General features: G+C 49.0%; 1 protein-coding gene and 1 pseudogene across 3 annotated transcripts; one reads left to right on the forward strand and one right to left on the reverse strand.

Moving 5' to 3' along the window:
* Positions 1–11,150: 11,150 nt before the first annotated feature.
* LOC123102583 (CTP synthase) lies at positions 11,151–19,025 on the forward strand. 3 transcript variants are annotated; one of them, XM_044523985.1, is made up of 23 exons: positions 11,156–11,517; positions 12,362–12,441; positions 12,528–12,614; positions 12,719–12,769; positions 12,864–12,981; positions 13,062–13,118; positions 13,803–13,867; positions 14,017–14,100; positions 14,328–14,378; positions 14,462–14,524; positions 14,645–14,691; positions 15,000–15,069; positions 15,148–15,210; positions 15,514–15,603; positions 17,037–17,075; positions 17,158–17,307; positions 17,382–17,459; positions 17,533–17,618; positions 17,850–17,898; positions 18,006–18,086; positions 18,169–18,262; positions 18,386–18,482; positions 18,578–19,025. In XM_044523985.1, the coding sequence occupies exons 1-22, from the start codon at positions 11,364–11,366 to the stop codon at positions 18,460–18,462; spliced, it is 1,734 nt and encodes a 577-aa protein (XP_044379920.1). In that variant the 5' UTR covers positions 11,156–11,363; the 3' UTR covers positions 18,463–18,482; positions 18,578–19,025. The 3 variants fall into 3 exon arrangements, with proteins under 3 accessions (XP_044379921.1, XP_044379919.1, XP_044379920.1); XM_044523986.1 differs by lacking the exon at positions 18,386–18,482 and having other exon boundaries at positions 11,151–11,517; positions 18,483–19,025; XM_044523984.1 differs by having other exon boundaries at positions 11,153–11,517; positions 15,000–15,210.
* A 3,703-nt stretch (positions 19,026–22,728) lies between these two features.
* LOC123102584 (calmodulin-binding protein 60 D-like) lies at positions 22,729–48,810 on the reverse strand (annotated as a pseudogene).
* Between the last annotated feature and the right edge of the window lie 23,279 nt (positions 48,811–72,089).

The following is a 72,089-nucleotide window of genomic DNA, read 5'->3' on the forward strand; positions in this document are numbered from 1 at the left end:
TGCTTCCGCGATCCGGGTCTTCCAGTGACGCGGCCTGAAAGGCTCGCTCCAGGGAACACACCGCGTCCTTCTCTTCACAGGGCACCGTGATGACTCCGCCACTTCCTGGCATCTTGAGGACGTTGTAGCCGCGGTGAGTTACGGCCATGAACTTGGCCAGCGCTGGGTACCCAAGGATGGCGTTGTACGGCAGGCGAATGTGAGCGACGTCGAAGTCGATGAGCTCGGTACAGTAGTTGTCGCGTGCCCCGAAGGTGACAGGGAGGCGGACCTGCCCAATCGGGACCGTGGAGCCGTCGGTGACTCCGGAGAAAGGCTTGGTTGGTTGAAGATGGCTGTAGGGCACTTGGAGATTGTTGAATGTTTCCACGGACAGGACGTTGAGCCCTGCCCCGCCATCGATGAGGGTCCTGGTGACCACCACGTTGCTAATGATTGGGGAACAAAGCATCGGGAGGACTCCGGCTGTAGCCGCACACTTGAGCTGATCCGCTAAGCTGAACGTGATGGCGCACGCCGACCACCTGAGAGGACGCGTGGCTTCGAGCTTGGGGAGGACTGCATTCACTTCGTGGGCGAACTGCTTGAAGATGCGTTGAGAGGCTGGGGCTTGAGCCCCGCCCAGGATGCAGGCGATCGCACGCGGCTCCTGGAAGCCCCCAGCCCCCTCGTCCTGGTGGCGGTCCTTGTTCCTCCTTGGCTGCAGCGGTAGCGGAGGGAGGCCTGCATTGCCTTGAGGGCGATCCTCGCGAGGCTGATCCCTCCAGTCTCCCTCGCGAGGCGGATCTTGCCAGCGATCCTCGCGAGGTTGATCGCGCCACCCTTGGCGCGGGCCACGGTCTTCCCAGCGTCCTGCGTTCCTTCCTCCTCCTCGACCGTAGCCCCGGTCACCGCGGTCGGGGCGACGGCCGATCCTTCCTTCTCGCACGGCTCGGAGCTCTTGACATTCGTTGGTGTTGTGGGTGTGGAGGTCGTGGTACACACAGTATCGACTGCCCTAGGGAGGTTCGGGCAGATCTCTGCCCCGCTTGGTGTCTAGTTCTGCCGCGAGCACGGCAGCCCCCTTGCGCTTCACATCCTTGGCCTTGGGCTTCTTCTCTTCTGGGTCTGCGGCAGGCAGCTCGAGGAGGGAGAGACCCCCTTCCTCAGCCCTAGCGCACTTGGTTGCCAAGTTGAACAACTCCAAGGAAGTGCACAGGTCTTCATGCATCGCTAGCTCCTCCTTCATCTTGACATCGCGCACGCCGTCGGAGAAGGCTGAGATGATGGCCTCCTCAGTCACCTTGGGAATCTTGAGGCGTGCGTAGTTGAAGCGCTGGATGTACTTTTGCAGGGTCTCCCGGGGTTGTTGCTTGATGCGGCGCATGTCGCTCACGGCGGGTGGCCGGTCGCGAGTACCTTGGAAGTTGGCGATGAAGCGGGTGCGCATCTCGTCCCAGGAGGAGATCGTGCCTGGGGCCAGGTTCAGGAGCCAGGTGCGGGCCCCGTCCTTGAGCGCCATGGGAAACCAGTTCGCCATGACCTTCTCGTCTCCGTTGGCAGCTTCGATGCCCAGCTCATAGAGCTGGAGGAACTCCGCAGGGTCGGCCGTGCCGTCGTAATGAGGAGGCAGGTCCGGCTTGAACTTGCCGGGCCATGCGACGCTGCGTAGCTCGGTGGTGAAGGCATGGCAGCCTACTGTGGCCACGGGAGTCCTTGGGTGACGGAGAACTTGGCCTTGCATGTCCCCACGCGCTGCAGCTAGGAGCAGCACGGGGTCTTAGCGTGTGGGAGCAGGAGCATGGTCGCGACGTGCTGGAGCAGGGAGCGCCCGGGCAGCTTCTTGCGTGCGAGGGACTTCTTGGCACCTCTGCTCTTGCCGCGCTGGCACCTGACGGAGCGGGTTCCGCCCAGGGGCCACGCACCTTGGAGCCATGGCGCCTTCTTGAGGAGGAGGCGGCCGGGGCGCCGCCAGAGCCTCGTCGCCCGCGCGGGGCGGGGCGGGGTGCGGTGCAGCGGAACGGACGGCGCAGGAGAGCCCCCTGCGGCGCGGACGAGCTCGGCGATGCGGTCAAGCCATTCTTCGTAGACGTCGTCGACGGGACGGTAGCGCAGGAGCTCGTTTGCCGCGATGAGGGCAGCTCGAGCCTCCATGGGTGCGCGGAGCGTGCGAGACAAAGAACCAGCTGGGGTGAGCAAGGGAGTAGCGGTGCGGCCGTCTTGCCGCACTGACGGATGCTGGGACGATCCTTGCTGCTCGTCCCCCGCCGGGCCGGTGGCGGTGTTGACGGCAGGTGATGGGGAATGGCGAGGACGCCCGCCGACAGGAGCCGTCTGGGCGATGCGGGAAGCGAGAGCAGCCCGGTGCTCGGCGCGGGCCCGACGAGCGTCAGACATGGGCGCGGTGGTCGGAGGAGAACGGGGTGGTGGAAGACGAATTCCGGCGCACCCCTACCTGGCGCGCCAAATGTCGGATTTCGGGTTCCGGCAGACCCTTGAGGTTCGAACACTGGGGTGCGCACGGAGATTTCGCCTCCTACCTACCTGCACCCCTCCGCCTCACTAAGATCTAAGCTAAGGAAAGAACAACACAAGAGACATAGGGTTTATACTGGTTCGGGCCACCGTTGTGGTGTAATACCCTACTCCAGTGTGTGGTGTGGTGGATTGCCTCTTGGGCTGATGGTGATGAACAATACAAGGAAGAACAGCCTCGTGAGGGTCTGCTCTTTGCTGGGGGGGACGAACTGCTAGGAGGAGTGCAGTCACCCTTCTCTCTCTCTCTCTCTGATCTCGATCCGATCCTTGATCCTTGATCTCTGTCTCTAACCTTCCTTTTACCTCGAAACCGAACCCCTTATCCTTGTGGGTGACTGGTCCTATTTATAGGCAATGGCCCTAGGCCTCTTCCCAAATATTGAGCGGGAAGGGCGCCAACAATTGGCCATTTTGAAGGGGAACATCTAGTAACTTATCCTGACTAAAGTTGGTCCTCGCCTGCACAAAGCTCTGGTGGTGACGCTGTCCTGGGCTCCACGATGACCTCTGTCTTGCGGTCCTCCTGGTCTTGGTCTTGTTGCACCAAAACGGCAATCTTTGCCTGATGCCTCGGTACGCCGCGGCTGCGCTTACCCCCTTTGCACCAAAGGGGAAAGGAGGACACTACGCGGGCTGGCGCCCGCCTGGCACCCTTGGTCGTCATGGCTTGCATCATGAGCACCTCGTGAGGTACCCCGCCTTGATCTCTCCGCCTCCTCGTGAGCCAGCCTGGTGAGGCCGTGCCTGAGGAAGCTCCGTGTCGTCCGCCCCACGAGGCTTGGCCCCTCGCGAGGGTCTTGGGTCCGTGTTGATGAAGATGAGCCGTGTTGGGGCCCCCTTTGAGCCACCCAGCAGGCCGCAGGCAGGCAAGTCTAGGGACCCCCGTTCCCAGAAAGCCGACAGTTGCAAGTGCTAGGCTTAGTTTCTTATATGCTTACTTGCACTTGTTGTGTGTTTCTATTGATTTTATGGGAGTGATGATCCTATTTGTGCACTTTGTATCCAAATACAAAAATTCTTATTTATGCACAAATCATGTGGAGATTCTCTAGTTTCTTTAGAACACTCCTTTGCTCATATCATAGTATCCATTATTCATGTGGCTCATAGGATCTTTGGTCTAGTTGGTTCAATTGATATCCTTTGATTTCTTGCTTCAATTGGTATCTTTTGATTGCTTGATTGCTTGTGTCTCTCTTTGTTATGTCTTCGTGGCATATCATTCTTTAGCAATCTTTGTGCCTCAATATAGTTTGTCTTCCTCCAAGTATTTACCTTTGGATATGCGTATTGCATTCCACTCTCTTGTTGATAAATACACAATTTATGGAGGACCACAATTTATATTGGCCTTCTAAGCTATTCTCCCATTTTGGCAATTGATGTCAATGGGAGAGAAGTTTCACAGAGTTTTGTGGAGAAGTTTAGAGGGTTATTTCTTATTCTTGCTTTGGTTTTGTTCCTAAGCATTTGCATCTCATACACATGCATTCTTGGTTGTTGCATTGCATGGTGATGCATAATTCCTTATATAAACTCTCTTGAAAGTGATTGTCATCAATTACCAAAATGGGGGAGATTGAAAGGACATGCGGTGCCCCCATGTGTGGTTTTGGTAATTGATGACATTCTCTATGAACTAATGGTTGCATTGAGTTATATTTGAAGGATTTGTCCATAGGCATTTCTTGAAGTCCATGTGTTGGTTTCAAGGAGTTTATGTGTTGACCAAGGTGATATTAAGGAATTATCCAAAGATTGGTCATGTGAGAGTTGATCTTATTGCAAGCATGTCTTGAAGAAGAAGACTGTGTGATCATTCATGCTTACCTTCAAGGCATCCAAATGAAGAGAGTTGGAAAGGTTCAAGGTTGATCAAGACTAAGTCAAGAGTAAATCAAGTTGATCAACTCACAAAGCATAGAAGATGTACTAAGAGGGATCAAGTGATCCCATAGTATGGTAAGCATTGTCCATTACGCTTTGTGTACTAACCCATGATCTATGTGTGAGTTCTATGTGGGGTTAGATTTGCTTCCATGGGTTTGCATCAAGAGGAAGATCTCATACAACCCATGGAGGATGACATCAAGTGGTGATCGTAATCAAGATTGCGGTGTGCAAGTTCAAGTGGAGCATCACGAAGAGATCATCCTTGAAGCTTGTCGTCCATTGTGGTGTCAATGGACTTGTGAAGATGTGCCAAAAAGTGGCTCACCCATAGTGGAGTATGGGGGAGCAATCAACTAGTCTTCATCGAGCCAACACAATCAAGAAAGGTGGTCCAACTTGAGGAAGTCGAGATCCTCATCATCTAGCTCAAGTGGACTATGTGCAAGGCAAAGGTTTGCCCTTGATAGGTTTTCTATTTTACCGGTCTCATGGTGGTAGTTGGGAGACCGGTTTATAGGATCGATTGCCGTACTATCAAGGGGGGGTCTCGATGAGTAGCTTGATCGCATCGTTCGTAGAGAGATCAAACCATTGCACCCTTGAATCATCTTTATTGGTTATTGTTTGGTTCTTCTCCTTGTGAGATTTGAAGCTTATGGTCATTTTCATGACAAGCTCGAGTTCATCGAAAATGGAGTTCACATGCATCTTCTATGATGTTTTCGATGTTGGAGGTTATGTTGGTTCTTCTCTTTTGGAGGTTTAACTCCTCTATATCTTAGGCATACCTCCCCTGCCTCTTCTTACTATAATCACTCGTTGTTGGATGCTACTCATCGTCATCTATCCAACAAGCTTGAGTTTGCTCAATTCGGAGCTCATATGCAGAAGCTGTGGCAGTTTAGGCTTTATTGCATTCTCAGTTTTCTCTGGTGTGTTCCTGAAAGCCTCAAGTGGTAGTACTGCTCTCTAGAGTGGTTGTACCTCTTGTAAGCGGCAGTACCGCGGCCCTGTGCTGTGCATAGTACCGTTGCTTCTGGGGATGCATTTTTTCGTGTGGGTTTCGTGGTAGTAGAGCGGCAGTACCTCTTATAAGCGGTAAGCGGTAGTACCTCTCCGCCCGAGTGGTAGTACCTCTTATAAGCGGTAAGCAGTACTACCTCTCCACCCGAGCGGTAGTACCGCTTATAAGAGGTAAGCGGTATTACCTCTCCCCAGAGCGGTACTACCTCTCTGGTAGAACTACAACTCGTGTTTTTCTCTCTCGTTGGGTTGTTTTGACCGTGCTAAGCGGCAGTACCGCTCCTCCAAGCGGTAGTGCCGCTTGTACACAACCTGAGCACATAACGGTTGGATTCGGGAGGTCCTATAAAAGGGGGTCTTCTTCCCCATTGAACCTTATCCCTTAAGCTCGTGTTCTTCCCCCATTGTTGACCTTCTTCGAGTTTGCTATCTCTCAATCCCCCCATGGATTCTTGCTAGTTTTGGGGGGGAAATAGAGAGGAAATCTAGATCCACATTTCCACCAATCACTTTCTTCGCTATGTGAGGGGAACCCCTTAGATCTAGATCTTGGAGTTCTTGGTGTTCTCCTTCTTGTTCTTCCTCTCATTTTCCTCCCTAGCATTAGTTGCTTTGGTGGGATTTGGGAGAGAAGGACTTGGGCATTCCGTGTGCCCTTGCCATTGCATTTGGTGCATCGGTTTGAGTTCTCCATGGTGATACGTGGAAGTTTCCAGTTGAGAATCTTATCACTTTTGGGTGCTTGGTACCCTTGAGCTTGTCCTCTTGGGTGCTTGGGCGCCCTAGACGGTTGGTGGTGTTCGGAGCTCAATCATTATGGTGTAAACCTCCGGGCAAGCGTTGGGGTCTCCAATTAGGTTGTGGAGATTGCTCCGAGCAATTTGACGTGTATCGGTGACCGTCCCCAAGGGTTGCCAAAGTGTACGAGTTTGGTGACCGCCCCCAAGTGTTGCCATTTGTACGGGTTCGATGACCGTCCTCAAGGGTCCCTTAGTGGAATCACGACATCTTGCATTTGTGCGAGGGCGTGAGGAGATTACGGTGGACCTAGTGGCTTCTTGGGGAGCATTGTGCCTCCAGACCGCTCCAAATGGAGATTAGCATCCGCAAGGGTGTGAACTTCGGGATACATCGTCGTATTCGCGTGCCTTAGTTATCTCTTACACGAGCCCTTTACTTATGCACTTTACTTTGTGATAGGCATATTATTTCATGTTATATATCTTGCTATCACATAGTTGTTTATCTTGCTTAGCATAAGTTGTTGGTGCACATAGGCTAGCCTAGTTGTTGTAGGTTTTGTGCTTGACAAATTAACTGCTAGGTTTATTCCGCATTTGTTCAAGCCTAAACCGTAATTATTTTAAAGCACCTATTCATCCCCCTCTAGGCGACATCCTCGATCTTTCAACAGTAGTGCACACCTGCCATCAGATGGCAAGTTTGACTAACAAGCAACAAAATGACATGAGAGAGCGAGGAAGGCGAAACAGGAGGCATGCCACTTGCACATGCATCAGAGAATAGCCGACAAGCACTACCCAAACAGACGCGACCACAACCTCAGCACCCCATCCCGTCGATCGCACTAGTCACATCCCAGTACCCACACACCATTGAACACCATGACCAGTACGTCAGTCTCCCGAACCTCCATAAAGCCGACAAGCGCACTTCGATAGTTAGAATTTGACAGCATGGAGCCTTACAAACATCCACTACTTATGGACAGTTACACTGCACCAAAAACCGCACCTTGAGCTAGTGTTGGTTTTTCCCTTGAAGAGGAAAGGGTGATGCAACAAAGTAAAGATAAGTATTTCCCTCAGTTAAGAACCAAGGTATCAATCCAGTAGGAGGAACACACAAGTCTCCAATGATAGCACCTACACAAACAAACAAATACTTACACCCAACGCAATAAAGGGGTTGTCAATCCCTTCATGGTTACTTGCAAGGATGAGATCTGATAGAGATAGGTATAAAAGATAAATAAAAGTGCAAAATAAGGTAAAGATAAATAAATTGTAGCAATGTATTTTTGGGTTTTTGGTTTTATAGATCTGAAAATAATATGATAAAAATAGACCGGGGGCCATAGTTTTCACTAGAGGCTTCTCTCTTGAAAGAACGCATATGGTGGGTAAACAAATTATTGTTGAGCGATTGATAGAAAAGCGCAAAGTTATGATGATATCTAAGGCAATGATCATGAATATAGGCATCACATCCGTGACAAGTGGACCGACTCCTGCCTGCATCTACTACTATTACTCCACACATCGACCGATATCCAGCATGCATCTAGTGTATTAAGTTAACAAGAACGGAGTAACGCCTTAAGCAAGATGACATGATGTAGAGGGATAGATCCAATCAATATGAAATAAACCCCATCCTTTTATCCTTGATGACAACAATACAATATGTGCCTCGCTACCCCTTCTCTCACTAGGTGAGGACATCGCAAGATTGAACCCAAAACAAAGCACCTCTCCCATTGAAAGAAAAATCAATCTAGTTGGCCAAACCAAATCAATAAATCAGAGAGAAATACAAAAGCTATCTTAATCATGCATAAAAGAGTTCAGAGAAGACTCGAATAATATTCATAGATAATTTGATCATAAATCCACAATTCATCGGATCTCAATAAATGCACCGCAAAAGAAGATTGCATCGAATAGATCTCCACAAACATTGCGGAGAACATTGTATTGAAGATCAAAGAGAGAGATGAAGCCATCTAGCTACTAGCTATGGACCTGTAGGCCTGTGGTAAACTACTCACACATCACCGGAGGGGCAACAAGGTTGATGTAGAAGCCCTCCGTGATCGAATCCCCTCCGGTAGAGTACTGGAGAAGTCCCCAAAATGGGATCTCACGAGGACATAAGCTTGCGGCAGCAGAAAAAGTATTTTTGGTGTGCCCTCTGGTATACGGGGAATATTTGGGTATTTATGGAGCTAAGATTAGGGTTGGAGGAGCCATGGGGGGCCCACAAGCTCATAGGGCGCCCCCTAGGGAGCGCCTGGTGAGCTTGTGGCTCACCCGTGGGTCTTCTGGCCTCCTACCGAAGCTTCCTAGGTGTCTTCTGGTCCGAGAAAAAAATCGTCAAAAAGTTTCGTTTCGTTTGGACTCCGTTTGATATTGATTTTCTATAAAAGACAAAATTATAGGAAAAAAGCAATTGACACTGGGCAGTAGGTTAATAGGTTAGTCCCAAAAATGATATAAAATAGCATAATAATGCATATAAAACATCAAAGATGGATACTATAATAGTATGGAACAATAAAAAAATTATAGATACCTTAAAAACGTATCAAGGCGTCATGCCATAGATGTGGACAAGCCCAATATCACCTGGAAACCACCCATAATAGCCGCCTCCATGCTACCTAGGTAACACCATCAACCACCTCATACGACGATTGTATCGTCGCACCACTTCACAACCACGCCACTCAAGGAATGTCACCAGCCACCTGAGTCTACAACATGCCAGATTGTGGCCACACCACCAGGAGAAACATGAGACATTAATGTTCTCCTAGATCAAAGAGGGCATATGTGGGATTTTAAGATGCCTACACCTTTACCACCTTATTCTAATTGCCCGCATCAATACCTATACGTCTAGGATTTGGGTCGTCCCTATGGAGCCCTTGGAGCACCGATAACGTTTCCTAACCAGAAACCACCATTAATTTCAAACAAAGCTTATAATAAATGTCTACTTAGGGAATCCCCAACACGGACCCTTTAAATCGCTGAGAAACGTCCGGACCGAGATGCCCGGATGCGTTATGCCATCCGGCTCAGACTCATATATATCCGCGGACGTGCCTGCTTGTCCGAAGTCCTGCAAACCGGAAGCAAACTAGCAGGATGTTTGCGGTCGTCATCCGACTTGCCAATCAAAGCCACCACATACCCTCTTCGTCGAGATAGGGATGAAAATGGAGTGGAGATTTTCCGTTTTCCCGAAGAAAAATGAAAACGAAAATGGAAATTTGAAAAACGGGAGTGAAAATGAATTTTTTTTTATGCGGAGACGAAAAAACGAAATGGTGTTTTCCGATGAAATAGACGTGGAAACAAAACTTTCCGTTTCCGTGAATATGGCTGCTTTTTTTTGAACTTGCCTTATGGCTGCATTGTAGCCCAACCACCAAACAACACATAATGACACAATTAGCAAAATGGATCATTTGAATCCCAACTTCTACTACCACACATAGTCAACTAGACCATATACACAATTATCCAGTACTACTGCAATACTATGCTGAGTTGCTAACATAATCATATCATTTGTAGCCATGTTACCAATTCATTAAATTTATTTGTTTTTCTCTGTATTTCTCTATGATTCAAGGGGTTTTTAACTTCCAGTCAACGCACATTTTTGTTTTTGTGTCCGCTCTGTATTTGCTCCGTATCTGTTTCTGATAGCATTTATTTCCGTATTCATTTCCGAAGTTTTTATATTCGTTTGCATTTTTGCAAAAAAAAAATGGAAACAGATATAGTAGCACTCAGCCCCGTCCGCTGTTGCTCCGTTTTTATTTCTACGTCCAGATGATGAAAGGGGGAAGCGCTGCTGTAGGCTTTGGTGGAAGGATGTTATTTCATATTGCTTTGTTTGGCGGGAGGTGATTTTGCAGGATTAAAACACATGGCGAAAGCCTGTGCATGAGCATGAGCATGATGGAAGGTGCATGAGCAATGACGCGTTTTTTAAAATGATCCAAATCTATTATCAAAGTTCAGCGGAAATACAAAGCATTTCAAACATAATAAAAATTACATTGAGATTTCAAGACCCTCAAACAACCACTACTGCCGCCAGAACAAGCCGCTATCGCCACTCCCCTACCAGAGCCGGCTTGACCTTATCGATGACAGTCGGGAAGTCTTCATGCACGTGCCCCTAAGGGCTAGCGCCTTGGAGCCGCAGTCATCGCCGCTGAACCCTTGCATAGATCTGAAACACCTGACACCAAATATTGCCACGAGACGAGAAACCCTAACCTTACCATCCCAAAGAGACGGCAGGAATCTACGCCGGAGCTCCGTCGACTACGTCCAGACGGATGAACTCGAGAAGGATCGAAGTCCGAAAAACAAACTCAGAGAAGTAGCGGCGCCATCCGTCCGAGCACCGCACCTGCGAGGATTAAAAAACCCTAACCTAAACTACTAACCGAATCGGAGACACGAGAATTCCCTTCCCTGTCACTAACCGCCGGAGCAGCGGCAGAGGGAAGGCAAGTCCATAGGCTTGCCGACGAAGTTTGCAGGGAAGAGTTTGCCTAACCACCTAGGGTTAGAGGTATTATACGTTTTGACGTGCTTTTTCGTTTCTTCCTCCACTCGACCTACTAAAATTATGCTCACCCGAGACTATTTAGCACATGTTTGGCGGAAGGCTATTGCTAGCAAATTTTTATGTTAATAAAGACGAATATTTAAGGTATAGGATTGAATGCTAATTCCCGTATCCGCGGATTCGTCTAAACATGGTCGGATCGTTTCAGATCCGTGTTGAAGATTTGCGAAAGAAAAAATGTCCGCGTTGAAGATGCCGTTACTCCATAATATTCATCACCCTACTTGTCCACTTGCAGGGGCAACTACTACCCGATCTACGACTACGAGCTGATAGCATGACAGATCCATCCAGATCATACAAAACAAAAGAATCACACACACACACACGCACCATACGTGGGATTTGCCAGCACTGCACACCCAGCCGCACCCCAAGAAAGAAAGAAACCCAGCGAGGAGGAGGAGCAACAGCAACGACACTGCCAGTTGCCACCGGAACCGGAGCGTCCTCCCCTCCCCGCCTCTCTCCCTCCCGGAATATACCTCCTCCGAGCCAACCCAGCCTCCCGCGCTCCCTCCTTGCCTCCGGCCATGGCGTCGTCGGCGGAGGAGGAGGGCCGTGCGCCGACCAAGTACGTGCTGATTACCGGCGGCGTCGTCAGCGGCCTCGGCAAGGGCGTCACCGCCAGCAGTGTCGGCGTCGTCCTCAAGTCCTGTGGCCTGCGCGTCACCTGCATCAAGATCGGTCCGCATCCCTTCCCCTCCCGCCCTTCCCGCTTCATGTTTTCTCACTTCTCGCCCACTTCTGCGCGGCCCGCACAGGGTTGGGGTCTCGCGCCTCACGTCGCTGCGGTGTCGCGGGCGGGTCTGTCCTCATCATCTACTAGGGGGCGTCTCCCTTCCAACTTCGATTTTGGCTATTTAGAGTCTCGGCCCTAGAAAACCTTGCGACCCTGACCCATGTGAAATTGCGCTTCCCTGACTTCTTGGTCAGGTGAAAATGCCGCGTTTGTGCGCCTTCCCATGATTTCATGACGATTTCTCTTATTTATTTCCTCAATTTTGGGTGCCAAAGGGGCTACTAAGGAGATCGCATGCTAAGTTGCGTTCGTATTCCTTGTTCTGGTCAGAATTTGGGATGGGCGAATCAATCAACGAATGAAATAAACGACTGCTCCTTTTGGGAGTTCCAGTTATTGATTAAGCCTTCAAGATAGTTAGAGTCACGGTTGTCACTGCCCAAAAGGTACTGTGATTCTGGAGAATCAGTAGCTCTTGCCGCATTGAGTAATTGTCCAACTCATGTCAAGCTGCGGAGGTCTTTCATCTAACTAGTACTAGTTTTTTAGAACATTTTAATTGTTTATAAAAGGTGGCACCCTTTTGGGTTTCAGGGTAGCTTTTGGGCCAAATGTGGATGCTGTGTCGGAACATTGAGGATAAATAAACATGTGATATTGTGTAACGTTTTAGTGCCTTTTCTTTACTGTGCTGGATTGGCTTTGCTACGATGACATTCCCATTTGCAGAGTTAGGAACTTGGGATCTTCCACTATTTTTAATATTGTCTATTTCCTGTGTTTTTACAGACCCATACTTAAACACAGATGCTGGTACTATGTCTCCCTTTGAGCATGGTGAGGTGTTTGTGCTTGATGATGGTGGAGAGGTATGCCCTCTTGGGTGCACATATAAATTTTAATCTTACACTTTCAGTGTTTGTGCTGTCTTGCACCTGACTTTTCAAATTTATAGGTGGACCTGGATTTAGGGAATTATGAGCGTTTCTTGGATGTTACTCTTACGAGGGAAAATAACATTACCACTGGGAAGATATATCAGGTGAGCACCCCCCCCCCCCCCCCCCCACACACACACAGAGACACAGGAAAAGGCTTCCTGATTGTCGCTTGAACTTCTAAACAGTGGATGCCTTTTTTTTTCAGTCTGTCATTGAGAAGGAGAGGAAGGGTGATTATCTTGGAAAGACGGTCCAGGTAACCACCTTGTGTTATTCAAAGCTATGTTCACATATGCACGGGATGCCAAATATGACAGCGTATGACACTCTTACAACTAAAATTTATCCAGGTTGTTCCTCATGTAACTGATGAAATAAAACAATGGATACAATCAGTATCCTCTGTTCCTGTGGATGGGCAGACTCGTCCAGCTGATGTTTGTGTTATCGAATTGGGCGGCACTGTAGGTAGGGTTTTGGGACATCTTATGTATGATACTTTACTTATTTCTATTGTAGAGGAGAAGTTGATTTTGTTCATGTTTCAGGTGATATTGAATCAATGCCATTCATTGAAGCTCTACGTCAGTTGTCATTTTCTCTTGGTATAGTTGGGTTTTCTTGTTGTAATTAATTCCCATATCCATGGTTGCTGAGAATGTGCTAGTTTACTGGGCTTCTGTGTCTGTTGTATCGTTTCACATTGTCTCTCTTCTCTATTTATTCATTGACAGTACACTAATTTAGTCTTTCCTGCCTTCCTTTTTTGTGATTAACTGGACATACCGGTCATGTGGGGTTGGACTTATGGCTAGCACACAAACAGTAGGATTAGTTGGATTCTTTTTCCATTAAAATACGTATCTATAGGATTGAAGATGAGTCAAGGAGAGTTTGAATTAGGAAACCTTAAATTAAGGAATCTGCATCACGAAAGTATGGATAGGGTAGTTGGATTCTATCCCAGTTGTAATTTGATTGCATAATAAAGGGCAGTCAAGCAGTTATTAATATTTTTCCCAACCCGTTATTTTCTAGCCAGTTCATCATGCCTCATGTGCCTATCTCATGCACACTTCTTCTGTCTAATTACCACCATGATCACGGCACTTGATCAAGGTCATCCTGGTAGTGCCAAGGCCTCCCACCAATTACAGCTACACCTCTGATCTAACTCAGGCCATAAATTCTATGCTATGGAGTCAGACAATATTTTCTTTATTAAAAAACTTGTTTTTCTTGTTAGTGGTCGTACTTGGACATGTCACTCATCCATATATATTTTGTAGGTAAGGACAATTTCTGCCTCATACATGTGAGCCTTGTTCCAGTATTGGGTGTAGTTGGTGAGCAAGTAAATAATTCTCCCGTCATGAATTATACTAATCAGATCGTACTTGGACATGTCACTCGTCCTTGTATATTATTGTGTTGCAGTGTTTTGTCGAGGCAGCTAATCATAAATATATGACCCTCATATTCTTGTCTCCTTTCTTTTTGTAGAAAACTAAGCCAACACAACACAGTGTACGAGAACTAAGGGCCTTGGGTCTTACTCCTGATCTTCTAGCGTGCCGATCAGCACAGGTAACATGAAGAATAATATCGTATGCTTTAAGATATGTCATCTCTCACATTGATAGATTTTAATTGTGTAAAAGTCATCTTCTGAGTTAAGATGCTTCTCCATATCACGAACACTAGTTGAAATGTGTGGTGAATTTGGACTTTCTTTTTCTTTCATGATAACAAGTCCTTTTCCAGAAGCCATTGTAATCTGGCTTGGTTTTTCCTATGTTTATCTCAATTTTCAGCCACTAATAGGATCCGCGAAGGAGAAGCTTTCACAATTTTGTCATGTACCGGTATGCTTTCGTAACGAGGAATTTGAAAAAGGCCATTTTGTTAACAATATTTCCCTACTTACGTTCTATATTGTTTCTTGCAGGTTGAGAACATACTTAACATCCATGATGTTCCAAATATATGGCATGTTCCCCTTATTCTTAGAGTGAGTTTCAATCTTAAACTAAAAGCTTAGCATTGACTATGTAGAGGAAGCTATCGAATTGGTACGAATTACATTTAGTCATCTCTTTGGTATAAGATTTTTATATGTGCTGCTTTCCAGAACCAAAAGGCTCACGAGGCTATAATCAAACAACTAAACCTTTCCAGGTGAGTCAAACGGTTAATGAAAACCATTGCTTATGAATGTTAAATGTGCTCAACTTTGCACGTATGAACTGTAATTTTCATATTACCTGTATAATTTTGGTAAAAATGGGCGCTGCTGATATTTTATGCATAATTAGCTTACACTTTGTATTTCTGGATATATTCGTTGCCTTTTAATGAATGTTAGAGAATGCTTGTTCTTGCATGATTAGTGTGCAGTTTGTGATTTGAGATAGTAATATCTTACCAGTTTCATACATGGCATTATTATTAGTATGTCTTGAAGCAATCATGTTTTGGTCTTATAGGTCTGCTGCCCCCCCTGAATTACGAGATTGGACGCTGATGGCCGAGTCATATGATAACCTCAGTACCTCTGTTAGCATTGTTCTACAAGTCCTCTCTTTATTGATTGCATGCTGCAAAATCAAATTTACTGAATATGGATCCATGCAGGTTAAAATTGCTTTGGTTGGGAAGTACACTAATCTGTCAGATTCTTACTTATCAGTGGTGAAGGTGGGTCAAGAATCAACTTTTAAACATATAAAAGCGTCTTTCCTAGTTACAAACATTACATCTCATACAAGGTTTATTATAGTTTTAAATCAAGCTTGCCAATGATGAAAATGATTCCAATAACTAGGATTTCTGCTTCTGCTGCGAAATAACTATTCAGTCAAAACTCTCCATGGGTGTCTACTGTAGAAGCAATCGGCTGGACTTCCCCATTTTTATGCTGTACTAATGATAAATATTGTCTCATTTATTATAGATGTAAACACTGTTTTTAATTCATGTATGCATCTCATTTTGTTCCAGGCTCTCCTACATGCCAGTGTTGCATGTTCACAGAAACCTTCTATCCAGTGGGTTTCAGCTTCAGATCTTGAAGATGCAGCTGCTGCAAGTGTAAGCCGCTAACAGTTTGCTTTTCATAAGATATGTTGGCTAGAGTACTAGCACAGTAGACCCGATGAACTTAATATGCGATGGGAAAGTGTACGTGAGCAATAGACATGTTGGTGTCCACAGGAATAGTAGTGACAGAAGCATTTACACAAGTTAGGGTGCAAGCGAAGGCAACACTACTTTTGCAGGTGTGCTCTGTGTCTGGCTGGAGGTAGGACTTTTTGTCCAGGAATGCCTGAGGCTGTGAGACACAGAGCACACCAGGCTTTGCTTCCTTGTATTATGCATCGGGAGAATGTGTGGTACAATCCTAAGTTATATACTCCCTCCATTCACAAATACAAGATGTTTTGGATATTTCAATATGGACTACATACGGAAAAAGTTAGAACAACTTGTATTAGTGAACGTAGGGAGCACCATTTATATACGCTTGTAACCCTGTGCAAACGATCTGAATTCATGATTGATGGGGCTACTAAAGCCAGGAAATTCCACAAGGGATGTGGTCTACAGTCTTCCATGGGACCCACCAAACAGGTTGATATATGCTGGTTTTCTCTCAGGCTGTACGGATTATCCTCAGAGGTTTTCTCCTGCCTCTGGAGGCATTGACACCTTATCCCGCCTGGATATCTTTATCATTTCTCCAGAGCAAATGCTAAGGCTGTAAGAGTGGTACAGCCGGGGAGAAACTCATCTGGTGCACTGGAACTTGTGGTGCAACCAGTGCACCCAACCTCCACCTACATATTTAGAAATTTTGCAAAATTCTACGAAAAATAGATGGTATAGACACAATGAGTACACTGCAGTCTAAAAATTTCAAATCCAAATTCAAAACATAACTTACGAAATAGAAATGACAAATTAAGTTGATAGCGATAATGGGTCGAATTCGCTGCCGAATTTAGATTAGCTACTATGCAGAGAGATTTGTCTTTTTGTTTCTTGAGCCGTATTCAAATTTTTATATTGGAACTTCACAGCTGTTAAATATATATACTGTGTCTGCATGCTGAATTTTTCCAAAACCTTTTAACATCTTCTAGACGAGTGAACCAAGGTTGGGTGCACCGGATACATACCCTTCCTTGGACACTGATGGGAATGGCCATGTGAGCCCAAGAAGATCTTGTCGTCGTTAAGCTCCTGAGCAGGGCCGCAGGCGGAATATTCATTGTTCTGCCAACACAACTGATGTTGATGATCTGTTCTATCTTGCTGCCGATTAGTATCTCAGTGCTGTAGATATCGATGTAATGCATACTATGCTACTAGCTCAACATGCTGCTGTACAAAGTCATTTTATTTGCAATGATTACATTTGTAGTGCATTTAGTATCTGTAGTCAATTTAGCAATTATATGACGTGTGTCCTTGCTTTGTTGTTGTGTGTTTGACTACCTTACTGTGGTATCATTTTTGTACAGGCACCAGATGCTCATGCTAAAGCTTGGGAAACTCTTAAGGTTAGTATGCTGATTGTCTTGGTTCCTCTGTGGCTATGTAAGCTCAGTCTTCTAAAAGTGTTCTAATTCTAAAATAAATCAGGGTTCCTCGTGCATTTTGATACCTGGAGGATTCGGAGATCGTGGAATATCTGGGATGATATTGGCTGCAAAATATGCTCGTGAGAATAAAGTACCATATCTTGGCATATGCTTGGGAATGCAGATATCGGTGATTGAGATGTCCAGACATGTGTGTATGCTTCCTTTTATTACTTGTCAACCAATTATCTTTGTAGACCCTGATTTTTAGGAATACTGGTGTAGGTTTTGGGCCTGGGAAATGCAGACAGTGAAGAGTTCAACACAGACACACCAGATCGTGTTGTTATGTACATGCCTGAGGTACTTCTCTGTCCAGTTATGTGCAAGACAAGGAGATGATGTTGCTTTAATGCTTTTGTAATTCACTGTAAAGGTATCAAAAACACACATGGGAAACACGATGAGGTTGGGTTGCCGTCGAACGTTCTTCCGTAAACCAGATTGTCTGACATCGAAACTGTAAGGATGTTGTATCCTTTGTTTGTTAGACAGATATATGTGAGGCTTCTGAATGCTAGTGTGTTAAAACATTTATCCACTGCTACAGCCATGAAATTTAACTGTTTGTGCGGCATGTCGTCAGGAGCTTTCGTTGAACTCTTAGTGTTTCTCATTGACCATCTGTTACATATATGCTGCTCTGTCACAATCTTGTTCACCTTCTAACATGGAGATTAATGCAAATGTCAGGTATGGAAATCCTCCACATGTAGATGAGCGCCATCGTCACAGATACGAGGTTTGCCATGACTGTTGGTTATTAAACCCCGTGTTATTCATGTGTCTATTATACCATTATTACCTTATGCTCCTTGGAAGTGATAAAAATTTCTTCTGTTTAAATAGGTCAATCCTAGCTTTGTTCCAATGCTTGAGAATGCAGGACTTCAGTTTGTTGGTTGTGATGAAAGTGGAAACAGGATGGAGGTACCGAGCAAACATCCCATTTCATCATTGTCTTGATGTTTTTTAACCTCTCCAGCCTGAACCTGCTTGCACTTACGATCAGATTGTAGAGCTACAAGATCACCCATTTTACATAGGTGTTCAGTTCCATCCAGAATTCAAGTCGAGGCCTCGAAAACCCTCGCCTCCATTTACAGGTACGTTTATCCGTTACGCTTTTATGCTGGCCTGTTAATTGCTCTCCCATGAATGCAGTGCCATAATTTGCCCCTGTTCTCGTTTATCACCGTGATATAGCTGCTATATAATTTGGTATGAAGGTCTGATACTGGCAGCGACTGAACGCATGCGAACACTTACAAATGTCTCCAATGGTGACGCTGGAGCTTCTGAGTAGTGTCATTTGCACACCGTCAGGTACTGTGTTCTCAAACTTGATTATCCCCGAACGTTTTCCTGGGATACCTATGCCCATCCGTTTTATGAGTGGAACTATTGTGTTATTGCTCCAGATGGATATCGCCCAATGTGTGTGCAGTTCAAGCATCTGCTTGTCGTCAAAGCAGTTTGCATCATGTAGTCATGTACCAGAAATGTACCTAAGCTGAGAGATACGTTCTGTTTTCCGTGGGGAGTGGCTTAACCGATCATCATACAATGGGGTCGTAATTTCGTTGGCACTTGTCGATGGCCATGCCAAGGCACTTGTTGACATCATTTGAGGTACAACCTGTGTATCAGTCTGAGATGATCATGTAAAGAGTTCTTTGACATGCCCCCTCTTTATTACCATGGTAAATATGGCATGCTGCAATGCGAAACCCTGGTGAAATAAGTACCCTTTTAGAAGAAAAAAATGCTATATAATTTTCTTTCTTTTTCGGAACAGTACCAGTCTTCTATTCATCGCAGTTTACACTTGTAGACATTCTGAAACATATAAACATCGATTTAACGTCAGTGGGTGCACGCAGACAACAAAATGTTTTGCCTAAGTTGCAGCACACCCTCAGATCCTACGCAACATCATTGTACAACGTTTAGAACATCAAATAGAAAGAATGGGGGCAAAGCACTTTGTGTCCAAACATACAGTCTACAAGGCCTGATACTGCACATCATATATCACAACCTGTCACCTAAGTTATAATGGCACAAAACCATGATGTTACACGACCTAAACTGCATTGCAGAATGGGCCCGCTTGCTAAAGGTTTCCATGATCCAGCCCATGATAAGGATAAGCACTAGGCTCCGGTTCGGTGATGGGATCATCTTGCCATATCGTTGGTCCAGAGACATGGTTAGGTGGATTCTCAGAGTAATGGATCCCAGGCATGCTTTCTTGCAATTGAATAGGCACAAATGGTTCGGAAAATGCCAACGGAGGCCGAGCTCCAGTGAGCTCGTTTTCAATTTTTATTTTTTTAGAGTGCGAAAAATTCCAAATTTATTTTTTGAACACACATGCACATGTATACTATGTATATGCAAAATTTCACAGTATTATACGTTTACATGTGGCGTACAGGAAAAAGACAAATGCACATTTTTTAATGGGCCTTTTATTTTTGTTGTTGGGCCAGAAATTTGTTATTTTTGTACAGCCTACGAATCACAACATTTTTTCGACGAAATTTAACACGTTCTTGCGAAATACATATAGGTTTTCATGGTATTTTTTCAGATTTTTTTGGAACTTTTAAATACGCTTTTTGATTTTTTCAAAATACCAAGCTCACTGGAGCTCAGCCTCCAAATATCCGCACTTCAAATGGTTGCGCTAGAAGGTTGTGTTGGACAGAGGTTGATGCCTACATGGCACTGCCACAATCCATGGATATGGGAACTTGCATCTGGCTATGGATGTTTGCTTGAACTGATCCTGGAAGCAGAGTAAATTGTGGGTCATCTATCAGGTCTGTTCAGTTTTGCTGTTGATAAGTTAGTGCAGAAACCGGTTGCTCACCTTCTAAGATCCATAGAAATTCACCATCCAACTGTGAAGGTGCCATGAATGTTGTAGGTTGCTGCTGGCCAAGGGGTGGGACACCTTAAAAAATGGCCAAGTATGAGCATATCCAAGTCACCGAAATTGTAAGGAATCCCATACATAAAACAAAGGGGATAAAGAGATAAGAGGGGAACAAGAAGCAACAACTACCTTGGTAATAATGTGTATTAACTGCATTCTCATCACCATGAACATGCTCATTGGAGTGAGATGGTTCAGGCCCTATTTGGTTCATAAGTCCTAGGACTTTTTTTAGTCCCAATTTATAAGTCTCAAGTCCCTAAAAAGTCCCTACATGTTTGGTTCCTGGGACTTAATATGGACTAAAAGACCATATTACAACTATAAGTTCCTATAAGTTTCTCCATGAGAATCTTATTTCATAAGTCCCAAATGCCCACTTTAAGTCTCTATAAGAGCATCTCCAACAGGCGCCGAACGCGCCGCGCGCAAAAAACAGCTTTGCCGCGCGCCCATCGCCTGGTTTGGCGCGGCGCGCAGCGCTGACTCCAGCAGCCGCGCTAAGATGCAGCGTGCGCGCGCTGCTCCAGCAGCGCGCAAAAAATGCAGCACGAATGCTTATTTTACAACATTTTCGGAAGCATAGATAATAAGATAAAAAATGATAAATTGCATAGATAAAAAACGATACAAAGGTATTTTACATCGGTGCAACTAGATAGATAATTCGAAAGCATGGATAGATAGAACTACGGTGCAACTAGATAGAAACTACTGCAAGTCGCTACCATCACCATCATCATCCTCGTCGGTGTTGTCTGAGGTATCGAGCCACATGTCGTCCCAACGTTCATCGTCTGACGTGAAGATCGACCTCCCACCTGCTGCAACGATATCGCACTGCGCATTCGCCAATGCCTTCCGCCAACGCCGGTCTGCCTGCTCCGCGCGGCGCCTTGCCGTCCTCTCCGCCCAGTAGGCACGCTCGTCGCCGACGTCCTCCGGGTGGCGTCGGCGCCACTCCGCCATGGCTCGCTCGTCCTCCTCAGCGATGAGGAGGCGGCGGCAGCGCCGAGCGTGGTCGACACGGTCCATGTCGGTGATGAGACGCGGCGGAGGGGCGACGCGCTGCGCCTGCTCGCGCGTGAAGACGTCCCGGAAGTTCATTTGCGACCGGGGCCTATCCAAGCGCTACGCCGCCGCGTCGTATGCGCGGGCCGCCTCGTACGCGCTCCGGAACGACCCGAGGTCGAGCCGGACGTCGCCGGACCGGATCTCGGCGGAGTACCAGCCGTTGGGGCGCTCGCGGATGCCACGGTAGCCCGAAGAACCCCGGCGGCGCGGCGGCATGGTGGCGCGGTGGTGGCACAGAAAGCGGCGAAGCGGCGAGGTGGCGAAGCGGCCAGGTTACGAGGGAAGGGCGCGTGGTTGTGTCTGTGCACGTGGCGAGCGCGGCATTTTATAAGCGCGCGCGAAGCAGCGCGCCAAATCTACCGCACCGCGTGCCGTTTTCTCCCGCGCGCGGTAAGTTCCCGCCACCGCTGGAACACGCGGAACCAGCCGGCGCGTGCTAAAACCAAATTTTACCGCGCGGGCGCGCCTTTTGCCGCACCTGAGAGCATCTCCAACAGGCGCCGAACGCGCCGCGCGCAAAAAACAGCTTTGCCGCACACCCATCACCTGATTTGGCGCGGCGCGCAGCGCTGGCTCTAGCAGCCGTGCTAAGATGTAGCGCGCGTGCTGCTCCAGCAGCGCGCAAAAAATGCAGCACGCACGCTCATTTTACAACATTTTCGGAAGCATAGATAATAAGATAAAAAACGATAAATTGCATAGATAAAAAACGATACAAAGATATTTTACATCGGTGCAACTAGATAGATAGTTCGAAAGCATAGATAGATAGAACTACGGTGCAACTAGATAGAAACTACTCCAAGTCGCTATCATCACCATCATCATCCTCGTCGGTATTGTCCGAGGTATCGAGCCACATGTCGTCCCAACGTTCATCGTCTGACGTGAAGATCGACCTCCCACCTGCTGCAACGATATCGCACTGCGCATTCGCCAATGCCTTCCGCCGACGCCGGTCCGCCCGCTCCGCGCGGCGCCTTGCCGTCCTCTCCGCCCAGTAGGCACGCTCGTCGGCGACGTCCTCCGGGTGGCGACGGCGCCACTCCGCCATGGCTCGCTCGTCCTCCTCGGCGATGAGGAGGCGGCGGCAGCGCCGAGCGTGGTCGGCACGGTCCATGTCGGTGATGAGATGCGGCGGAGGGGCGACGCGCTGCGCCTGCTCATGCGTGAAGACGTCCCGGAAGTTCATCTGCGACCGGGGCCTATCCAAGCACCACGCCGCCGCGTCGTACGTGCGGGCCGCCTCGTACGCGCTCCGGAACGACCCGAGGCCAAGCCGGACGTCGCCGGACCGGATCTCGGCGGAGTACCAGCCGTTGGGGCGCTCGCGGACGCCGCGGTAGCCCGAAGAACCCCGGCGGCATGGTGGTGCGGAAAGCGGCGAAGCGGCGAGGTTGCGAGGGGAGGGCGCGTGGCTGTGTCTGTGCGCGTGGCGAGCGCGAAGCGGCGCGCCAAATCTACCGCGCTGTGTGCCGCTTTCTCCCCCGCGCGCGCAAACGCTTCCCGCGCGCGGTAAGTTCCCGCCACCGCTGGAGCACGCGGAACCAGCCGGCGCGCGCTAAAACCAAATTTTACCGCGCGGACGCGCCTTTTGCCGCACCTGTTGGAGATGCTCTAAATTCCTCCTGTTTGGTTTAGATGGGACTTATAGAGACTTTTTTAATCCCTAAACCAATAAGTCCCTGGAAACAAACACCCTATCAGTGACATGATGAAACCGATTTTCATCCGCTGCAGTTCCTTGAAACAACAGATTCAAGCTCAAGAGTTCAGGCCATCGCAGAAAGATGAGAACATAGTAAGGGTAAGGTAACGTATATCTGACTAACCTTGAAGTACCTCATCCGGCTTAAGCATGACCGCATCCAGAGATGAATGTGTGCTAGAGGGAGCTTGTTCAGGAGGATTGACATTCATCACATAGTTAAATGGAACTTGTTCAGCAAGATTGCCATTTTCTGGATTGGATTGACCTACTTGAAAAATGGCAAGTATGAGCATGGCGGAGTAACTGAAATCGCAAGGAATTCCACACAAAAACACAGAGGGGAACAAGAAGCAACAACTACCTTGGTAATAATTTGACTTAACTGTGTTCTGATCACCATGAACATACTCATTGTGGTGAGATGGTTCAGTGAGATGGTCAATCTTATCATGAAACCGGTTTTCGTTTGCTGTGGTTCCTTGAAACGACAGATTCATGCGCGAGAGTTGAGGCCATCGCAAAAAGATGAAAACATGGTCAGGGAAAGATAACAAGACTAACTTTGAAGAGCCTCATCCGGCTCAAGAATGACTGCATCCAGAGAAGAATGTGTGCTAGAGGGACCTTGTTGAGGAAGATTGTCATTCATCACATAGTCAAACGGAACTTGTTGAGGAAGACTGACATTCATCCTATCATTTATGTCTGTGAGACAGCATCCCTTAGCATGCTTAACCATTTTTCCCCAGGAGTTGTTCACCTTCTTTATCAGAAGAACCTGCATGTCAAGAATTTGCAGCAATATTGAGCATTGCGGTAAAAATATTACAAGTATAGAAAGAGAGAAGTTCCAGACCAAGTATCTTTACCCTTACACGGAGGTCGTCTGCGTCCTTATTCAGAGCCTTCAAGAAGTCTTCCACTGTGTAGATTTTAGCATTTTTAAGCCTCCTGTGGTAAGTTCCATCGTTGGCTATTTCTTCCAGACGATACACTTCATCATTTGGTTTTGGAGGGTACCTCTTCTCATTTGCTGAAGCAAATAAAAGATTAAGAAACAAAAACACAGAACCTCTGACAGATCACAGTGTTCTATGGGTACCTTCATTTCTACGATCCAGCACCGTGACCGGCTTCATGACAGCTTCTTGGACTCAAACACCAGTCTTTTCGCTCATACAAACTCTTGCTCCCACGACGAACTTCCTACTGCGAGTCCTGGATGATCCTTCTTTGAAACGAATCCTGCTGAAGGAGGCCTCTCCATTGTTCAACCACACACTGCAATCACCCCCTAACACAAACCTGTGTCCATCCCGGCCTTGCACGATCTGACTATTGAACTCCTCTCCGGTCCAGTTTCCCAGGCAGTCGTTGCAGAAGTCTCCATGGAGAACCAGGATCTCAATTTTCAGCTTTGAAAGCAGGCCTTCCTTGATCATGTTATCACCATTAAAGATGCCAATCCTGATAGCCGCATCGCTTTCAGATGTTATGTTCTTCTCTGTGTAAACTGGAGTCTTCAGGCCATCCAGGAAACACAGGCGAATGTTGGCGTTTGGTTCACTCAAAGTGGCACCCTCCTGATATGGTTCTGATCTGAAACAGAAACATGAATGGCATTGTGATAAACTCATGCGATATGTTGTTCGATTGACATTTTCTGAATTAACATTCACATACTACTTTGTTCCATTAAGGGAACATCAGATGGGTATTGTGAACTACATAAATGGCATCTTGACAATGGGAAAATATTAAATATTTCAGGATGAGGCTAAAAATGAATGAAGAAACAGTGGACCCGGCACGACTACAGACCCCCCTACCTTGGGTGTTGATCAGCATGTCGGTCGGAATGCAAACAAGCCAATTTCTTCTGCAGTTTGTACACGACAAAACAACTGTGAGCAACAACAAATACCAGAAAAAAGGACGACCATGTTAAGACATTATTTTAGAGTAATATGAATCTAACCACTTCATGGCTTATATCCTCCATCTGCTGCTGTAAACTTTGTCGTTGCCGATGGGATCGAGAGGAGCGAGATAGAGGAACGAGAGGATGAACGAGATAGTGGTTTCTGTTCGCCGGGCGGACTCCCAGCTTTTCCGTTGTATTCCTTAGATCGTTATTCAGTTTACAAAACAAACGAGCTAACTAAACCCGGCCAGCCTGCTACGATCCGGAATTGTCGTGCCATCCCACGACTTCCATCACGATAGCTTGCCACGCTGACCGGGAAGAACGAAACAGAAAGAAAAAACAACAGCGGGCGATCGTGCACACGACCCGGCCCTTTCCTACGCCTACGTGCATGCTGCATGGGTGCGTCACATCACCAGCCATGCAAGGCTTATTAAAAACAGAAAACGCCACCACGTCCCTGGAGCTTATCAGTCCAACATTTCTCCCCCTTAAGCTCCAGTCTCCTCGCCAATCACCCTGAGGCCCAGCCTCTACCGCATCTCCACATGGTGCACGCGACCCAGGGCCTTCGTTAGCATGTCGGCGAGCTGATCTAAGGTTCTGACGTGGTCTAGCTCCAGCTGCCCTTCTTCCACGCACTCTCGAATGAAATGATATTTCACATCTATGTGCTTGGATCTGTCATGGTGAATGGGATTCTTCGCGAGTGCAATCGCTGACTTATTGTCCACCATAAGCTTGAACTTGACAGGTTCTTCTCCTCTCATCTCAGCAAGCAAACGACTCAGCCAAAGCCCCTGACAAGTGGCTGCAGCAGCTGCCACATATTCAGCTTCGCACGAACTGATTGCCACCACTTTTTGCTTCTGAGAAGTCCATGAGATGGGATTGCCTCCAAAGAAGAACACCTGCCCTGAAGTGCTCTTTCTGTCACCAACATCACCTGCGTGATCGCTGTCACTATACCCCAACAGTCCATGTGTCCCTCCTCGTGCATAGCTGCAGCCATAGCTCAACGTACCTTGCACATATCGAAGGATTTGTTTGACTGCTGTTCAGTGTGTCACGGTTGGCTTCTCCATGAATCTGCTCACTATTCCCACCGCGTAAGTGATGTCAGGCCTTGTGTGTGTCAAGTACCTCAAGCTTCCAATGACGCTGCGGTAGAGAGAAGAATCACATGGCTTGGAATCGTCTTGTTTTCTCAGCTTGAGTCTGCACTCCATTGGGGTGTGACATGCATTGCAACCAGTCATCCCGGCTGTCTCAAGTATCTTCTCTGCATAGCTGCGTTGGCACAAAGTGATTGCACTCTCTGCCTGAACCACTTCGATCCCCAAGTAGTAACTTAGGAGACCAAGGTCGCTCATTTTGAATAGCTGCTGCATTTGATTCTTGAACTCATGTATGTGATCTTTGTCAGTGCCTGTGATGATCAAGTCGTCAACATACACCCCAACTAGCAAATATGAGTGTGCATGCCCACGCCGATAAACCGCATGCTCAAGTGGGCTCCTGTTGAAGCCAAGTGTGCAGAGAGTTTCATCCAGCTTGGCATACCAGGCCCTTGGTGCCTGACGCAACCCGTACAGTGCCTTGCTCAGCTTCAACACCTCGCCCTCTCTGCCGTCGATGACATACCCCGGTGGCTGCGCGACGTAGGCCTCCTCCGCCAGATCGCCGTTGAGGAAGGTGGACTTTACGTCCATATGATGAACCTCCCATCTGGAGTGCGCGGCAAGAGCGAGGAAGAGCCATGCAGTCTCCATTCGCGCCACGGGCGCAAAAACCTCCTCAAAATCAACTCCCTCGCGCTGAGCATAACCCTTGGCAACCAACCTGGCCTTGTGCTTGAGGATTTTTCCGCTGGGATCGCGCTTCACTTTATACACCCATTTGAGGCCGATCAGTTTGTGCCCGCGGGGAAGAGTGGCGAGTTGCCAGGTTGAGTTCTCCATGATTGCGTCCATCTCTGCATCCATGGCTTCCTTCCAGGCCGCACTATCCAAAGCTTCATTGATGTTGTCTGGCTCCTCTGCACCGAGGAGACAGTGTTCCATAGCCTCGTGAATAGCCTCCCCCTCTGTCTCATCAAGTATGCAGGAGATGCGCCGGTATCGGATGTTGCTACTGTCCACATCTCGGCGGTTCTCATCTTGACTCAGGGGAGTGGCCCAACGAATCTGGCGAGCCACATCTGGGGTGTGCGTACCTTCTGTTGGCGTCGCAGGTGTGCCCTGCGATGATGAGCTCATGCCCGCGGACACCCCTTGCTCGGCCGACATTCCACGCGCGCTCTGCACCGGCGTGCCCGCGTCTGGAGTCGCCACCCCTGTGGTTGGTGTAGTAGGAGTGGCTCCCCCTTGCGGTGAAGCCGGCGGTGTAGCAGCGCCAATGTCCAACTCGTGGACGCCGTGAGCCGTGGTGTACACCATGGTGAATGTGGCAGACATGGGCGTCGCTCTGGGCGCGTCCGGTGCGCTCCAGTCCCACGGCCGTCCTTCCTCGAAGACGATGTCGCGTGTCACCTGCACCTTCTTGGTTACGGGGTTGTACGCACGGTAGGCCTTTGAGCCCTCCTCGTACCCAACAAAGATCATGGGCGTCGAGCGGTCAGACAACTTAGAGATGCCCGACCCTATCCTTTTCACATGCACCGTGCACCCAAACGTGCGCAGGTGCTGCACGTTGGGCTTACGGCCGTGCCACGCCTCATATGGGGTGACACCCTCCAGACTCCTTGTTGGCGCGCGGTTCAGCAAGTACACCGCTGTCTTCACTGCTTCAGCCCAGAAAAACGCCAGAACACCCATGCTTTTGAGCATGCACCTCGCCATCTCCACGACCGTCTGATTGCGTCGTTCGACGACACCATTTTGCTGAGGTGAATAAGGTGCTGTGGTGTGGTGCTTGACCCCCTGCTGCTCACAATAGGCCTTGAACCTGATGGAGTTAAACTCACCTCCACGGTCTGAGCGGAAGGCTCGAAGTTTGCACCTGCCCTCCGCCTCGGCCATGACCTGGACTTTCTTGAAGCGTTCATACGCCTCGTCCTTTGACCTCAGCAGCTCAAGCCACATGTAGCGACTGTAGTCATCAACAATCAACAGGAAGTATCTGCTGCCGCCTGGTGTCGTTGGAGTGATAGGCCCGCACAGATCAGTGTGCACGAGCTCTAGAGCACGCTCTGCACGGTATGCCGCGGTCTGCGGGAACGGGGCGCGATGTTGTTTCCCGAGGGCGCACCCGTCGCAGTACTGCTCGACTCGGTCGATGACTGGCATTCCCCGCATGAGCTGCTTGGTAGACATGGTCCGGAGTGCGCGAAAGTGCAGGTGTTCCATGCGCGCGTGCCAACGCCACGACGCATCATCGCCTTGCGCCATGAGGCATGCAGGGCTGTCAATGGTGAGCACGCCAGTGTAGAGCCGGCTGCCCGACTGCATGATGCGCGCTAGCATGCGCCTTGACGGATCCTTGATGGCCATGACTCCGTCTTGTATGCTAATGATGCAGCCAGCTTCATCCAACTGTCCCACCGAAATGATGTTGCTGCGCAAAGTGGGGATGAAGTAGACACCGGTGAGCGCGCTGTGGTTCCCACTCTTGCAGCAAAAGATGACGGACCCGCGCCCCTTGATGGACACCAGCGAGCCATCGCCAAACTTCACCGTCCCGTGCACGGACTCGTCCAGGGACGCGAACGCCCGCCGATCACCGGTCATATGGCTGCTAGCTCCAGTGTCGAAGAACCAAACATCATCAGGAGATGACACAGGGACCACCTTTTCTTCATTGAGATACACCTCTTGAGGCACGACGACAGTGGATGTGTTGACATCGGTAACCATGGCCATGAGCAGGCCGTGCTCTGTCTCGTCGCCTCCTTGCGCCAAGTTGGCTTGCTCATGCTGCCCTTTCCTTTCCTGTTCGCGGAGCCATGTCCTGCACTCCTTCTTCCAATGTCCAGGGATGCCGCAATGGTGACATTTCCCCTTTTTCTTCTTGGCGCCCGATCCGCCAGATCCGCCTGCACCCTGATTCCATGCCGCAGCCTTACCGCCGCCAGCACCTTTGGGTTTAGCAGGCGACTTGTTCTTGCCGCCGCCCGCACCGGACGACGAGCCGCTGCCGCCGTGCTTCTCTCTGGCCAGCCACTCCTCGTGCGTGAGCATGAGACGCCCGGTGGCCTGCGTAGCGTCGTCGAGGTCATAGTGATCCTCGCATGCCGAAAAACGGCCGACGAGCTCCTCAATTGTCATGGCCTTCAGATCGAGAAGCGACTCGATCGCCATCGCCATTGGGCAATAACGGCGCGGCACTACACGAAGGAACTTGAGGACGGCCTTGTGCTCGGTGACGGGGTCGCCGAACAGCTCGAGATCAGCGATGAGGGCGGAGAGCCGCAGCCCGAAATCCTCGATGGACTCCCCGTCTTTGAACCGGAGATCCTCAAACTCTCGCCGGTGCACCTGCGCCTTGGCCTCGCGGGCGCGCTCGCTCCCCATCCTCATCGTTTTGATGGTCTCCCACGCCGTCTTGGTCGAGTCCTTCGCAGCCAGCACGCGCAGCATCTCCGGCAAGACGCCGGTGAGAATTATCTGCATCGCGCGCCGATCATCGTTCTCGTCGGCGCCATCTTCGATCACCGCCGTCCAGACGCGTGCGACTTGCATTTTGACTGCATCAGAAGCGCCCACTCCTGGTAATTGGTGCGGGTGAGCATCATCGACGCCCCCGACTCCTCGCGCACGACGCGCTCCACCACGCGGAACTCGCCGCTGCCGCTGCCGGTGAGGCGCGCAACCGGCGCCTTGGATGAAGGCGTCTGCGATGGCGATCTGGCGCCACCCTTGCTCTTCCCGTACGATTCGTCCCCCGACATAAGCGCCGCCGCGGATCAGACACCGCCGGCCACCCGAGCAGGATCAAACACCAGGCTCTGATGCCAATTGTCGTTGCCGATGGGATCGAGAGGAGCGAGATAGAGGAACGAGAGGATGAACGAGATAGTGGTTTCTGTTCGCCGGGCAGACTCCCCAGCTTTTCCGTTGTATTCCTTAGATCGTTATTCAGTTTACAAAACAAACGAGCTAACTAAACCCGGCCAGCCTGCTACGATCCGGAATTGTCGTGCCATCCCACGAGTTCCATCACGATAGCTTGCCACGCTGACCGGGAAGAACGAAACAGAAAGAAAAAACAACAGCGGGCAATCGTGCACACGACCCGGCCCTTTCCTACGCCTACATGCATGCTGCATGGGTGCGTCACATCACCAGCCATGCAAGGCTTATTAAAAACAGAAAACGCCACCACGTCCCTGGAGCTTATCAGTCCAACAAACTTTCCAATTTGCTATGACCAAAGAGCATAGAGACAAGGCAGAACCACAGGTAAGCATTTTATTTTTTTCCGAAATAATGAAACTTGCGAAGCTTGCATATTTTCATTAAGAGAAGCACAAAAGGTGGATGGTTCATGGAACTCATGAGTACATCAATCACCACATAAAAGAGGATATAAGTACTTGTAATTACACCCTGTGAATTTGTTATGACCGGGTAGACTTATGCCCGTAGAAGGCCCACCGGGTAAGTTTAGATTAGGGGCTTGGCCCACAAGTTATCTTATTTTCAGCATTGTGGTTATATATACTAGCTGTAAGACTATTTTGAGATTAAGCAATAAGATATATTCTATTGCCCCTCTCCCTGAAGGAGCCGGAACCCTAACCCTAGCCGCACCACCTCACTCTCGCCGCCGTCTTCCTCTTCCGATCAGGACAACACCCACGCGCCGGCCATGTCGCCCTCGCCTCCATCTTCCCCCTGCCTGCCCCTACAATCTAAGGAGCAGGTCCGGTAGGACCCTGGGTTCTACCAATTTGGTATCCAGAGACTCGGGTTCGATCATGTCTTCTTCAACGCCCTCGTCGCCGTTGCCCATCGTCACCTCCGCGCCGATGACCACCGCCCCGATGACCACCGCCGGGGCCCCCACGCTGTCGGGCCCGATCACCACCGTGGGCTTCTCACCGCCGCCGGCCCCCATCACTTCCGCGTCGCCGACGAACGCCGTTTTCACGCCCGAACAGGTAACCAATACCTTGCGGGATCTCGTGACGGCCATCCAGGGACTCCATCTGAACCAGTACCACCAGTACATGGCCGGGCTGTACGCACCTCCGCCGGCTGCGCCGCTTGCCGCATATGGCCACCCCACGCTGTCGTGGCCGTCCTAGGGTGCGCCGGCCTACAGCGGGTAGCTGCTGCTGCCGTTCCAGGCAGGCCCCCCCGTGCTGCCGTGGCCGGCCCAGGGCGTGCCGGCCTGCACCGGGCTACCGTTGCTGCCGTTCCAGGCGGGGCACCCCGGCGGGACCACTCCGGCCGCGACTCCTCTGTGGAATCTGCCATTGCCGCCAGCTGCGGCTCCCGTCTGGCACCCGCAGCCACCCTCCCCCGCGGCAACCGACGCACCCGCCCACCCTCCACAGCCGACGCTGCAACCAGCAGCGCCACCCCTGCCCAGCTCGGGGGCGGCCTCGCCGGCCGGCCTTCCGATACATCAGGTCTGATTCCCGCCATCCTCGTCGCCACTACCAGCTTGGGCGGCTGGGTCTTCGCCATCGCTGGTCTACACCATGGCTCCAGAGCAGCCGACCCCTTTTCGGCAGTTCGGCGGGCCATCTGGCTCCGTGGGTCCCTACCCGGAGTACGCCGACCAGGCGCCACCCGCCTCGCTGCTCCGCACCTCCGAGTCAGCTCGACACGGTGCTCCAACCCAGACACCGTCGCGGTTCACCAAGATCGACTTCGCCACCTATGACAGCACGGAGGACCCCCTCAACTGGCTCAACCAATGCGACCAGTTCTTTCGCGAGTAGCGCACCCTCGCATCGGAGCGTACCTGGCTCGCCTCGTACCACCTCCGCGGCACGACATAGACCTGGTATTACGCCCTCGAGCAGGACGAGGGCGCCATGCCTCCTTGGGAGCGCTTCCGCGAGCTCTGCCTCCTTCGCTTTGGGCCTCCGGTGCGCGGGAGCCGACTGGCGGAGCTCGACCGCCTTCCCTTCACCTCCACGGTGCAGGACTTCGCTGACCGTTTTCAGGCCCTGGCGTGCCATGCGTCGGGTGTGACAGCGCAGCAGCGGGCCGACCTCTTTGCCGGTGGCCTTCCGGATCACATCCGTGTGGACGTGGAGCTTCGCAGCCCTCAGGATCTCCAGACGGCCATGTATTACGTCCGCGCCTTCGAGGCTCGCGCCCAGGCCATGCAGCCGGCCGCCCCGGCTCGAGGAGGCCGATAGGCCACCCGACCACCCCCGGCGCCGGGCCGGCCACCTCTGGCCGCTCCAGTGACTACTACACCAGCCACGACGCGACCCTTCCGTCGTCTCTCACCGACGGAGCAGATGGAGCGGCGGCGCCAGGGCCTCTGCTTTAACTGTGATGAGCCCTATACGCCGAGTCATGTTTGCCCGCACCTCTTCTACTTGGAGACGGTCGACTTCATTGAGGAGGACGCCTTGGCCGACGGGGCTGACACACTGCCACCTCCAGCGGCTACTGAGGCTGCACCCGCAGCCGCCCCGGCGACGGCTCTCGTGGTCTCGCTCCACGCGCTCGCCGGCATCCGCGACGAGCGGACCATGCTCTTGCCGATGATGATCCACGGCGAGCGCTTGGTGGCCTTGGTGGATACAGGCTCCACTCATAACTTCCTGCCCGAGGCAACCATGCGTCGCTTAACGCTTCAGCCGACGGGCGAGGAGCAACTTCGGGTCAAGGTGGCCAACGGCGATCGCCTCCAGTGTCATGGCCTCGCACGGGACGTACCCATCACCATCGGCGATGAACACTTCTCCATCACGTGTGCGGGCATTGATTTGGGCTATTTCGACTTCATCCTCGTATCGACTTTCTGCAAGTACTCGCTCCCATACTTTGGGACTTCGACGCTCTGACGATGACCTTCTGGCGGCTCGGCCGCCGCATCCGGTGGGACGGTGTTGGGGGCGCTGTACTGGCGACGCCGCCGCTTCAGCTGGACACGGCTACCTCCGAGGCCGATCACCCACTATTGGATCACCTTCTGCAGCAACACAACGACCTCTTCACCGAGCCGCAGGGCCTTCCGCCAGCCCGGGTTTATGATCACCATATCCATCTCCTGCCGGGCTCCGCACCGGTGGCAGTGCGTCCTTACCGTTACCCGCAGCTGCAGAAGGACGAGTTGGAGCGGCAATGTGCACTCATCCTCGCCGCGGGCATCATTCGGAACACCGCGTCGCCGTTTACCGCGCCGGTTCTCCTCGTCTGCAAATTGGACGACACGTGGCGCTTCTGCATCGACTACCGCGCCCTTAATGCTCTCACGCTCAATGACAAGTTCCCTATTCCGATGGTTGATGAGCTACGTGGGGCGCGCTTCTTCACCAAGCTCGATCTCCGGTCGGGGTACCACCAGGTGCGCATGCATCCGGACGACATCGCCAAGACGGCATTTTGGACTCACCACGGCCACTTCGAGTTCTTGGTGATGCCCTTTGGCCTCGCCAACGCCCCGGCAACCTTCCAGGCTTCGATGAATGACGTCCTCCCGCCCTATTTACGTCGGTTTTGAAGGAAATATGCCTTAGAGGCAATAATAAAGTTATTATATATTTCCTTATATCATGATAAATGTTTATTATTCATGCTAGAATTGTATTAACCGGAAACATAATACATGTGTGAATACATAGACAAACAGAGTGTCACTAGTATGCCTCTACTTGACTAGCTCGTTGATTAAAGATGGTTATGTTTCCTAACCATAGACATGAGTTGTCATTTGATTAACGAGATTGATGTATTACGAAACGAGTAAAGAGACTTGCCGGTAACGAGATTGAACTAGGTATTGAGATACCGACGATCGAATCTCGGGCAAGTAACATACCGATGACAAAGGGAACAAAGTATGTTGTTATGCGGTCTGACCGATAAAGATCTTCGTAGAATATGTGGGAGCCAATATGAGCATCCAGGTTCCGCTATTGGTTATTGACCGGAGACATGTCTCGGTCATGTCTACATTGTTCTCGAACCCGTAGGGTCCGCACGCTTAATGTTACGATGACAGTTTCATTATGAGTTTATATATTTTGATGTACCGAAGTTTGTTCGGAGTCCCGGATATGATCACGGACATGCTGAGGAGTCTCGAAATGGTCGAGACATAAAGATTGATATATCGGACGGCTATATTCGGACACCGGAAGTGTTCCAGGTGATATCGGAGAAAACCGGAGTGCCGGAGGGTTACCGGAACCCCCCGGGAGAAGTAATGGGCCTTATGGGCCCTAGTGGAGAGAGAGAGGGGCGGCCAGGGTGGGTCGCGTGCCCCCTCCCCCTCTGGTCCGAATTGGACTAGGAGAGGGGGGGCGGCGCCCCCCTTTCCTTCTCCCTCTCCCCATTCCTTTCCCCCTCCTAGTAGGAGTAGGAAAGAGGGGAGTCCTACTCCTACTAGGAGGAGGACTCCTCCTCCTTGGCGCCCCAAGGGCCGGGCGGCCTCCCCCCTTGCTCCTTTATATACAGGGGCAGGGGGGCACCTCTAGACACACAAGTTGATCCTCGTGATCGTTTTCTTAGCCGTGTGCGGTGCCCCCTTCCACCATACTCCTCGATAATATTGTAGCGGTGCTTAGGCGAAGCCCTGCGACGGTAGAACATCAAGATCATCACCACGCCGTCGTGCTGGCGGAACTCTTCCCCGACACTTTGCTGGACCGGAGTCCGGGGATCGTCATTGAGCTGAACGTGTGCTAAAACTCGGAGGTGCTGTAGTTTCGGTGCTTGATCGGTCGGGCCGTGAAGACGAACGACTACATCAACCGCGTTGTCATAATGCTTCCGCTGTCGGTCTACGAGGGTACGTAGATAACACTCTCCCCTCTCGTTGCTATGCATCACCATGATCTTGTGTGTGCGTAGGAATATTTTTGAAATTACTACGTTACCCAACAGTGGCATCCGAGCCTAGGTTTTATGCGTTGATGTTGTGCACGAGTAGAACACAAGTGAGTTGTGGGCGATATAAGTCATACTGCTTACGAGCATGTCATACTTTGGTTCGGCGGTATTGTTGGATGAAGCGGCCCGGACCGACATTACGCGTACGCTTACGCGAGACTGGTTCTATCGACGTGCTTTGCACACAGGCGGCTGGCGGGTGTCAGTTTCTCCAACTTTAGTTGAACCGAGTGTGGCTACGCCCGGTCCTTGTGAAGGTTAAAACAACACTAACTTTACAAACTATCATTGTGGTTTTGATGCCTAGGTAAGAACGGTTCTTGCTAAGCCCGTAGCAGCCACGTAAAACTTGCAACAACAAAGTAGAGGACGTCTAACTTGTTTTTGCAGGGCATGTTGTGATGTGATATGGTCAAGATGTGATGAGATTTAAGTTGTTGTATGAGATGATCATGTTTTGTTGAAGTTATCGGCAACATGCAAAAGCCTTATGGTTATCTCTCTATTGCATAAGATGCAAGCGCCAAATAATTGCTTTACTTTATCGCTATGCGATAGCAATAGTTGCAAGAGCAATTGTTGGCGAGACAACCATGTGACGACACATTGATATAGATCAAGATGATGGAGATCATGGTGTCATGCCGGTGACGATGGACATCATGACGATGCTTTGGAGATGGAGATCAAAGGCACAAGATGATGATGGCCATATCATGTCACATATTATGATTGCATGTGATGTTTATCTTTTATACATCTTATTTTGCTTAGTTCGACGGTAGCTTTATAAGATGATCTCTCACTAATTATCAAGGTACAAGTGTTCTCCCTGAGTATGCACTGTTGCGAAAGTTCTTCGTGCTGAGACACCACGTGATGATTGGGTGTGATAGGCTCTACGTTCAAATACAACGGGTGCAAAACAGTTGCACACGCGGAATACTCAGGTTAAACTTGACGAGCCTAACATATAACAGATATGGCCTCGGAACACGGAGACCGAAAGGTTGAGCGTGAATCATATAGTAGATATGATCAACATAGTGATGTTCACCGTTGAAACTACTCCATCTCACGTGATGATCAGACATGGTTTAGTTGATATGGATCATGTGATCACTTAGAGGATTAGAGGGATGTCTATCTAAGTGGGAGTTCTTAAGTAATATGATTAATTGAACTTAAATTTATCATGAACTTAGTCCTGGTAGTATTAGCATATCTATGTTGTAGATCAATAGCTCGTGTTTAGCTCCCCTGTTTTATTTTTGATATGTTCCTAGAGAAAACCAAGTTGAAAGATGTTAGTAGCAATGATGCGGATTGGATCCGTGATCTGAGGTTTATCCTCATTGCTGCATAGAAGAATTATGTCTTTGATACACCGCTAGGTGACAAACCTATTGCAGGAGCAGATGCAGATGTTATGAACATTTGGCTAGCTCAATATGATGACTACTTGATAGTTTAGTGCACCATGCTTAAACGGCTTAGAATCGGGACTTCAAAGACATTTTGAACGTCATGGACCATATGAGATGTTCCAGGAGTTGAAGTTAATATTTCAAGCAAATACCCGAGTTGAGAGATATGAAGTCTCCAACAAGTTCTATAGCTAAAAGATGGAGGAGAATAGCTCAAGTAGTGAGCATGTGCTCAGATTGTCTGGGTACTACAATCACTTGAATCAAGTGGGAGTTAATCTTCCAGATAAAATAGTGATTGACAAAATTCTCTAGTCACCATCACCAAGTTAGTAGAACTTCGTGATGAACTATGATATGCAAGGGATAACGGAAACGATTCCCAAGCTCTTCGTAATGCTGAAATCAACGAAGGTAGAAATCAAGACAAATATCAAGTGTTAATGGTAAACAAAACCACTAGTTTCAAGTAAAGGGACAAAGGGAAGAAAGGGGAACTTCAAGAAGAATGGCAAGCAAGTTGCTGCTCAAGTGAAAAACCCAAGTCTGGACCTAAGCCTGAAACTGAGTGCTTCTACTGCAAAGGGACTGGTCACTAGAAGCGGAACTACTCCAAGTAATTGGCGGATAAGAAGGATGGCAAAGTGAACATAGGTATATTTGATATACATGTTATTGATGTGTACTTTACTAGTGTTTATAGCAACCCCTCAGTATTTGATACTAGTTCAGTTGCTAAGAGTGGTAACTCGAAACGGGAGTTGCAGAATGAACAGAGACTAGTTAAGGGTGAAGTGACAATGTGTGTTGGAAGTGGTTCCAAGATTGATATGATCATCATCGCACACTCCCTACTTTCGGGATTAGTGTTGAACCTAAATAAGTGTTATTTGGTGTTTGCGTTGAGCAAAAATATGATTTGATCATGTTTATTGCAATACAATTATTCATTTAAGTAAGATAATAAATTGTTGTTCTGTTTACATAAATAAAACCTTCTATGGTCATACACTCAATGAAAATGGTTCGTTGGATCTCGATCGTGATGATACACATATTCATAATATTGAAGCCAAAAGATGCAAAGTTAATAATGATAGTGCAACTTATTTGTGGCACTGCCGTTTAGGTCATATTTGTGTAAAGCGCATGAAGAAACTCCATGCTTATGGACTTTTGGAATAAATTGATTATGAATCAGTTGATGCTTACGAACCATGCCTCATGGGCAAGGTGACTAAGACTCCGTTCTCCGGAACAATGGAGCGAGCAACAGATTTGTTGGAAATCATACATACTTATGTATGTGGTCCAATGAATATTGAGGCTCGTGGCAGGTATCATTATTTTCTGATCTTCACAGATGATTTGAGCAGATATGAGTATATCTACTTGATGAAACACAAGTTTGAAATATTTGAAAAGTTCAAAGAATTTCAGAGTAAAGTGGAGAATCATCATAACAAAAAATAAAAGTTTCTAGATATGATCGCAGAAGTAAAATATTTGAGTTATGAGTTTGGCCTTCAGTTAAAACAATGTGAAATAGTATCACTACTCACGCCACCTGGAACACCACAGTGTAATGGTGTGTCCGAACGTCATAACCGTACTTTACTAGATATGGTGCGATATATGATGTCTCTTACCGATCTACCACTATTGTTTTGGGGTTATACATTAGAGACAGTTGCATTCATGTTAAATAGGGCACCATCTAAATCCGTTGAGACGACACCGTATGAACTATGGTTTGGCAAGAAACCTAAGCTGTCGTTTCTTAAAGTTTGAGTTTGCAATGCTTATGTGAAAAAGTTTCAACCTGATAAGCTCTAACCCAAATCGGAGAAGTGCGTCTTCATAGGATACCCAAAAGAAAATGTTGGGTACACCTTCTATCACAGATCCGAAGGCAATATATTCGTTGCTTTGAATGGATCCTTTCTAGGAAAGGAGTTTCTCTCGAAAGAAGTGAGTGGGAGGAAAGTAGAACTTGATGAGGTAACTGTACCTGCTCCCTTATTGGAAAGTAGTTCATCACAGAATTCTGATCCTGTGACTACTACATCGATTAGTGAGGAAGCTAATGATGATGATCATGTAACTTCAGATCAAGTTACTACCGAACCTCGTAGGTAAACCAGAGTGAGATCCGCACCAGAGTGGTACGGTAATCCTGTTCTGGAGGTCATGTTACTTGACCATGACGAGCCTACGAACTATGAGGAAGCGATGATGAGCCCAGATTCCGCGAAATGGCTTGAGGCCATGAAATCTGAGATGAGATCCATGTATGAGAACAAAGTATGGACTTTGATTGACTTGCCCAATGATCGGCGAGCCATTGAGATTAAATGAATCTTCAAGAGGAAGACGGACGCTAATAGTAGTGTTACTATCTACAAAGCTAGAATTGTCGCAAAAAGGTTTTTGACAAGTTCAAGGTGTTGACTATGATGAGAGTTTCTCGCTCGTATCTATGCTTAAGTCTGTCCGAATCATGTTAGCAATTGCCACATTTTATGAAATCTGGAAAATGGATAAACAAAAACAGCATTCTTTAATGTATTTATTAGAGAAGAGTTGTATATGATGCAACTAGAAGGTTTTGTCAATCCTAAAGATACTAACAAAACATGCAAGCTCTAGCAATCCATCTATGGACTGGTGCAAGCATCTCGGAGTTGGAATATACGCTTTGATAAGTTGATCAAAGCATATAGTTTTATACAGACTTGCGGTGAAGCCTGTATTCACAAGAAAGTGAGTGGGAGCACTACATCATTTCTAATAAGTATATGTGTATGACATATTGTTGATCGGAAATAATGTAGAATTATTCTGCAAAGCATAAAGGAGTGTTTGAAAGGAGTTTTTCAAAGAAAGACCTCGGTGAAGCTGCTTACATATTGAGCATCAAGATCTATAGAGATAGATCAAGACGCTTGATAAGTTTTCAATGAGTACATACCTTAACAAGTTTTTGAAGTAGTTCAAAATAGAACAATCAAAGAAAGAGTTCTTGCCTGTGTTACAAGGTGTGAAATTGAGTAAGACTCAAAGCTTAACCACGGCAGAAGATAGAGAGAGAATGAAAGTCATTCCCTATGCCTCAGCCATAGGTTCTATAAAGTATGCCATGCTGTGTACCAGACCTATTGTATACCCTGCCTTGAGTATTGCAAGGGAGTACAATAGTGATCTAGAAGTAGATCACTGGACAGCGGTCAAAATTATCCTTAGTGGAATAAGGATATGTTTCTCGATTATGGAGGTGACAAAAAGGTTCGTCGTAAAGGGTTACATCGATGCAAGTTTTGACACTAATCCATATGACTCTAAGTCTCAATCTGGATACATATTGAAAGTGGGAGCAATTAGCTAGAGTAGCTCTGTGCAGAGCATTGTTGACATAGAAAATTGCAAAATACTTACGGATCTGAATGTGGCAGACCCGTTGACTAAAATTCTCTCACAAGCAAAAACACGATCACACCTCAGTACTCTTTGGGTGTTAATCACATAGCGATGTGAACTAGATTATTGACTCTAGTAAACCCTTTGGGTGTTGGTCACATGTTGATGTGAACTATGGGTGTTAATCACATGGTGATGTGAACTATTGATGTTAAATCACATGGCGATGTGAACTAGATTATTGACTCTAGTGCAAGTGGGAGACTGAAGGAAATATGCCCTAGAGGCAATAATAAAGTTATTATATATTTCCTTATATCATGATAAATGTTTATTATTCATGCTAGAATTGTATTAACCGGAAACATAATACATGTGTGAATACATAGACAAACAGAGTGTCACTAGTATGCCTCTACTTGACTAGCTCGTTGATTAAAGATGGTTATGTTTCCTAACCATAGACATGAGTTGTCATTTGATTAACGGGATCACATCATTAGGAGAATGATGTGATTGACTTGACCCATTCCATTAGCTTAGCACACGACCGTTTAGTATGTTGCTATTGCTTTCTTCATGACTTATACATGTTCCTATGACTATGAGATTATGAACTCCCGTTTGCCGGAGGAACACTTTGTGTGCTACCAAACGTCACAACGTAACTGGGTGATTATAAAGGAGCTCTACAGGTGTCTCCAAAGGTACATGTTGGGTTGGCGTATTTCGAGATTAGGATTTGTCACTCCGATTGTCGAAGAGGTATCTTTGGGCCCTCTCGGTAATGCACATCACATAAGCCTTGCAAGCATTGCAACTAATGAGTTAGTTGCGAGATGATGTATTACAAAACGAGTAAAGAGACTTGCCGGTAACAAGATTGAACTAGGTATTGAGATACCGACGATCGAATCTCGGGCAAGTAACATACCGATGACAAAGGGAACAAAGTATGTTGTTATGCGGTCTGACCGATAAAGATCTTCGTAGAATATGTGGGAGCCAATATGAGCATCCAGGTTCCGCTATTGGTTATTGACCGGAGACATGTCTCGATCATGTCTACATTGTTCTCGAACCCGTAGGGTCCGCACGCTTAACGTTACGATGACAGTTTCATTATGAGTTTATATATTTTGATGTACCGAAGTTTGTTCGGAGTCCCGGATATGATCACGGACATGACGAGGAGTCTCGAAATGGTCGAGACATAAAGATTGATATATTGGATGGCTATATTCGGACACCGGAAGTGTTTCGGGTGATTTCGGAGAAAACCGGAGTGCCAGAGGGTTACCGGAACCCCCCCGGGGAGAAGTAATGGGCCTTATGGGCCCTAGTGGAGAGAGAGAGGGGCGGCCAGGGTGGGCCGCACGCCCCCTCCTCCTCTGGTCCGAATTGGACTAGGAGAGGGGGGGCGGCGCCCCCCTTTCCTTCTCCCTCTCCCCCTTCCTTTCCCCCTCCTAGTAGGAGTAGGAAAGAGGGGAGTCCTACTCCTACTAGGAGGAGGACTCGTCCTCCTTGGCGCGCCCAAGGGCTGGCCGGCCTCCCCCCTTGCTCCTTTATATACGGGGGCAGGGGGCACCTCTAGACACACAAGTTGATCCTCGTGATCGTTTTCTTAGCCGTGTGCGGTGCCCCCTTCCACCATACTCCTCGATAATATTGTAGCGGTGCTTAGGCGAAGCCCTGCGATGGTAGAACATCAAGATCGTCACCACACCGTCGTGCTGATGGAACTCTTCCCCGACATTTTGCTGGATCGGAGTCCGGGGATCGTCATCGAGCTGAACGTGTGCTAAAACTCAGAGGTGCCGTAGTTTCGGTGCTTGATCGATCGGGCCGTGAAGACGAACGACTACATCAACCGCGTTGTCATAACGCTTCCGTTGTCGGTCTACGAGGGTACGTAGATAACACTCTCCCCTCTCGTTGCTATGCATCACCATGATCTTGCGTGTGCGTAGGAATTTTTTTGAAATTACTATGTTACCCAACAGGTTTGTGCTCGTTTTCTTTGATGATATTCTTATCTACAGCGCCTCCTAGGCGGAGCACCTCCAGCACGTCGCCATCGTCTTCAACGAGCTTCGGGCGCACCATCTTCATCTTAAGCGCCCGAAGTGCTCGTTCGGGACGCCTTCAGTCGCCTACCTTGGCCACGTCATCTCGACCGACGGGGTTGCTATGGATGCAGACAAGGTGGCGGCCGTCGCAGCCTGGCCGACACTGCACTCACCGTGGGCTCTTCACGGTTTTCTCGACCTCGCAGGATACTACCGGAAGTTTATTCAGGAGTTTGGCCTCATCGCATCGCCACTCACGCGTTTGCTGCGCCGCGATGCTTTCGCATGGGACGACGAGGCGGCGGCGGCATTCGAGGCCCTCAAGGGGGCCCTCACGACGGGCCCCGTTCTTCAGATGCCGGACTTTGACCGCCCATTCGTGGTGGACTGTGACGCCTCGGGTGCGGGGTTCGGCACCGTGCTTCATCAGGGCGAGGGCCATCTCGCCTTTTTCAGCAGGCCTTTCACTCCGCGCCATCTTAAGCTCGCGGCGTACCAGTGGGAGCTCATTGGCTTGGTACAGGCGGTGCACCATTGGTGGCCCTATCTGTGGGGACGTTCTTATGGATTCGCACGGACCTCTACAGTCTCAAGTTCTTACCGGACCAGAGGCTCTCAACCGTGCCGCAGCATCAGTGGATCAAGCTCTTCGGCTTCAACTTCTCCGTCGAGTATCGCCCGGGTCGTCTTAATACCGTGGCCGATGCCTTGTCTCGCTGTGACGCCGACCTCGACTCCACCATCGACGAATCCACAGGGGGCAGTGATGTGCATCCGCTCTGCGCCGACCTTCAGCCTCTTCGCCGACATTCGCCGAGCCACGGCGACCGCGGCCGATGCCCTTCTTCTCCAGCAGCAGCTGGCGGCGAGAAAGCTGGAGGAGCCTTGGCGCTTCACCGACGGTCTGCTCCTCCATGGGCGTCGGGTCTTCGTGCCGGCGCATGATGATCTCCGTCACCAGGTGTTGCTGCTGGCCCACTCGGCGGGCCATGAGGGTGTGCAGAAAACTCTCCACCGTCTCCGCGCCGACTTCTACATCCCTGGGATCGGGCCCTGATCCGTGACTGGGTTCGGTCTTGTGTGACATGCCAGCGCAACAAGACGGAGACGCTACGGCCGGCTGGTCTGCTCCAGCCTTTGAAGGTTCCGTCTCAAGTCTGGACCGATATCTCCATGGACTTCATTAAGGGCCTCCCCAAGGTGGGCGGCAAGTCGGTCATTCTCACGGTGGTCGGCCGCTTATCCAAGTATGCTCATTTCATTGTGCTCGGTCATCCCTACACTGCTGCCTCCGTGGCCCATGCCTTCTTCGACGGTATCGTTCGTCTGCACGGGTTTCCTTCTTTGATCGTCAGCGATCGGGACCCAGTGTTCACCGGACATGTCTGGCCCGATATCTTCCGTCTGGCGGGCGTCAAGCTCCGCATGAGCACAACATTCCATCCTTAGACAAACGGTCAGTCCGAGGTTGTCAACAAGGTGATTGCCATGTATTTGCATTGTGTCACAGGTGATCGTCCTCGCGCTTGGGTGGATTGGCTCTCCTGGGTGGAGTACTGCTACAACACCTCCTACCACTCCGCCCTGCGCGCCACTCCTTTTGAGGTGGTCTATGGCCGACCGCCACCGCCCATCATGCCGGTGGATCCGTCGACGGCTCGGACGGAGGTGGCCGGTGAGCTTCTGCGGCGCCGTGACAACATGTTGGCCGAAGTTCGCCAACGCCTCCTTCAGGCCCAACAGTTGGCCAAACACTACTACAATGACCACCATCGCAAGGCGGAGTACGCGGTGGGCGATTGGGTGTGGTTGCGTCTTCTTCACCGCTCTACGCAGTCATTAGACCCGCGCGCGAAGCGCAAGCTGGGCCCTCGTTACGCGGGGCCCTTTGCTGTCTTAGAGCGCATCGGGAAGGTGGCTTACCGTCTTCAGCTTCCTGCCGGAGCCCGCATCCACGACGTCTTCCATGTGGGGCTGTTGAAGCCTTACCGCAGGGAGCCACCTGCGGCCCCTCGCGCGCTCCCTCCAACCCTCGACGGGCACATTCTTTCGGGACCGGAGAAGGTGTTGCATGTTGGGTTTCGTAGTAATTTCAAAAAAATTCCTACGCACACGCAAGATCATGTGATGCATAGCAACGAGAGGGGAGAGTGTTGTCTACGTACCCACGTAGACCGACTGCGGAAGCGATGACATAACGTAGAGGAAGTAGTCGTACGTCTTCACGATCCAACCGATCAAGCACCGAAACTACGGCACCTCCGAGTTCGAGCACACGTTCAGCTCGATGACGATCCCCAGACTCCGATCCAGCAAAGTGTCGGGGAAGAGTTTCGTCAGCACGACGGCGTGGTGACGATCTTGATGTACTACAGCAGCAGGGCTTCGCCTAAACTCCGCTATAGTATTATCGAGGACTATGGTGGCTGGGGGCACCGCACACGGCTAAGGAATAGATCACGTGGATCAACTTGTGTGTTTCTGGGGTGCCTCTGCCTCAGTATATAAAGGACCAAAGGGGGGAGGCTGGCCGACCACATAGGGCGCGCCAGGAGAGTCCTACTCCCTCTGGGAGTAGGATTCCCCCCAATCCTAGTTGGAATAGGATTCGCGGAGGGGGAAAAGAGAGAGGGGGGGGCGGCCACCTCTCCTTGTCCTAATAGGACTAGGGGAGGGAGGGAGGCGCGCAGCCCATCTTGGGCAGCCCCTTCTCTTTTCCACTAAGGCCCACTAAGGCCCATATAGCTCCCGGGGGGTTCCGGTAACCTCCCGGTACTCCGGTAAAATCCCGATTTCACCCGGAACACTTCCGATATCCAAACATAGGCTTCCAATATATCAATCTTTATGTCTCGACCATTTCGAGACTCCTCGTCATGTCCGTGATCACATCCGGAACTCCGAACAACCTTCGGTACATCAAAATGCATAAACTCATAATATAACTGTCATCGTAACCTTAAGCGTGCGGACCCTACGGGTTCAAGAACAATGTAGACATGACCGAGACACGTCTCCGGTCAATAACCAATAGCGGGACCTGGATTCCCATATTGGCTCCTACATATTCTACGAAGATCTTTATCGGTCAGACTACATAACAATATACGTTGTTCCCTTTGTCATCGGTATGTTACTTGCCCGAGACTCGATCGTCGGTATCCAATACCTAGTTCAATCTCGTTACCGGCAAGTCTCTTTACTCGTTCTGTGATACATCATCCTGCAACTAACTCATTTAGCTGTAATGCTTGCTAGGCTTAAGTGATGTGCATTACCGAGAGGGCCCAGAGATACTTCTCCGACAATCGGAGTGACAAAACCAAATCTCGAAATACGCCAACCCAACATGTACCTTTGGAGACACCTGTAGTACTCCTTTATAATCACCCAGTTACATTGTGACGTTTGATAGTACCCAAAGTGTTCCTCCGGTAAACGGGAGTTGCATAATCTCATAGTTATAGGAACATGTATAAGTCATGAAGAAAGCAATAGCAACATACTAAACGATCGGGTGCTAAGCTAATGGAATTGGTCATGTCAATCAGATCATTCTCTTAATGATGTGATCCCGTTAATCAAATAACAACTCATTGTTCATGGTTAGGAAACATAACCATCTTTGATTAACGAGCTAGTCAAGTAGAGGCATACTAGTGACACTTTGTTTGTCTATGTATTCACACATGTATTATGTTTCTGGTTAATACAATTCTAGCATGAATAATAAACCTTTATCATGATTATAAGGAAATAAATAATAACTTTATTATTGCCTCTAGGGCATATTTCCTTCATTGCAGGCCCAGCTCCGTCGCGGCGTGTGGTACGTGCTGATTCAGTGGACTGTAATTCCGGCAGAGGAGGCCACTTGGGAGCAGCGTGACGAGTTCCGCCAACACTATCCAGACTTTCAGCTCGAGGACGAGCTGTTTGCGTAGGCGGGGAGAGATGTTATGACCGGGCATATTTATGCCCATAGGAGGCCCACCGGGCAAGTTTAGATTAGGGGCTTGGCCCACAAGTTATCGTATTTTTAGCATCGTGGTTATATATACTAGCTGTAAGACTATTTTTGAGATTAAGCAATAAGACATATTCTATTGCCCGGCTCCCTGAAGGAGCCGGAACCCTAACCCTGGCCGCACCACCTCCCTCTCGCCGCCGTCTCCATCTCCCGATCAGGACGACGCCCACGTGCCGGCCACGTCGCCCTCGCCTTCATCTTCCCCCTGCCTGCCCCTACAACCTAAGGAGCAGGTCCGGTAGGACCCTGGGTTCTACCAGAATTACTACTACCCCTGTTCTTTCTTAGATTCTCTTTTAATTATTCAAATTGTCTCCAATATACAACCTTGATCTTCAAAAAAAATAATAGTTCGCATTGTAATTATTTATTTGCAAGTGCAATTATTTTTCTTTTGTCATTAAATACAGTCACGAATATATCAATGATATCAGGAAATCTTGAAATGTAAATTCTGGGAAAAGGGGAGGAGTGCCCTACTGCCTTTGATGTACTCTCTCCGTTTCTAAATATAAGTCTTTTTAGGGATTTTAATACAAACTACATACGAATTTATATAGACATATTTTAGAGGGTAGATTCACTCATTCTGCTTCGTATTTAATCCCTTATTGGAATATCTAAAAAGACTTATATTTAGGAACGGAGCGAGTATATTTGTTTCTAGCAAATATGCAAGCCACTTACCTACATGTGGATATAATATAGGCCCCTAAAGAGGTCTCGTGAGTGGTCACGACCCATGGGGTACATGAAACACTTGTGTGTGTTTTTGCAAAAGTTCCTATACACTACCTATTCTCGTGACCGTGTTCTGAGAAAAATGGAACTGATGTTTTTGACCCTGCAAATAAACACATTACTCGAAGATAATGAGAACAATCATTGTATTTTATGGAACAAAACTAGAATATCATTTTAGAACATGGAAAATATTCTTACCTCATGATAAGAGTCTGAACCTTGTGAAGTTTCTGAACCTATGGGAGTACATAAAGGTCAAATCAGGCACAACAGGAACAGAATAAGGGGGAGATAGCCAAATCACGTGGAACTGTGAATACACTGATAAAATGCAAGGAAATACATTATTTTTGTACAAAGATTATGGTATTTGTATAGGATGATCATGCAAAACCAAGAAGAAGAACTATACCTTAAAGGTGCGGAAAGTGTATATACAAAACACAATCAATATGTATTTTTTTGCGGGGTCACAATCAATATGTATTAGCAGTATCAAAACCTTATTTAGCCAAAAAAGAGAGTGCAGAATGTTTTATACACATTGTGAATCTTGTCCATTGATTATTATTATTATTATTATTATTTGTATATGTGCATCAACTATGAAATATTCTTTCTCTCACTCTGAACTTATCACCCATCTATCTACTCTGCTTACACCCTCTCCATGTATGTAACTGAAGCCTCAAATACTTTTTAACCAAACAACCAATTCACGACCTGTCTGAACTTTTGTGACAGTGATGACGATATCTTCAGAACAAGACCAATATTGGATTTTATTTAACAATTTTTGGATTTTAAATATATGCTTCCGTTAAATAATAAACTATAATAGTGTGTTTAACTTGTTGCATGGGGATTGCATGACAGTTTCATGGAATTTTTATATAATTTTTAAAACATGATAGAACATCTCGTATACATGCAGCGATTTCACAAAAAATGCATGGTAATTTCAGCAAGCTTCACAAAAGTTTCGGAAGTTCAATATCAATTGAAACATAACCAAACATCCAATGTGCGCACAACCTATTTTGCAAAACCTTCACACAAATGTCCATACAAGCCCCAGCAAGTTTCAAAATATTTGAAGGCCTCCAATTTAAATAGATGGATGGTCGACCTGATCATTCTCCAGGCTGGGCCGGGCTTGACAAAGCTCGATCTAAACACCTCAAGCCTAGGCCCAGCCCAAAACACAAACGATGGTTCTCTATTTTCGGGAGCAACTAATCAAGCGGTACCTCTTGGAGGACTCCACTGGAGGTCACTTTCTTTGGCATGGTAGCACGCCAAGTGGTGTGCCCAGCCGCCGTCACGCGTCGCACACTGGATACATCCTCAGGATATTCTTTTTGCACGTGTTTTTGGAATTTTAGTTTTTTTGGATTTTCAGGTTTTCTTAGGTTTTGGTAGATTTTTTTACGGGAAGCAGTGCTTTTTAGCGAGAAGTACAACATATGTTTATGCGAGAAACATAGCTATGGATGCTTTCTGAAAAGGGGAAAACAGTCTATGCTCTCTAGAAAGCGAAAAGCACAGTTGTGCTTCCCGTAAAAAAAGTTTACAGCCTGTGTTTCCACGAAAAGCACAATTGTGCTTTTTGAAAATAAAAAAGCACAATATGTGCTTTCTGAAAATGGAAAAACACATCATAATTGTTATACCGACCCCGTCAATAACGCATATTGATAGGCAGCTGGTAAAATCTCAGTATTCCACACCAGGTGAATTACTGGTTGCAAATTTCATGCAAATAAAATTAAAATGAAAGTTATATTTGATCTGTGCTCACCATGCGTCCAATGTGCGACATACTTTCCGTCACCGTGATCTTTTCGCTCCTGCACACACAAATTGGCAGGGACAGAAGAATTAAGAATCTCGAAACAGAAGTTCAAAAAAATAATAATCTAGAAACAGAGCTGAAGGTGCAGACGAGAATCAAGAGCAGGTAGCCAGCCAATCGAAAAGAGCGAACGCACATACATTCGCACAAGAAAGAGCACGACGAACACTGTCTGCCGCAGCAGCCGCTTTCCCGGCGACGCCGGCACCGACCGCTCGCTCTCGCTGCCGCCGGCGCAGGCAGCTCCAGGGACCCCCACGCACAGGCGCTTCGCCTCCGAGCCCCGGGCGCTGGCCAAGACCAGCTCCCTCTTCGGTGCCATGGCCTTTTCCTCCCAGTTTTTCCTTTTCTTTTTGAGGAATTTTCCTCTCAGTTTTCTCTCGTGGAGAAGAGCAAAGAAGAGAAGAGCTTCTTGGAAAAGGAGCAAGAATAAGGATTAGTGCGGGTGCTGCTCTTGCCTGCAGTGTCTGGTCCGGTTATATATGCGAGAGTACGGCGACGACTGACGGAGGCAGTCGAGTCTGCCACTTCACTCGCCCGCGCCACGACGACCCAGCCGCGTGAGGCGGAAAGGGCAAGGAATCTGGTTTGGTTGATCGACACGTAGTCTTGGATTACACGGTACAAACGTACATGCCCACGTATATATATATATATATATATATACATATACTTATCTCTATAAATATGTGCATGCACGTATACCTTACCCTTACCTTTACGAGCACCTCAGAAATACTAAACCGACGCAACATCTAAAAATTGACAAAGTTATCACTGACACCTTTATAATCAACACGAAGGTCTTCTCTCACCGAACAAATATTTCTGAAAAATGTGAAAGAAATTCAGAAAAATGCGAGCACTAGTGATAACTTTGTCAATTTTTCAGAATTTCACAACTAAGACGACTTCAAAAAATAGAAAGCCCAAATCTTTTCTTAAAACATTTTGCAAATGCTAACGCGTACATATATGTGTATATGCCCATCCTTAGTGTTAATACCCATCTTTATGAATGTACACTTTCAAAAGTCTAAAAGAGTGCAAGCATCTATACTAAGTCTAAGATTTAAATCCAGTTCGATAGGTGTCATTTAGAAAAATCTAACCAACTATGCCACCCAGTTCGCAACACCAAGATAAAAATATTAAACCTACTCCCTCCGTCCCATAATGAAGTGTCAAAAAACGTCTTTCATTATAGGATGGAGGGAGTACATTTTTTTAAGCCCACATTTTACTAAACTCAAATCTTTTTAGGTTTGCTTTATAACAAATGGCTTTGCAAATTTTAAGTAGACTTAATATTTCTTTCTGAAGTCTCAATTAATTCATAAAAGTAAAACTTTAGTTAAGTAAAAGTACTTGCACACATTTTCTATTACACTGAAATTGAAATTTTCTAAATCAATGAGGACCTTACTAAGGGCCTCTTTGATTCACAAGATTCTAAAAATAGAAAAATAGAAAAGTACAGAATTGGAGTGTCATGTCCACTTAAATCCTATAAGAGCATCTCTAGCAGACCCGTAAAAGGGTCGAATTCGTATAATTTCGGCGAGTATACGGATACGGCCTGTTTTTCTGGCCAGAAAAGACACCGTATCTTGGGCCCGGTCTGTAATTTTTTTACCGTGGCCCGAAAAAGTCCCACTCCACCGCTATATATGCGGTTTCACTCCAGTCAAGAGAGAGTCGGAGGAGCTCGGGCCGTGCGCCGTCAAGCTCAGGGCCGACGCGCCGCCGCCTCGAGGAGTAATCGGCCCCGAGGACTATCTCCCCCCGAGGCAGGAGGAGCACCTAGAGCGCGTCATCATGGAGCGCTCGGCGAGGGAGGAGGAGGAGGCCGCCGCGAGCTGGAGTACGAGCAGATCTTCCTCAAGATGGGCGTCGCGGCGTCGCAGGCACACACGTCCAAGGAGGCGGACCTGTGCGCCATGAAGGTCGAGCAGGCCAAGGTCTGGATCGACCTCGACTCCAACGAGGACTGAGCTCCTCCAGCTCCTCCGCCGTGTCATCGTCGCAACGAGCTCGTCGATTTTGGTAGCATAGGCACGGGTATGCTGCATGGCCCACAGATTCCCCCCTAGTGGTACAATGTTGTATAATGATGAACTATGTATGATCAATGTAGTATGATGATGAACTATGTATGATCAATGTCGTTGCAAGTTTCTCCCGCGAATGCTTTTTTTAAAAAATTTACAGTTTCATATACGGGATCTGGTCTGTAGCGCACAAATCCGCCCCGCAAATCAGATCTGCAACAAACTGTAAACAAGTTTTGTGGGTCGGTATTATATGGAGTCTGCTAGAGATGCTCTAAGATTAGAAATGAGTGCTTGGTGCCACAGAAAAAACAAAAGAATTGTAAAAGAAGGTTAGAGTGGATGTTAGATTTCTATGAAATGTGATACAAAAAATTACATAGGAATTCAATTCTATGAATCAAAGGACCAACGTAAGAAAAATTCTAAGAATTTCAATCCTTAAAAAATTCTATAGAATTTTTTTGAATCAAAGGCGATTTAGACATAGACAAGCCCTTATAAATGAACATCTATAATACATCAGCATATTCATGAAGATTTACTAATACTCCGCGTGGTTTTTCGTAATTATTTTACTTTGTAATTAGCAAAATGAGAGGAGAAGAGCGCGTGCAAATTTCAACACGGAAAGGGCGTTGTTTTCGTGGAAGATCACATGAGCTTAACACACCCAATAAAACTACAAAAGTGTTACCGTTGTTCTCCTGGACACCGCATGATTAATCATTCTACTGGCTCCATCGTACCACTGGGTGAGTATGCGCGCGTAGGACCGACTGCCTGGGAAAGAACAAACCGCGTGGTTTTCTGACAACTCGAGGGTTTGTCTTTCAATCAGTTGAGAAGGTCTGTTTGTTTATTTTATTTATAAAAGCATCTGCAATAGATGATGTAGATGTATAAATAAATACTATCTTTGTTTAAAAATATATGATGTTTTAATAGTCTAATTTGTAGCATACCAAAACGTCATACATTTTGGAACGGTAGTAACTTCTATAAAATCTCTGCTTCAACAGATGACATAGATGTATAAATTTTTACGTCACCTGCTTCAAGTGGTATAAAATACAACACTTGAAGCTGAAAATATACATTACCAACTATCGAAGATGTAAACTCAGATGTAAAACGGACTGCCGCGCGTTAATCACCAACCGCCATTTTTTCATCTCCTCACCCACCGCGTGATCACCTCCCCGTCTCTCGCTGCACAGCCACAACCGGCCTCCCATCCACCCCCTCCACCCGCCAGTTCCACCCCATTTCGCCCGCCCCGCCGCCCCAGCTTGCCTCAATCGAAGCTCGTCTGCCGCCTGATTCCAGCTCCGTCGCGCCGCCCCGCCGCATTTGAAGCTCGGCCGCCGATGCGTTTCGAGCTCCGCCGCCGCCCCGACTGGCTCCTTGTCTCGATTCGACGCTCGGCCGCCGACGCCCGTCTCGATTCGATGCTTGGCCGCATCTGTCATGTCGACGACCGCATCCTAGTAGTTGAACTAGTTTTACATCTTCAAATACACCATTTGTTGGAGCACTACTTTTTATACCACCAAATATACATCATCAGTTGGAGTCAGACTTTTTTTATGATGTAAAAGTTATTTTTTGATGATGTAAGTTATACATCACATGCTTTTATATACATCTTTTATAGGAGATAGCATAGTAGCGACAACTTGTATAGTCAAGGCCTCGTGGCATACCGAAAAAGGCTTTCGCCCCGCTTTATATATAAAGCACTGATCAACATCATCCAGAACAAATGCATGCCCACACAACACACGCACACACACACTCAAGGCAAGATACATAGACGCTGAGCGCAGCAACACCATCCCTAGCACTACACGAAGAGGTGAGAGCACATATGACGAACCGTGGGCTCCAAGGCGGCGCCTTCATGAAGGGGACGATACCAGAGCGCCGCCGCCGCCCAATCCGAGGATCAGAGTTTCCCCGGAGCAACAAAGAGCAATGAGAGCCGCGACGACGCCTTCAAGAAGGGAACGAGTCCGCCGCTGCCTGTCCATCCGAAGAAAGAGTAGGTTTTCACCCCGGCCACCATTCACCGCCGCCGAACGCCACACCCCGGCTACCAAGCCGCCCACACGACCATGGCAACTGGGCAGCACCAAGCCACGTGTGTGCCCAAGAGCCCCGCGGAGCCACCATCAAGGCCGCCACCTCGACAATAAAGACCTTGACACCTCCTCACATGAGATCTATCGCTACCCCGACCAAGGACACAAGCGGAACGGACCCGCCTTTCGCACCCGCGGGCAGCCCCCAGTGCCGAGACCCAATAGGCTGGCCAAGGCTAGCCTCCATCACCCCGTCCTCGGCACCGGGCGCGAGACAAGCTCATTCCTGCTGCCGGGCGCGAGACAAGGTCAGTCCTGTTGCCGGGCGTGAGATGAGCTCGGTCTTGCTGCCGTGTGCGAGACGAGTGATGGACCGTCGCTGGGGGAGGGCCAACCGTCAACAAACATAGCGGACGGACGCCCGAAGAGGAGTGTCGGAGGTCCACACAGGACGCACACCGACAGGTTGACGCCGGAGAAGTCCCGCCGCCGCCGAGAACGACCCGGACCACCGCCATGAGCCACCACCTCGAGGAGGAGAAGATCATGGCAGTCCACCACCGCGCCGCTGCCACCACCTACCAATGCAGGGCGGCCGCCCGTGGCCCAAGCCGCTCACGGCCCGCGCCGTCACACGGCCGAGCAAGCAAGCCAGCCACCCACCGCCCGCCTGGACACGCACTAACCACCGCCACGCCTCCATACCACCAACCTTCAGCCCACCCGCCTAGCCCCCATGCCGCTGCGAGGGGCAAAGATCGCCCACGCCGCTACCAGTCATAGCCACCGCCGCTCCACCACACACGCGCCGCCGCGCCCTGGCCAGAGCCGACAAGCACCCCGCCCCCCACACGAAGCAGTCGAGCTGCCAGCCACCACGCCACCACCTGAGCCTGGTCGCCGGCCACCCCCAAGGGCATCCGCCGCCAGCAGGATCCCCGCACCCACCTCGGATCCGCCATGGGGGGAGGGCGGGAGGCACCGTTGGGACGCCAGGACGCCGAGGGGAAGGAGCCGAGCACGAGGGAGAGCCGACGACCACCGTCGCCGCCGAGGAGGACCGTGCCCCGCGACGCATGACTCCAGGCATGGGAAGAAGGCGCCCCGCCGCCTACGCCATGCGGCCTTTGGCCGGCGACGCCACCGGCGGCGGCGGGGGACAGGAGCCGGGGGGAGGGGGTTGAGGGAGTCCTAGATTAGGGGGTCCTCGGATAGCCGGACTATATACTTTGGCCGTACTGTTGGACTATGAAGATACAAGATTGAAGACTTGTCACGTGTCCAGGTGGGACTCTCCTTTGCGTGGAAGGCAAGCTTGGCAATTCGGATATGTAGATCTCCTCCCTTGTAACCGACTCTGTGTAACCCTAGACCCCTCCGGTGTCTATATAAACCGAAGGGTTTAGTCCGTAGGACAAGAACAATCATAATCATAAGCTAGCTTCTAGGGTTTAGCCTCTACGATCTCGTGGTAGATCAACTCTTGTAATACTCATATCATCAAGATCAATCAAGCAGGAAGTAGGGTATTACCTCCATCGAGAGGGCCCGAACCTGGGTAAACATTGTGTCCCCCACCTCCTGTTACCATCAGCCTTAGACGCATAGTTCGGGACCCCCTACCCGAGATCCGCCGGTTTTGACACCAACATTGGTGCTTTCATTGAGAGTTCCACTTTGCCATCACGATAAGGCTTGATGGCTTGTCTTGTTGTCAAGGACAACATTACCTCTGGGGGAGCCCTGGCTATAGGCCAAACTCTCCGACTAGGCGGCTTCATCATGACCGCCCGTTCGGCCGCCGCGCCGACGATGACTTCTCAGGTCATCAAAAACAGCCTCCACGTCAGCTCGGGATTCACCGAGCAGATGGATCCAATGGAGCTCTCTTCCTTGAACGAGCTCTTGGATTGCATCGCCGCCTTGGGAGTCGCTACGGACTATGATTGGATCGGGCTTAAACCCGACCGAAGGGAGATTAACTCTCCGCCGGTCACCCATCAGATAGCAGTGGTGGAGGAGAACTGCAGTGATTCTTCCTCTATTTTGAGGACAAACTATGTCCGGATTCCCGAGCTCTTCGAGCCGGATACCCGTCTACGGGAGGACATGGCCCAAGCTTCGAACCTAGAATTGGACAGCGGGCCAGTACTATTGGGCAACGTCTTGGAGCCCGAACTTCCAAGCTCGGAAACTCCTCTGCCCCGGGGTCTCAAATCGGGTCAGGGTTTGGACCTAAATCTACCCACCCACCCTCACATAAGTGATCTTTCCCACATTAGACAAGAGCCCCAAGAGACAGTACATCACTATTGGGCCAGATTCCTCCTTGTAATGAGCAAGGTCAAGGACTGTCGCGAGGAAGACGCCATTTCATTCTTTTTCAAAAATTGCATGGACAAGGGAATCCTCAACGCCATAAGTCGCCGTGACATAGCACACTTCGCTGACTTGGCGGCCATAGTACAGAAGTACTGTGCGATGGAAAACACCTGGAAAACCCAAACAAAATTCTGGGATCCTCCGGCTCTCACTAAACCCCCCGTCCGAACTGAAAGGGTGTACTCTCGTAAGTCACCCGATCCAATTACAAAGAAACCAAAGCCCGCTACAAGGTGTGGAACCGTATTGGAGGGATTGCTCAATTGGCCATGCAAAATTCACAGTACACCGGATACCATGCCAACACATAGCCTTAGAGCATGTTGGATACTCCGGCAGGTGGCCAAGAGCGGCGAGGATTTCCTCATCAACAATACCACATAGCACCATCCTGTGGAAAATAACAATACAGTACTCACATAATAGGCGCAAGCGAGCACTCTACAGCCTCGTCGAAGTCTGCCACGTTGCAGCACTAAATCCATGGAATGATACGGCCATAACCTTCAATGCCAGTGACGAACCTCAATTCCGAACAGCCCGAGCACCAGCCGCTTTGGTCCTTAGTCCAATTGTGGACGGCTTCCGGCTTACTAAAGTGCTCATGGACGGTGGCAGCGGATTAAACCTCATCTACGAGGAGACTCTTAGCAAAATGGAAATAGACAAGAGCCGCATTGAGCAAAGCAGCACGACCTTCAGAGGAATCATCCCTTGTCGGGAGGCACGATGTGCGGGAAAAATCACACTAGATGTGGTATTCGGCACGCCGGAGAATTATAGGTCCGAAGAAATCACACTCCAAGTGGCCCCGTTTAGTAGTGGATACCACGCCCTTTTAGGGCGGGAGGCATTCACGATCTTCCAAGCTATACCCTATTACGGGTACATGAAGCTCAAGATGCCTGTGCCCAATGGAATCATCACTCTAGCTAGTGATCCGGACATAGCACTCCGCGCCGAAAATAAAACAGCCGCACTGGCCCTCGAGGCATTATCCGAAGCCTTCACGGCCGAAGAACTAACAGCGCTACGCTCCACAGTGGACAGGGACGATGTGATACTCGACAAAAGACCCAAGTCCACCTCTTTTAAACCAGCGGACGAAATAGTCAAATTCCAGGTCCACCCAATGGACCCTACAAAAACAGCATCCATCGGGGTACAACTGAACCCCGTTGCGGCTTGATCGGACTCTGCCATGCCGTCCTCAAAATGTTAGATCGGTTCTCAAGTATGGAGACGATGTGGCTCGGTCCTCAAAATGTTAGCTCGGCAAAACACAAATCAAGCTAAGGACCCAAAAATGGCGGCTTACCGCAATGCCGTCCTCAAAATGTTAGCTCGGTTCGAGGGGCTCGAATTCCACCATGTGGTCCAAGAAAACAATCAAACGGTGGATATCTTCGCCCACATCGGCGCTAAGCGCGACCCTGCCCCACCTAATATCTTCTTGGAAAGGCTATTTAAGCCATCCATGGTGTGGGAAGGGGAGACCAGCAACAAAAGTCCGGATCCGGCCACAACACCAGATCCCAAACACTCTGACGTAATCGGAGGCTCCGCCACTGAAATAACACCTTCGGCCCATGTGATTATGGCTGTCATCGCCCCGTGGACAGAACCCTTCTTGGCTTACCTAAATAGGCAAGAACACCCTGAGGACCCAAACGAGGCACGTTGCATTGTGCGGCGGTCTAAAGCCTACAAGGTCCACGAGGGAGAGCTTTATAAGAAAAGCGCTACCGGAGTACTTCAAAGGTGCATCTCTGAAGAGGAAGGACGGCAACTTTTGATAGAAATTCATGTTGGACTCGGCGACCATCACGCCGCAGCTCGGGCCCTTGTAAGCAAGGCCTTCCGTATAGGTTTCTACTGGCCGATAGCCTGAGCAGACGCACAGGACCTCGTCCAACATTGCGTCGGTTGCTAGCTTTTTGCAAACAAAAGCCATATGCCACCTACCGCTCTCCAAACAATCCCCATTACTTGGCCCTTTACGGTCTGGGGGCTTGATATGGTCGGACCCCTTAAAGGAGGAAGCCATAAGAAAAAGTACCTATTGGTCATGGTGGATAAATTCACCAAATGGATAGAAGCCAAACCAGTTAAAACGGTTGAGTCCGGACCAGTGATAGACTTCATATCCGGGGTTGTACACCATTATGGTATCCCCCACAGCATCATCACCGATAACGGCTCGAACTTTACAGCTGACGAGGTAAAAACTTGGTGCGGCAACATGGGCATTAAGCTCGATTATGCCTCCGTCTATCACCCCCAAACAAACGGTCAAGTCGAACGAGCAAATGGTCTTATTATGAGCGGCATTAAACCCAGATTAGTGCGACCCTTGAAGGAATCAGATACGCACTGGGTTGAGGAGCTCGACTCCGTACTATGGGGGCTGCGGACCACGCCGAATCGCACTACCGGATACACACCGTTTTTTATGGTGTACGGTGTAGAGGCAGTACTGCCCTGTGACATCATTCATGACTCATCTCGAGTGCGCATGTACGAAGAGAAAGAAGCCGAGCTTGATTGGCAGGACAGTTTAGACGCCCTGGAGGAGGAGCATGACGTTGCAACAGCCCGCTCCGCATTCTATCAGCAACAGGCTCGACGGTATCAAAGCAGAGAAGTACGTGTCAAAACTTATAACGTTGGCGAAATCGTTCTACGCCTACCCGAGAAGAAAAAGAACAAGCTCAAGCCCAAATGGGAAGGTCCCTTCATCATCGACAACGTTCTAACCCGTGCAGCGTACCGTATGCGTGATGCATCGGACAATCGACTCGAGCCAAACCCATGGAACGCGGCCAGACTCCGAAGGTTCTACGCCTAGTGCCGGACTCTGTGTTCGTCTCCTTACCTCCGCCTTTTTTTATATATATCCACTATCTTTCTTTCTTTCTTTCTTTCTTTCTTTCTTTCTTCCCTTTTCCTTCATGGCCTTAAAAGGTTAAAATGTGTCTTGACTACACAATCTCGACGCGCCATGCGTGCTCATTACACCTGGGGGCTTCTTATACAGAAGCTTAATATAATTATGTTCCGGGCTCTATGCCCCCTGCACATGTGTTACTTTTCCACATGTACCGTTTCTTCGCCATTATATGCATCGATATGATTTAAGTTTTGGCCAAGCTGGGTTGCCTGGATCTTGTGTTTATGCCGTACGTTCCCGTTAATTCGGCTAGGGAATAAGGGGAGCATCTCTGCGATTGTTACTGCCGGGTCAGCCGGATGTGTACCTCAGACTGTGTGAAGCCAAAAGCTAGCGTTCTTAAGGGAATATTCGGTCGGTGAACAAAAGATGACTTTTACTTATTGCAATACATGCCCCCAGATGTTTATATCCCGCATCTCTTTTCGCAGTTCGGACATGTACATTAATGCATGCGTACCCAGGGAAAGGAACCCTTAACGGAACTATTCTCCCTGGAAGATGTTTCTTACTATCCATGTAATATAATATTGCTAGTTGGGTACTTTTCTGTTCAAGCACTTATGACCCCTACGCCTGGTTTTCACGCGTACCCCGGTTTTTACATAACTGAGCGCGTATTCGGATATACTCCGGACTGTCGGGTCCGGAGATCGAAGCGAAAAGGTCCGCCATGACAAATGATTTACAATCCGGCTAGGGACAAAATATGTCACTTGAAGTACACAATCACTTAGACTGACTAAATTCTTCTTCTATACCATCCAACAGGCTGTCTAGCCTACAATCCTGTTGGGAATACTTGGCGGCCCTGTTCAAGAATTCATCCGATTAACCAGTTAACTTGCCGATTAATCCCTACTCACAGGGTCCCCGAGTAGCCGATTACCCGATAAATCATCCGATTAATTGATTAAATGGCCGATTAACTTGCCGATTAGCCTATTAATCCCCTACTCACCAGCCGACCGAGCAGCTACCAGTTAACGATTTCCTCAACAATGCTTGGCGGCTAACTTTACCTGGTCATATACCAGACTAACAGGGATCTCTTTCCCATCAGACCCCATAGGTCTGACCTCGGCCATGTGGTTCGGGTCAGCCTTGGTATATCGCGTCTTCACCATGGCCCAGGCTTCCCTTGCACCTTGTCGGCAGGCAGATATCTTCCATAATCGGAAGCACCGCCGTGCTCCCTTGAGCATCTCTACGAGCTCCCCCATGCCTCCTGGCAGGGAGGCAGATGGCCACAAGGCCTGGGCAATGCCCTGCATCACCTGCCGAACTTGTTTGTGCAGTTGCGAGAGCTCTTGCAGAAGATCGCCCGCAGATCCGGGCATCTCCTCTTCGGGACGACCCGTCAGCATACCTACAGATATAACTCCGTTAGCCGGTTTCCTCACCGAACTCTATAAAAGTTCGTTCAAGCACTTGCTAAAAATGTCGCACCGAAGGCTCTTATTCTCCTTTATGTAGTCAGCGAGCTGGGCCCGAACATCTTTCAGTTCAACGCCCAGCCGGGTATTGGCATCTTGGAGATCGTTTTTCTCCCGCCTAACCCGCGTAAGCACGCGCTCGCCAGCCTCTAGCTGCCGTTGAGCATGTTGCTCATCCCCTCGCACGATCTTCGGATTCACTCCGGGGTTATCTGCAGAATCTATTGTTAGATTTGCATGCATGCTGAATACTACCTGGTACATGTCATTTCATTCTTTTCGATCAGGACAAGTGTTACCAGATGGGGCCATCTTGGACTCCTTCATTTCGGCAACTGCGGCCTGTAGCTGGACTTTGCACTCCTCCATCTCTTGAGACAACTGGGTATTCTTCTCCGTAAGAACCTACACATATAATGATCCCTAAATCAGTTGTGCCAACTGTTTCAAGTCTCAAGGGCTACTGATATACATAATTATCAGATTTTCTTACCCGTATATCCTTTACATACTGGTCTGTGGCTCTGGCAAGGCCATTTTGAGCAGCTCGAATGTACGCGTCTCCTGAGTTGAAGGCATCGAACGCCTCTTCGGAGAAACCAGGGTCGTGGAGTACGGCCCGACGACGCCTGTGATTCATGGCACTCTCCACTTCGGAATTCGCAGCGGACAACCTATCTGCATCCTCTGTAGGAGGAACATCTGGTGTTGTCCCCATGTTAGCATCTGCCCCTAAGTCCGGCTCTGGAGTCCGACTGGTGGAGGCGTGGCCGGCAGGCTCTCCGGACACGGTCGGGCGAGCGTTTTTTCCTGCCAGGAACCATGGACGTTATTATATTTTAAAGACGACAACCACGGAGCAGGGTTTTTTTTCATACCTCTGCGACGGCGTCTTAGTCCTGACCGCCTTCCTTTTAAGCCTACCCGGCTTCGGTGCCCCTTGTTCATGAGTCACCGCGGGTTCGGCATGGCGCCTCGAGGGCCTTCCTTGTAAGATGCAATATGTGTGCGGTGGGTGAAGTGCAAAAAAGGGATCCTTCTCGGAAGTTGGGACTCCGGTTTTACTTACATGCGATGCAGGGAGCAGGCCAGGATAATCGGCTATGATGGCCACCAAGGCACCGTCACAACTTAACTGATAGAACGTCATGTCGACAAGCTCCACAAATATGTCCGGATCTTCTTCGAGTCCGGGGTCGAGGGCCCGGTCAGGGTCCTTTGGCTGTGGAGACGGGCTGTGGACCTCCCTCACAGCTTTTCGCAGTTCCTTCTATGAAATAGCAATGTAAATATTTATGATGAAGAATGCGGGAAGGTCCGGAGTAAAAGGTAGCAGCTCACCCAGTTTGGGGGGTTGTACATGGAGAATCCATCCCGTGGCTTAATGCGGATGAACTCCTCTTCCTCTCCTTTGTACAAATCAGACATTATTTTTGCTAGAGCAGCGGCGAAGTCCAGACCTTTACGACCGCAGCGGGTGGCATCGTCTTCTCCATTGAAGTGCCACATGGTTTTCCCTCGATACTGAAGTGGCTGCACCCCCCACATTATACATATTGACATAACCTCGATTATTGTCAGTCCTGATTTGGCCAGCATTTTTATCCTGCCCATCAGATAAAGGACCTCTCTGTTATCTTCCTCCTGGGGGCTCCTAGGGCGCCAGCTGCGGCGTTTCTTCAAAGGGGCATTATTAAACTCAAGAAGGCCCATCCAAATAGGGTTCGGAAGGGGGACATCCTCCATATAAAACCACTCCGAAGGCCAGTCTTCGGATGTCTTCTTCGGAGTGCCGGACAGGTATCCGGTCTCGGCCACGCGCAATATTTTGGCTCCGCCCAGTTGATATACTGACCCCTCATGTGTACAGGGTACGAGGCAGAATAGCCTCTTCCATAGCTCGAAATGAGCTTCGCAACCCAGAAACAGCTCGCAAAAGGCGACGTAGCCGGCGATGTGTAATATGGAGGCGGGCGTAAAGTTATGCAGCTGGAGGCCATAGAACTCCAGGAGCCTGCGGAGGAACGGGTGGATTGGAAATCCGAGTCCCCTCAATAAATAAGGGACAAGGCATACCCGCTCCCCCGTGGATGGGTTGGGAAAGCTCTCTGCTTGCTCCCCGCCATTATAAGTGGCTAGTCCGGCTCGGACGGGGACCATATACGCAGGAGGGAGAAACCCTTGGGTCTGCAACTCTACTAATTGAATGTGGGGGACGAAACACTTCTCCCAATTGCCTGGCTTAGTGCTACGGGAGCGAGAGGAGGAGCTGCGATGGCCGGCCATGATGGGATGGACTTTTCCGGGCGTGCTCCAATGGATACTCGCTGTGGGAGGATGGTGTGATCTGGATATGAGGATCCCCGACTCTTTAAATAGAAAATTTACTTACATGGTTAGGGTGGCAAATGTCAAAATGCCCCTACTTCTCGCATTCGCTCGACACGTGGAAGATAGCCATTATTAAAGCACAGAATCCGAGGAGTGCAACATTCATGGGAAGACGGACACTACTCGTTACGACAGGTACTCGGGATTTGGAGAAGAACCCACCTTGCAATGCCGAAGACAATCTACGCGCCGGACTCATCGTCATTGAAGCCTGGTTCAGGGGCTACTGAGGGAGTCCTGGATTAGGGGGTCCTCGGACAGCCAGACTATATACTTTGGCCGGACTGTTGGACTATGAAGACACAAGATTGAAGACTTCGTCACGTGTCCGAGTGGGACTCTCCTTTGCATGGAAGGTGTGACGCCCTCGATTCAATCGTACACTAATCATACACACAAATGTGTACGATCAAGATCAAGGACTCACGGGAAGATATCACAACACAACTCTAGACACAAATTAAAATAATACAAGCTTTATATTACAAGCCAGGGCCTCAAGAGCTCGAATACATATGCTTGAATACACAAGAGTCAGCGGAAGCATCAATATCTGAGTACAGACATAAGTTGAACAAGTTTGCCTTAAGAAGGCTAGCACAAAAGCATCTACGATCGAAAAGGAAAGGCCTCCTGCCTAGGAGCCTCCTAACTACTCCAAGTTGTCAGCGGCCGTCACGTTGTAGTAGGCACCCTCGGGGTAGTAGTAATCAACAGTGGTGTCGTCTGGCTCCCGGGATCCGTCATCTGGTCGCAACAAACGGGTATATGGGAAAAAGAGGTAGCAAAGCAACCGTGAGTACTCATCCAAAGTACTCGCAAGACTTACATCAGATCTAAACTATGTATGCATTTGTATCAAAGGAAAAGGGTTGTATCTATGGACTAAACTGCAGAATGCCAGAAAAGACGGGGAAAGCCAAGCCTACCAAAGACTAGCATCTTCAAGCATCTTGCAGCATATAGAACAGTACAGATCGACATAATGTAAAGTAGTAATAGTGTTATCAACCTCGGCCAGAGATCCTTTCTCGACTCCATGCGAGAAAGCAATCCCAGAGCCATACTATCCATTTCTCATATCCATTTCTCATCACAAGTATCTAGTTCTAGTTGTATTGATCGGGATACAACTCCAAGTGTCCGTTACCGTAGGACATGCTATCGATAGATGTTTTCTTCCCTGCAGGGGTGCACCAACTTACCCATCATGCTCGATTAACTCCGACCGGACACACTTTTCTGGGTCATGCCCGGCCTCGGCCAAACAATACGCCGCAACCCAACCTATGCTTAATAGAGAGGTCAGCACGCCGGACTAAGCCTATGCCCCCAGGGGTCATGGGCCATCTCCCCGGGAACTCCTGCACGTTGCGTACGTGGCCGGTGAGCAGACCTAGCTACCTCCTTAAACAAGGCAGGAGCTTACACAGTCCAACCCGGCGCGCGGCGCTCAGTCGCTGACGTCTATTAAACTTTGGCTGATGCATACGATGCAGAACACCCATACAATTCCCACGTGATGGTTAGTGCTATCAAGCCAGAGGCCCCTCAGATCAAATATCCAAATCGTAGTGGATTAGGAACGCACGGTAACAAGCAGAGACTCACGAAAGATGTGACCCCGTCGCCCCGTCTCGAATACTTGCGGCAAGGGCTAAGAATGCCCGACCACGACTCGTAAGTATCTCACGGGCACCTTCCAGGTCAACCCTACTCCACATCACTCGCTATTAAGCTCGCGCGGGTACCCCTCAGGGCCGACCCATCTTTAGTAACATGGTTCAGTGTAAATTCATAGTAACCATAGTAACTGTGTGTCTAACACCAAGGGAAAAACCCGAGGAATCACCCCCGGTGAATTCCACTCGATGTTATCATCAAGGTGAACATAAGAGGACCCACCCTCAAGGTTCACACTTGAGGGGTTGCACGACAGAGCCGTAACATAAGTAGTTAAGGAGGAAATCACCCTTGATGACCTCGACCGTATAGCTACACTACAGAGATCTCATTAGGAGTGATGTAAGAGGTTCCACCCTCGGCCCTTAATGGTAACTTTGCAGAGTCGAGCAACAAAAGGGGAAAGTGATGTACGGTGCCGGGGCCTGGACGTCGATCATGTTGATCGAGTCATCGAACATAAAGCGGGGCAACTGGGACAAGGTGGGGGTCACTGATGGATCTCAGCGTTGATCACGTTGAAAGCAGGTAACAAAAACAGGCTATGCATCGAATGTAGGATCATACATAAAGCAGTAGCAGTTCTAATGCAAGCATGAGAGGGAAATAAATGGGCGATATCGGAATGCTCAAGGGGGGTTTGCTTGCAAGGAAGCTTTGCTGAAAAAGAAGAAGTGTCGTTGTCGACGTAGTCGATCATAGGGGCATCAGCAGCGGCTTGGGGTCTACCGGAGAGAAGAAGGGGAAGAAACAGTAAATACAGAGCAAACAGATGCATCACTAAGCATTACATGACGGCGGGCAGAGCTAGGGTTGCCCTAACGTAGTACTACACGTTGTAGATGGAGGGGATAAACATCCGAGAATGAGTTCCTGGCGTTAGACAAATTCCGGGCAGATGGAAGAGGGGGGACGGTTCCATGTTCAGCATGCTAGGGGCATGTGACAGGTGAATGGACCGCGCATTCTGATTCGTTGGATTTTTCTGAGCAACTTTCATATAGAAAACATTTTCGCCCGAGCTATGGTTTAATTTGTATGAATTTCTAAAGATTAAATTATTTTTTGGAATTAATTAAATTAACATAAGAAATATGACGTCAGCATGACATCACTGTGATGTCAGCAGTCAACAGGACGGCTGACCAGGTGAAACTGACCAGTGGGTCCCACCTATCATAGAGAGTGGGGCTAACAGGGGGGTTTATTTTAATTAGACAGAGTTAATTAGCAGTAGGGCCCCACATGTCAGTGACTTATTAGGTTAATTAATTATGTTTATTTAGGAAAAGTTTTAATTTGACTAATTAGGTGGTGGGGCCCATACGTCAGTGGCGCAGGTGTACCCAATCAGTAGGTGACTGGGTCAAACCAATCAACAGGACCCACCGGGCCCACACGTCAGTAACCCAGGGGCGGGGCCCATCGAGCCACGCAGATGGCCGGCGCCGGAGTTGCTCCGGTGGCCACCCACGGTGGCGAGCTCGCCGGAGACGCTCGGAATTTTGCTACGGGGCATCGTTTCGCGCATTCGAACATGGACGGTGACGCGCGTCGAGTGGTGGCGGTAGCGCGGCCCGACTTGGCCGGAATCGTCACCGGCGATGAGCAGAGGCGGCGGCGCGTACGGGTGCTTGACAGAAACGGAGCTACAGTGACTCAAATCGGACGCGGCTAGGCTCGTTCGGATGCGGTCGATCTCGCGCATCCAACGATGGTGGCCGCGGGGGCTGGAGTTGATCGGAGCAGGGCGCAACATCGACGATAGCGGCGGCCGGAACTCGGCACCGATGGGAAAGACGTAGGGGGCACAAGGGGAAGAGCTGGTGGCTCGAGCGGCACCAGGGAGGCGCCCTGAGCACGTTGCCGTGCTTGCCCGGCGTTGGCAACGACTACAACGACGGCGGCTACCTGCTCGGCGGAGCCAAGCTCGGCCATGGCGGTGCGGTGGCTACGGGAGCGGAAACATACAGGAGAGGGAGGGGAAGGACGCGGTGGCTCACCGGGAGCCGTAGGGAGGTGGCAGTGTGCTCGAGGAGGCGCAGAGCGTCCGGAATCGACGGCGAAAGATGGCGGCGATCCGAGGAAGGAGAAGAAGACGGCGGCGGCGTAGGGGCTTCCCGTCTCATTCCGGTCAGCATAGTCGACGTAGAGGACGGAGGCAAAGCGAGCTGGCACGGTGGTGAGACGAGGAGGTCGTGGTGGCTGCGAGGTCGACGCGGCGACGGCGGCGGGCGCGCTCGGGAAGTGGGGGATAAGGAAGCGAGTGAGCAAGAGGAGAGGGGAGAGGTGGAGAGGACGAGGGGGGGGGGAGTGGGAGAGACATGAGAGGAGAGAGCGAGGCGTCGGGGCCTTATCCCCTCGCCAGCGTCCTCGAGTACGGGGCGGCGCACCCGGTCCGGGGGGGACGAGCGGGACGTGCCAGGTCAGACAAACAGGGGGGAGGGGGAACAGAAACTGGGGAGAGGTAGGTGGGCCGGCCTAGGTTAGGGGGAGTTGGGCCGGCCCAGGTGGGCTTGGCCCCAGGGGGGCAGGGGCACTTCTCTCTCTCTCTCTCTCCTCTGCTTTTCCTTTTTCTTTTTCTTTTGTTTTTTAATCTTTTTTTGTTTTAGCTATTTTAGGACACTTAGGCATTTTGCAAAAATGTTGGTCCACCACCAAGATTACGAGGAGAATATTTTACACATGATGAACATTTTGGTTTTCATGTTTGCGCATTTTTGAAATTCACACAATTTGAAATTGAATTCAACTGGAATTTGAAATGGAATATTGATCAAAGTGACCAAGCACTGTTATAGCAAAATGATTAACTTAACCCCAGGTGTTACTGTAGCATCATTACACCGGGGTGTTACAACTCTCCTCCTCTAAAAGAAATTCTCGTCTCGAGAATTAAGAGGTAGAAGGGAACAGGTCGGGGTATTCAGCACGGAGGTTATCCTCGTGTTCCCAAGTGGCTTCTTCTTTAGAATGATTTGACCATTGCACTTTGAGGAACTTGGTAACCTTCTGGCGTGTTCGACATTCAGCTTCTTCAAGAATGCAGATCGGATGCTCCTTGTATGTGAGATCATCTTACACTTCAATCAGTTCCGGATCCACTTCATGTTCCGATCCTTGAAGCATCGACGAAGTTGTGACACGTGGAAGACATCATGGACGTGAGAGAACTGAGGTGTCAACTCCAATTGATAAGCCACCAGTCCACGACGGGCGAGGATGCGGAAGGGACCAATGTAGCTCAGAGCTAGCTTGCCCTTGACTCCGAACCGATGAGTGCCTCTCAAAGGAGTGACACGTAGACGAGCTTATTCACCAGGTTGATAAGTTGAACCCCAGTGTTTTCGGTCATAGTTGCTCTTCTGGCGGGACTGAGCCGCCTTGAGATTATCCCAGACAATGCGAACCTGCTCTTCAGCTTGTTGAATAATGTCTGGACCAATGAGCGTCCGTTCCCCAGTTTCTGACCAATTCAGAGGGGTTTGGCACTTACGTCCATAAAGCACTTCAAAGGGTGCCATCTTCAAGCTAGCTTGATAGCTGTTATTATAAGAGAACTCCGCATAAGGGAGAGATTCTTCCCACTTCTTACCGAAAGAAATAACACAAGCTCGAAGCATGTCTTCAAGAATTTGATTGACTCGCTCAACTTGGCCTTGGGATTGGGGATGATAAGCAGTGCTCCAGGTAATATGAGTTCCCATTGCCTCTTGGAAACTATCCCAGAACTTTGAAGTGAATATACTACCACGGTCTGAACTGATCTCCTTCGGAATGCCGTGGAGTGACACAATTCGGGAGATATACAAGTTTGCTAATTGACTAGAAGTGATAGTCTCCTTGACTGGCAGAAAGTGAGCAACCTTCGAGAATTGGTCGATAATGACGAAGATAGCATCGTTACGTTTCTGAGACTTGGGAAGGCCAGTGATGAAGTCCATCTGAATCTTATCCCACTTCCATTCAGGAATCGGAAGGGGTTGTAGAAGTCCAGCCCGTTTCTGATGTTCTGCTTTGACGCGACGACAAACGTCACATTCTTCAATATATCGAGCAATGTCTTGCTTCATCTTGGACCACCAATACTTCTGACGAATGTCTAAGTACATCTTGGTACTTCCCGGATGAATAGAGAGAGGGGTGTCATGCGCTTCTTTCATCACCTTCTCTGTCATAAGCTCGAACCGAAGTACTACAATACGATCTCTGAAGTATAAGGTTCCATCTTCACCAAGTGAGAAATCTCTGGATTTCTCTAAGGCAAGATCCCTTTTCATCAATTCAACATGAGCATCCTTGGCTTGTGCAGAATTAATTGCTTTTAGAAGAGTTGGTTCCAAGACAAGGTTATTCATAGAACCCTGTGGAACTAGTTGAAGGTTCAGCTTGCATAGCTCTTCATAAAGGCGGGGTTGAGCTTTGTAGACCATGTGGTTATTGCAATAAGACTTACGGCTCAGGGCATCGGCCATTACATTAGCCTTACCAGGGGTATAGGATATACCGCAGCTGTAGTCAGCAATAGCTTCCATCCATCGCCGCTGACGGAGGTTCAGATCTGGCTGAGTAAACAGGTACTTCAGACTCTGATGATCGGTGAAAATCTTGCAATGATTACCGAGAAGGTACTGTCACCATAGCTTCAATGCATAGATAACCGCAGCAAGCTCAAGGTCATGAACTGGGTAGTTCTCTTCATGAGGACGCACTTGACAAGAGGCATAAGCAATCACTCTGCGCTCTTGCATTAGGATACAACCTAATCCTTGACGTGAAGCATCGCAATAGATGACGAAGTCCTTGCGAGAATCAGGGGGAGCAAGAACCGGGGCAGATGTCAGCTTGTCTTTGAGTGCCTGGAAACTTTCCTGACATTTGTCTGTCCAATCGAACTTAACGCCTTTGTGAAGCAGATTGGTCAGTGGCTTGGCGATCTTGGAGAAGTTCTCGACAAAGCGGCGACAATAGCTGGCTAGTCCGAGAAAGCTTTTGACTTGCTTGACAGTCTTCGGAGGGGTCCAGTCAAGAATAGCCTGAACGCGCTCTGGGTTGACGGCAATACCGTCCTTGGAGATGACATGACCAAGGTAGGTGACTTCGGGTAACCAGAATTCGCACTTGGAATACTTGGCATAAAGTTGATGTTCTCGAAGCTTCTCTAGAACAAGTCGAAGATGTTCAGCATGTTCTTCTTTGTTCTTCAAATATACCAGGATATCATCCAGATAGACTACGGCGAACTTGTCGAGATAATCCATGAATATGTAGTTCATCAGACAGGAGAATGTGGCTGGAGCATAGGTCAAGCCAAAAGACATGACGGTGTACTCGTAAGAACCATAACGGGTGATGAATGCGGTCTTTGGAATATCCTCTTCACGAACACGGATCTGGTGGTAACCCAACCTCAAGTCGAGTTTAGATAATATCGATGAACCAGCTAGTTGATCATACAGATCATTGATTCGAGGAAGGGGGTATTTGTTCTGAATTGTAGCTTGGTTGATAGGACGGTAGTCTTGGACCAAACAATTCGTTCCATCCTTCTTCTTTACAAAGAGAGAAGGTGCTCCCCAAGCTGAGGAACTTGGACGAATGAATCCACTGTGAAGAGATTTATCGTATTCCTCCTTAAGTTCAAGGAGCTCATGAGGCGGCATCTTGTAGGGTCGTTTGGCAATAGGAACAATGCCTGGTTTCAAGTTGATGACGAACTCGACAACCCGAGCAGGAGGTATTCCTGGAAGTTCTTCTGGAAAGACATCTAGGAAGTCACGAACAACTGGAGTCGTTTCAATTCCCTCAAGAGGTGTTGCGTTCAACACATTCAAGACATAAAGTCATGCTTCAGCGTTTTGAACAAGTTGAGCATGGTAGCTTACTATCTCATCAGAAGGATGTAGGAGGTGAACGACCTTGGTGGCGCAAATGATAGAAGCAGTATGCACTTTCAACCATTCCATTCCCAAAATGAGGTCAATATTGGAAGACTCCAGAATAATGGGAGAAACAAGGAATTCCAACCCTTCAATCTCAACGGGAACGTCGCGACCAATCATGGTAGTTTGACATCGGCCCGCAGGGGTGCGTACCACTATCGGAGTGTTCATGGGCTCGCATCGAATGTTGCGTGTGTATGCAAACTTTTCTGACATAAATGAATGTGATGCTCCCGAATCGAATAAAAAAAAGGCGGTACTAAATTAACGAGAAGAGTACCCATCACAGTGGTAGGCTGGTCTTGAGGTTCATTCAGATCAATTTTGTTAGCCTGCCCACGACCATAAGGTCGGGCATTGTTGTTGCGGGGTTGATTGTTACCACGACCGGCAGCAGGAAGAGCTAGTTGATTCTGATTCTGAGGACAGTTCCTGGAGCGGTGATCCGGAAGGCCACACTTGAAGCACATACCATCATTGGGATTGCGAGCAGAAGCTTGGGGTGGTACAACCCGAAGGGGCTGTCTCTGCGGTGGAGGGGGAAGACGAGGTGCATCATAAGACTGTCTTGGTGCCGGTGCAGTTGGGCGGAACATGCTGTGGGGGATCCATATCCGCCGCTTCTGTGCTGATGGGCCCGAAGATGAGCCAGCATCACAGCTGCGCCTGAGGGATCCCTGGTGTTCCTGAAGACCAGTCTCAACCTGAATAGCCTTGTTCACCAAGGTGGCGAAGTCGGCAAAGTCGTGAATGAGCAGTGCTAGCTTGATATCAGGGTGAAGTCCATCACGAAACTTCTCTTGCTTACGAGCATCAGTTGAAATGTCTTCTTCAGCATAACGTGCCAAGTCCAGAAATTCCTGCTGATAAGCATCTACTGTCTTGTTGCCTTGGATGAGGTTGCGGAAATCTTGCCTCTTCCTGTCCATGATTCCCTGAGGAATGAAGCGGGCACGAAAGGCAGCTTGGAAATCCGGCCAAGTGATGACCGTTCCAGTAGGCAGGGTACGCCTGTGGTTATCCCACCATTGAGCAGCGGGACCCTTCAGAAAGAAACATGCAAAGGTGACATAGCTAGCAGGGGCCACACTAGCAGACTCCATTTCATACGTGATGTCACAGAGCCAGTCATCAGCATCAATGGGTTGAGTTGAGCTGCGGTAAATAGTTGGGTTGAGATGCATGAAGTCCTGCAGAGTTACTGGGGTTGGCTGCTGATTCATGTTCGGACGAGGAAACTGAGCCATCATTCCTTCCATGAACTGGTGATTCAGCTCAAATTGTTGCATCATTCCAGCAAATAATTCGGGCGGTGGTGGATCGTTGGCACCACGGACACGACCAGCGGGCCTAACCATCCTGCTAACATGTAACATGGGGTAGTTAAGCATTGAGCATTTGCAAAGACAAGGATCATTCATGATGAAACATGCATAATTGTAGGATCTTGAAGTAGATGTGTCTAGAGGGGGGGGGGGATTAGACACTTAATGCTAAAGTTGCAATTTTTTTAAGCTTTTTCGGTTTAAGTGGAGTTTAGGCATAATTTCAACATTCACAATACATATCAAGCAAGTATGCAAAGAGTGTATAGGCAGCGGAAAGTAAAGCATGCAACTTGCAAGAATGTAAAGGGAAGGGTTTGGAGAATTCAAACACAATTGGAGACATGGATGTTTTTCCCGTGGTTCGAATAGGTGGTGCTATCCTACATCCACGTTGATGGAGACTTCAACCCACGAAGGGTAATGGTTGCGCAAGTCCACGAAGGGCTCCACCCACAAAGGGTAATGATTGCGCGAGTCCACGGAGGGCTCCACCCACGAGGTCCACAAAGAAGCAACCACCCACAAAGGGTCCACGAAGAAGCAACCTTGTCTATCCCACCATGGCCATCGCCCACAAAGGACTTGCCTCACTAGTGGTATATCTTCACGAAGTAGGCGATCTCCTTGCCCTTACAAACTCCTTGGTTCAACTCCACAATCTTGTCGGAGGCTCCCAAGTAACACCTAGCCAATCTAGGAGACACCACTCTTCAAGAAGTAACAAATGGTGTGTAGGTAATGAGCTCCTTGCTCTTGTGCTTCAAATGATAGTCTCCCCAACACTCAACTCTCTCTCATAGGATTTGGATTTTGTGGAAAGAAGGTTTGAGTGGAAAGCAACTTGGGGAAGGCTAGAGATCAAGATTCATATGGTAGGAATGGAATATCTTGGCCTCAACACATGAGTAGGTAGTTCTCTCTCAGAAATAGGATGCTGGAAGTGTAGGCTTAGTCTGATGGCTCTCTCCATGAATGAAGAGGAGGTGGAGGGGTATATATAGCCTCCACACAAAATCCAACCGTTACACACAGTTTTCCAATCTCGGTGGGACCGAATCAACAAACTCGGTCGGACCTAAAAGGTAAACCTAGTGACCGTTAGAGATTTCGGTGGGACCGACTAGATCAACTCGGTGGGACCGATGTGCTAGGGTTAGGGTAAATCCAAAACTCGGTTTGACCGATTACTCAAACTCGGTGGGACCGATTTGGGTAATAAGTGAAACTGAGATTTGTCCAAGCAAACTCGGTGGGACCGATTGCATATCTCGGTGGGACCGAGAATGTTGCAATGGGTAACAGAGAGTTTGCAAGCCCATCTCGGTGAGACCGAGATCCCATCGGTGAGACCGAACTGATTAGGGTTTGGCAGTGGCTTATGACAAGTGAAACTCGGTGGCGCCGGATAGGAAGAATCGGTAGGACCGAGTTTGGCTTAGGGTTTAGGTCATATGTGTAAGTGGGAA

Source organism: Triticum aestivum, chromosome 5A (genome assembly GCF_018294505.1).
Source record: "Triticum aestivum cultivar Chinese Spring chromosome 5A, IWGSC CS RefSeq v2.1, whole genome shotgun sequence".
In the NCBI taxonomy this organism is placed as follows: domain Eukaryota; kingdom Viridiplantae; phylum Streptophyta; class Magnoliopsida; order Poales; family Poaceae; genus Triticum; species Triticum aestivum.

Coding starts and splice junctions, on each gene's coding strand:
- LOC123102583 (XM_044523986.1), top strand. CDS start 11,364: ATGGCGTCGTCGGCGGAGGAGGAGGGCCGTGCGCCGACCAAGTACGTG. Junction 17,460..17,532: donor TTGTTATGTACATGCCTGAG/GTACTTCTCTGT, acceptor TTCACTGTAAAG/GTATCAAAAACACACATGGG. Junction 18,087..18,168: donor AAAGTGGAAACAGGATGGAG/GTACCGAGCAAA, acceptor ACTTACGATCAG/ATTGTAGAGCTACAAGATCA.